Genomic DNA, 60,948 nt, shown 5'->3' with positions numbered 1-60,948 from the left:
AAATCAGGTGTATGTAAAGAGAACAGACAACAATCCACTGCCTATTTTATCATTTGGGGCTGAGAAATACAAAGTGCAAAAGGACAAATTAGTGTTGTGATGTATAGCAGTTTCAGATCTAACTCATTTTGCTATTTGTTCTTATGCCTAAAATGCACACCACAGAGCTGCATTTGAGACAAAAATCCTCCTTGTTACTCATTTGCTCACTCACTATTAACTATTTCTGCTTTTTTCCCCTGTTTGCTAAGATTGATTTGATAAAGTCAGATTAGACAGCAGGAGTTGTCAGCATCAAGAACTATGTAACAAGCTCAGGCTTTGTAAAAACAAAACTACCACTAGCAGGTTATCTACAAATTCTACAAATAATTACTTGAATCATTAAATATCCATTTATTCAGGTTCACTTTTCTCACTCGTACATAGAATACAATCTGATCTACAAAAACGTCAGCACATGACATTGGACATTTGGACATTTTGGTCAAAACATACAAGATACCCAAAGACAAAGTGGCTTGCCTGCATATCATTTAGCGTCTGTGTTACGAGCAATGACCACCGCCCTCTGACCTAAACACATCTGACTCGGCCCCTCAGGACCACTTCATTCGTCCTCAAGTCTCTTCTCTTTGTCTTCAACAGCTGTTTCTCTGCCAAATCAAGCAACCAACCAATCAGGTTTACACTCAGCAGTTTATGCAGCCGTTCATGAACAAAAAATTAAAATAAAAACAAAACAAAAAAAAAAATCTTAAAACTCAAGACAAACCAACTATAGTAGAAAATAAGTGATTTTAGAACAATGTGATGGAGAAAAAAAAAAAATCCCAATCCCGAGGAGGATAAACACAACAAAAACAGGGGAAAGTGCTAGTTATTTTCAGTTGAGTTTTGCATTAGCAGATTTGTAAGTCACATAAACCAACCATCAACAACCCGGGCCACTCCTCCAGCCCCATTCCAGAGTCCCACTAAAGATATCGCAGAGTGGGAACAGTACAGCCAAGTCTCTCTCGTCTCTCTGGAGCTCTGTGTGATCTGGATGCTGCGTCCAGGATTGTGGATGGAGGGAAAGATGGGCACCAGAGGAGAGTCGTGGGTGGCTGAAGGGCTGTAATGCTGTTTTGGGGGGCAAGCTTTACGCTTGCTGTGAGGAAAGCATGGCAGTGAGTGCTACCCCCTCAGGCAACATAGTGGTACTGGTTAGGAGTCTCCTTGTCACGTTCCATGTAGTCTCTGTCTATGAGTGACTCGATCCGCTTCTTCAGATCGCCCGGCTGTAGAGAGGAAGGCAAGACAGACGCTGATGAGATTTCTGTGTGTGTGCGTGTATGTGAATAATACGAATTAGAAGCTTAAGATACGTAACCTTGACAGGGAACTTCAGCTGGTTGTAGAGCTCTGATACCAGTAGGTTGTGACTGAGGGTCTTCCTCATCTTCATGATGCGAACCACAGCTGCATCAATCTGATACTGCCTGTCTTGAAACACACGCTCTGTGGTGCTTACCTGCTCCTCTACCTGGGAGGAAAATGCAAAAAATGGGTAAAAGTAAGCCCTGGTTGAGCAGGAGTGAATGAAAAGAGAAAGAAAGGAATGTGCTAGTATTTTTTACCGTTTCCTTCATTTGGATCTGATTGATCTTGATGCGGAACAGTTTGTGTTTAAAATCGTTGTTGAAATTGAAACGGTCTCCATCCTCCACATCTTTCCCTCGAGGGTTCTTGTTAAGGACGCGTGCTTTTCCACAGGCCAGGGACTGCAGCGTACGCCTGAGCTCTCCCTCCTCTGTGCAGGACAAGACAGATTGACAGTGTGATACAGCAAGTACCTCTCTCCCACAATAGAATAATTTTACTACATATTTAAAGACATGTAACCTATGCCAGTGGCAGCACGAATCTCCTCCACGCTGAATTCCTCTCCCTCATTAAACATCAGCAGCACCAGTGTCTGGAACAGCGAGACCTGCAGCTCCTTCTTACCCTGTAGGATAAAGTAGTGCTTGTAAGTGCCGTTCAGACAGTTTCTCAAGCCATCTCTCTTCTCTATGCTCTGTTAGGATGTACCAAGCCTTTACCTCTTTAAACTCTGCCTTTAGCACAGCATGGCCTAGCGTTGGCTGCCACTGCAGCTTCCTCCCACTGTGCTTCCCCAGGTAGAACAGCTTGAACACCTCCTGGAGTTTTACCATCTACCAAAACATAAAGAGATGAATTTTTTACCAAGACTGTCCATAACACAGTCTCTTAAGAGTCAAAGCATAATGTACACAAAGAACAGCATCTAGACATAAAAAAGCTCACCTCTGGGGGCAAGTGGACCTCCATGGGTGTGTATGAAGGCCAGTAGCCCATAGTGAGGATGTTGACAGTAAGTTCTATGTTGCTGGGTTCACTCTGGTTCTGCATATACTGAGATGAAATATCACATCAATTATGCATGGAAAATGCATGGAAAATGCATTTCATGATAGTGCAGTAGAATGCATATACACACTGTAAACATGCCATCAACATTTTAAAGCTACACATGTATGTTTACGAGCTTGAGACTTTAAGTACCTGTTTGAACTGGATCATGATGTCTTTAGACAGTTCCATGTCCTTGAACATCCCCTCAAGCTTACTGGTAAATGCTGCTCCGCATTCTGCAGGAAGTCAAAACCACTGATGTCACAGCTGACTTGTTCTCACACCTCAAATCAACACATATGCACAACTGGCAGGTTACATTAATACTACAGCAGATCATACTTAAGTGCTTCAGCTGTTAGAGCACTGGGCAGATGCAAACATCCTCTCTACATGTATCATAGTATCATAATGTTCATCAAGGGAAGACTTCTAGTCTGCAACTGAAGGATTTAAAAGCGCATTCAAATTTTAGGCTAAATGTTATTGAGAATATAATGTGGTTATACTGTACAGACCAGGTTAACACTGAAAGTTAAATATCCCCTTAAGTCCAATAAAGTACAGGCGAGCCAATTTCCCAGTATTCCCAGAAACTTTAAGCATCCATGGCTCGGACAAAGAGTTTGATCCATGACAACTTGCTAATTCAAGATATAAGACATCGGAGCAGAGATTCACCATGTTTGAGCTTGGACAGCATGGATTTTTCCGCATCAACAGAAGCACTCTTGCCGACCAGCAGACGCTTGGCCAAGTCCTTCTTATAAAATGCTTCAAATACATCTTTTCCTGGAGTGAGAAAACAGAGATGAGGAGGTCTCATTAGAGTGTAACAAGCTTCACAGTGGTTAGTAACAGTAATTGACTGTGAAAGCAAGCACCCCAACTTATGCACCAGAAACACGCACACACAGAACTGTAACTAACCATGTATGAAACGAAAGATTATCATTATCTTGTCCAGGATTCTCTCCAGCTCCTCCTCTGTAGCCTCCTTGTTCCCTGCTCTTAACTTTGAATCCACATATTTAGCTGGATGGGAAACAATAAAGCTGTTATCACAAGCTGGAATTAATAAAAAACCACAATAGAATGAGAGTAAAATGATTTGATTATTTTGTACTTTTACCAAGTTGTTAAAAACACGTAGGTCTGCGCCTGACCTACCAATAAGTTCAGCGGGTTTGTTGGGCCTCTTGTTGATGAATGTCTCAAAGGCCTCCTTCATGGCGTTGATGAATCCCTCGCTCCGTGCAAAACAGCTCTGGGCCACGTTGTCCATCTTGTCCTTGAAGTCCAGCAGGTCTTGCACCATGTCCTTGTCTTTCTCTGGAGTACATACAATCTCTCCACCAAAGGACTACGACCAGAGACAGTTTACAATAATGTGTATATGCATTTCTCAGACATAAAAAGGACCTGGACATGTTTTGTATAGCTTTGTATTTCATGTTCATGTATAGTGTATGTTGGTTGATGCATTAATACCTTAATGTAATCCCTCCAGAACTGCAGCAGTGTGGTAAGTCCTCCCTTCACCTTGCTGAAGAGCTGGTAAAGGAGGGCCAACTCAGTCACACGATTCTCATCCAGCAGGGTGCTCAAACCTGGCACAAAAAATGTTACACATTATTGCATATGTACATGTGCATATACTGTATATTTAATATGTTGAAAAATAAAAATCACCTACATCTTACAATTGATCATTGACATGACATGACATCACAACTATTCAACAGCAAGCCACAAAACAAAGTCGATGAATTCCGTTAAGATTTAAATCAGAAAACAAATCGATACATTATTTATTTACATTCAAACTAGTGCCGTAAAAATTAACATTGTGTGAAATCAATATTCCTGGCACAGTTCAACATAAAATGAACACTATAAGCTTCACATATGTAGTATACACTAGCCCCACAAACACACATGCAAAGTCTTCCACACAGACGTACCCTTTTGTAGTATTGCAGTCATATGTTCTCCTAAAAGTTGTTTCTCAACACAACTAATAAGTGGTTTCCTGTGAAATAGTGAGGAGAAAATAAGAGGGAAAAAATTAGTGTATTCAAAGTCTATACTTAATAGAAAACATATATAGATATATATATAGATATATATATATATCTATATATATATGTATATACAAAAAGTGCAAAATTAAGTCTGCATGTTAACCCTCACACTTTTTACACTAATACTCAGAAAATGCTGAAGGATAAATGAAAATAAGAAACATAGTATACTGGACATTTAGTGAAGATAGCCCTTTGTACTGGGAATACAAGCAGTCACTATGACACTATTGGCACCATTTCTCTATTGGTCCAAAAGTATAGACCATTTGGCAGTTTACATATCACTCTATAAAACAGCACTATGTTTATATGAAGTGGTGGTGCACCTTACCTGGTTGGAATAAATGGTAATAAATGGATATTTATGTTTCCATTTATTTGTATGCACATGAGATTATTAGATTTTAATGTCTATGCATGACATCATTTTTGTCTCAGTAATATCTATGACAACACAATTGAAAATTTGAAAAAAAAGTTTACTGAGTGCTCTGGTCGAGGTAGCTCATGATGCGATCATTCTCCTCCTCTAACCGACGAGCCACATGGTGCAGATACTCAGGCACCTGGACACATACAAACACACATATTCAGTACGTTTGCCAATCAAAAGCGTATCCTTGCGTATGCTGTATATGTGTATGACAGGTTACTGATCACATGAGACAGATCCATTAAGAGTCTTGCTCACATCTCTCTCCTGCATCAGTCGCTGTCCCTCTGCTGCATACAGGCGATTGGTCTCAATCAAAAATCTCTCTTCAAAAGAATCTTTGTAAACCTGAACACATAGTAGACAACCAGGAGGTAAAAACAATGACACACATTCAGTCCATCTACTGATTAATTATGGTAAACACATGATCAGGTACCTGCAGGTCTGACAGCATGCCCAGTAGGCTCCTGAGCAGACTACGATCCACTGTCTCCCCATTCCGCTCCAGTTCTATCTGCTCCAAAATGCCGTCTACTGTGCGCTTCTGAACTGCACTATCACTCACAATGTGGGTACGAAACAGTTCCAACCCAGTGTCCCTGCAACGTTTATATAGCATCAGCCTCCTAAGTACACATTAAAAAACACAATCATTTGAATAAACTGTCATTTTACCAGATTGAGGGCAGTAGGGAGTTCTGAAGCACGTATGTACGATCCAGGAAGAGAAAGATACTCCGGATCATTATCTATAACGAGAAAAGCAAAGACAATCTAAGCATTTGATTCACACTCTTACAGGACACTTTCCTATCAGCAGAACAAAACTAAACTAAATTAGCCATTTTGATATGCATATGTGACAAACATCAAACCTTACAGTTTGTCTGCAGTGGTCCTGCCAGCAGCGATTCATTCGCTTCAGGAAGGAAAGGTTGTCCAAAGACTCTGTGAGCTCCATGTTAAGGAAAAAATCTTTTACCCACACGTCATTGAACCAAAATGTTGAATGACCATACCTCACAGGAAGCACGTATAAACTTATGAACTTTAAGCTGGGTGACACTAATGACTTTTATTCTTATCTGTTCTCAGCAGACCCAGGCTCTTATCAGAGACAAAAAAAGAAAGAAAGAAAAACCTATATTTCAAATCCAGGAAGTAAGTCCAGCTTAGGTACAAACAAACAGACAATGTTGTTAATCAATGACTTCATGTTTTGTTATAAAGCTGCTGTTTTACAATATGTGAAGCATCTGTACATCATCTGCCAGTCACAGCCACTGCTTAATAAAGCCCCATTGTGTGTGATTTCGGGGCATAAAACACAACTGCCAAACTTGATATATATTGACCCCTTGTGAGATATGACTGCAATAGCACCTCAACTGTGTCAGCAGAGCCCAGACTTCCCTAACTTGAGTTTAAAGCTGCCAACATAACTCCAAATGAAACCAACATAGAAATCAGTCAAAATTGCAGGTTTGTGATAAAAAAAAACAAAAAAAAAAACACTGTCCCTTTGATCCCAAGCTCAGTAAATGACTCAACAGGTTTGACACATATCTTACCTGATATAGTGTTTCACAAAAAAGGATATTCTCTGAACTGGTGGATCTGGGCCTGCACATGATCTTCACAGACCTGCCGTAGCTGCTTGTACAGTGTGGGGGAGACTTTATATGAACACAGGTTCTCCACCGCCTTCAAGTGTTTCGAAGAAGCAAGAAGAGGAGACAAAAGCACAAGAGGCACAGATTGTTCACAATTCTACACAAACAGCCATGTGAACACCTGTTAGATGATGTCTTGACTTTAAAGGACCAAACAGGTGCTTTTGGTGATTTATTACAAATTACATGTACTGTATGCTATAATGAACATTTTTGTAAGTATGTGAATCCACGTTTGTTATGTGGCAATGCAGTGGACACTTTTCAAACGATGTACATGGATGAACACCAACTGTAACAAAGAAAAGTAGAGATTTTGTTGATGATGTTGTATATTACTCATCTCAAGGAAGTCACCAATCTCTACAAGTTTATTTTAACCCTGATCTGAAACTAACCACTAGCAACCTCGAACAGCAATGACTGTTCTGCTGAAAGATGTGTTAAATATGATAACCTATAAAGCTTTTGTGCTAGTTATGTTCATTTGTTTGGCACTGACACATTTCTACAATCAGATACTGCAACACACGAACAAAAATATCAAACTGCAGGTGTTTAAAAAGACAGACAGCAAACCTGATAGAGCTCTTCCAAGTTGTACTTGATAGAGGTGCTGTTCTGAATGGCACCCACTGCATCTCGTAGCTTCAACCACGTGTCCTCAGTGTAGTTCTCTGCTAGTTTTGGCCTGTCTGTCACAAAAAGCCCATAATAATGTTTTATAGGTCCTACACAAACTGTCAAACAAGCTAACAGGAGCTCATTACTGCATATGAAACAATATTAGTATTAGAATAAAACATATGTTTAACACAAACATCACATAACAATAATCCCTAATCGAACAATGCAGTATTGTATGTGTCTGTCCAATTAACTAAGGCAGGGGCACCTCCAACACCACACACTTTGGACCCACAGTTAAGTGGGTAAATAATCATTTTTCATGGTGGAAATGACAAAAAGCAAGTTTCCTGGTTTCAGAACTTTTTTTTGAGACTTTTCACTTTTATTCCATTGCTGGTTTCTTTAACTTACTTTATATAATCTTGACATTTATTGTCCCGAATATGTTTGTACATACAGGTGATGTCCTAAAGAAAGCTAACAGTTTTACAGTTTTTCACTTTTTTGAGTTTTTGTAGCCACAGAAATATGTTTTAATAATATTTCAAGATTTAAATCTTGGCTCTTTAATTAGTAAAATCATAACAGAGACAGTTTTGTCTAAGATGAATGTAGTATGAATATGCACACCAGCTCATGCCTGCTAAACTGCTCTGCTCTTACTCTAAAAAGTGAAAAGGAATGAAAAGCTACTGCAGTTTGTCAAGTCATTGCATGTAATTAGCTATTAGCTAACCAACAGGCAAAAATCAAGCAGTTATCAATCTATTTTATTTAATTCTATTTTAAGACAAGTTTAATAATCAGCTGGTTGGATTCAATGCTAAAACTAGTATTTGTTTTATTAATTTGTGGAGTTAATAAAAGGATTGACAGAATAATAATCACTTTCAGGAGATAGGTTCTCTGACAATTCCCTCACCGATTACTTGTGTCAACCCACATACACTGTATTATACCATTATTAAGACCAGAAGTAGGCTACACCCAATATGTGGATTAACTAGTTTATACTGTTCTCACACTTTTTTTGTACAACCATCCAATATTTTCAGCTCTGCCTGCGGATTAATAGTTGCAGTTTTAAATATAATTCATATATTTGTCTATTTGTACAACTGTATGTTTATGTTTATTTGTAATTTATATGTGATTTATTTTGTCCTGCAGTACATTTGTGTCATTTTTGATTTTTGGTTCTTCAGTTGGTCACTGCTCTGATTTGGCCGTTGTCTTGAGCGTTTTTAATTGACATGATTCAGTACTAATCAGTGTTATCAGTAGCACCTGAGGCTTAATATGGTGCGACAACACATTTGAGCCAAAACGTCCGTCTCTATCCATTTAACTTAATAAACAAAAATAATATATTTCAGATTGCGAAAGACCCCTGTTTGTTGACTGAGGTGAGGTTTCGCTCACCTGACTAGTACCCGGAACATTGGTTACAGCCTATATGTGCAAAATCCAGATGTTGTGAGGGGCTTTTAAAATCATCACTGCCCATAAAAATCAATGCATCAAGCATAATAACAATCACTTGGGGATGTGAGTATGTGCTGTTACACAAATAAACCATATGTGAGGCAACATACTAATCGCAGCAGTTAGGTCAGCAGACGACTTTATACTTGCTGTCAAAAACTTGCACAACCAGAGACAGACAACTTTACGAAGATCTAAAAGTTGAGTAACATGCTCTGCGGTTTGATAACGTAGACGAGATCAGTCAATGACGATACCTTTGAAATTTTTGATCACTAACTTCTTTGAAGCGCCAGTTTTTCCTGAGGCCACAGCGGAGGTCCTGGCCATCCCGTTGGTGTTGTGCTCCGTTATAGCAGAGAAGCTGGCTCTCTTGTCCTGTCGGGTGTCCTCTGCCATTATCAGATTAGCGCTTTGGCTTAACGCTGTATGGTCCAAGTGTTTTGCTAAGTTACTGCTGGATTGTTCAGTCGCCTGTTTATTTACTGTCACCGACACAGCCTCTACGTCGAACCAGTTGTCTTTGGTTGACAGCACAGACAGTCGCAGCCTATTTAATACACATTCAAAAACAAACACCGATTTACGCAAGGTAATCAATCAGAAAACATAACTACGGTCAGCTAAATAAACGTGCTAACAGTATGTTATCTGAAACTGCAGCACACTTAAGCTACCAGTTTTCGTCCTCTCCAAAACACTTTAGCTTCATAGGCTAGTCCATGCCAGTCTTGACTATTTACAGATTTTCACGAGTTCAATTATTGTTTTTTGCGACAGTAAACAAAAACATAAAAGCGACATATTTAGCGTTGGTATGACAGACCCATGTTTTGGTGGCTTTCTTTAGCACATAGCTAGCTAGCACAACAAAATGGCTTTTCTCAGACAGTTCAGTTGGACAGGTGCATCTTGGGTGAAAAGCGGCCGAGTTGCGTTCAGGGGCAGTTTGGATTTCTACTGTCTGTAAACGTTTTTCTCATTTTCTCATTTTCTGAGAAGCTGACATGGCCGGATTACACCTCCTACAGGACCCCTATTACCCGGACACTCAGAAACCAACCAGTACTAAAAAAGAAAAGAAAAGATTGAATGATAAGTTAACTGACACAAATTAACTGACAGCAAGTTTGAATGATTAAATGAGAATATTTGCTAGTTTCTCACTTTTCTATACTCAAAATTTTTTGGGTTTAAACTGTCGGCCAGACATAAGAAGCAATTTTAATATGTCCAAGAAAAGTTGAATTGAGGGATTCTGGACTTGGTTGTAGGTACCAAGAGGCTTCTTAAGTTCTAACTGATTGGCTGGTGTCGTTATCAAGGCCATGTCACTTGGTTAGTGCTTTATAACACATATTTTATTTAAATGCAGAAAAGACCAAGTACATGGTTTTCTCCATCTGATTATACACCTGATTAACCTCCTACTAAAACCTTAAATGGGGCACCCACATCATTCTTGCTGAGTCATACTACTACTTCATGGACTAACAACAAGGTTTTCTTTCATTTTTTCTTTTAATCTCAGTAATGTATCTTTGTCTATCATACTTTGTCTTTGTAAATATTTGTAGTGCTTCCATTTGACTTTATTGTGAGCTTTGTAATTTCAAAAAGTAAATTTAGCATGTTTTGTCAGACTAAACAGTCTCATGGGGTATTGAACTCTCTTTATAACCAAAGGTGCAGAGAAGGTTTCTCAATACAACAATCATTGTAGCTGTACTATGCATGCTTATACATGATGGTAAACTTCATGAACCTTGAATAACCTGTTTACTGATACCTACTTACATACAGTATTGACATATTCTGTCTGATGCAATGCTTTTTAAGGCCAGGAGGTTGATGTAAAACATTAGGCCTGTGTGGGGCTGGCATGGTTCCAAAACAGCAAACAGGATGGTGTTTACAAGCTTCAGTATCCTGGTTTACGTGTATACTACCAGGCATAATCATAAACTGGGTATGAGGTTATCTATATTACTGTAAAATGGGATAGGGCACCAAATTACAGATGGGCTATTGCTGATCATAAAAGAATAAATTGACTATACTAAATTCTTATACCACATTTCGCTTGTATCTTCATAGCTAGGCCTTCAGTGTTAGTTTTTTAATCAGAAGAGAGGCTGTGATTGGCTCGTCAACCTGTTGTCACTAGAGCTCCAGAGAGAAGCCTGAGAGAGGAGGTGTAAAACTACATTGAGATGGTTTTTGGTACTTAAAAACACAAATTTATCTTCTCATTGATATCAAACTTTCAAATAAAACACCAGAAAAGTGTAAAATATGGGACCTTTAAACAAGTCCAGATGAAAACCTAGTACATGGCTGAAGCATCAAATCCTCCGACCTGAACAACTGGACATATGGTGCAAGAGCATTACTGAAGACTCTCTTCTAAGAAGCCAAGGTTTGTCCAAATAGTTGCTAGATTTGTCACTAGGTGGTCTCTTGAAAAAAAGGCTCAAAATCTAGCACAAATGTGTTGAATTGCAGGATATAAATGCTGCCCTAAACTGTTTACACCAATTAATTTTGAAAGAGCAACAGCCAATGGGGAAGCTCCAACTCAGTCACATGGCATTTGGGTGACGAATGGTGGAACTATGATCAGTCAGTCAGTCAGTCAGTCAGTCTGTAATACATCCATCCATCCAGAATGAATAGTAAACTCCCCTCAAACTAGAGTTCTGCATAGCTCTTGGTGATTTAAAAACTTTCTTATCTGATTTTTTATGACTCTTGTGATTGTTTTTATTAGATGGTCTTAGTTGCATTGTTTACTAATTATTTCTTGTTCTCGGTTTCTTGAAAAAGAGAGCTCAATCTCAATGAGACAGCCCGATTAAATAAAGATTAAATAAACAAAATATAACAAATTAAGAAGTCAATTTGAAATGTGTTGAGAAATCGTCAACAACTCCTCCTTGCTCGACAGTCTTGAACGCAGCCCTGCATCACCTGCAGCCAGCAAGAGTTCAGTTCTAATGGGCGGTGTTTTATACGGGACAAGGAAGGACCCAACGCTGCCATTCAAGCTAAATTTCTACTAGTTGGTGCGGGGCCGTCCCAAGGAGCATGGGAATAGTGTTAAAGTGTAAATATATGTCGTGGCCACTGTTTTTGGAGTAGTAGGCCCGCCTGTTTGTGGTAATCCCGCCTGCCGTCCTGAGCGCTGTCTGCAGCGGTACGTATGCTAACAACTCACGGAGAGACTAGGCAGGAGGCTGCTGCGCAGAGCATCATCTCAAGGGAGGGGAGGCCGGTTGGAAATTTGGTGCTTTTTCTTCGGACACACACCCCACGAGTGCTGTAATGTAATAATGCTGCTTGTTTGTTCACGTTATTAACAAGCCCTTCCTTAGTCATTCTTAAAAATGTAGTTTAGCTTCAGTTAGCTCGCTAGCATTGGCATAATTGGAGAACAGCCTCTTTAAGCTAACGTTAGCTAGCTCAGTATGCTGGCCCAGAAGCTACCTAATTAATCAAAAACCGACCACTACTTCCTCACACGAATAATGTACGTGACAAACAAATTAGTCCACCTCCAAACAGCCACTGTTAATCAGTGAATTTTGTGTTGTTGCTGCCATTAGCTTCTATGGGTTTCGCAAGCTAGCTAGCGTTAACGTCATTAGCCATTACCACATGAGCAGCGTTGATAATAATCTGCAAAATGAAAATAAATCCCATCCGGTAACAGTTTACCTTCCCCTAAGTAGCATTCGTACGCAGTATATAAACATTTAATAAATCATTTATTGCACACAATTATGTAGCAGATATAAGGACATTTTAAGTGCTAATGAATGCACAGTGTTTGATAACCATTAGAACTTCTATCAAGATATATTTTATATTATTACAACTGTATTGTCAGTTCCTATCTATTATACAGCAGCCTCAGCTCATGGGTGTCCTCAGGCGGGGTTATAGATGTTTAAAAATACATTTAAAACGCCTATATGCGCACATAACTACATTAACTTGTGGTATAAACCATTTATTAAATATTTACAAACTCTAGATAGGGGTACTTAAAGTAAAGTGTTACCATTAACCCTTTCTGGCATGAATACCGAGTATGAAAAATAACCCACTTAGCTTCAAGACATTACACATGAGGTTTTGAAGGAACTTTATTACATGCTGGTAGGGAAAGTTCAAAGCCAAAGTAAAGTGCTTGATCGTAAGTGACTTCTCTGTGTGTTGTTGAGGGTATATAAGTCTACTAACAGCTTGTTGTGTTTATTAATTAGGTAAGTAATTGTTTCAGAGTTAAAATGACAGAAAACAGTGAGAAATGCTTGTCAAAATGTCCCAAAGCCCAAGGTGATGTTTTGCCCAACCAAAACTAAATAGCCTTAGGGTATTCTGAACGTTTGGCCTTTTAAAGACTCACTTATTGGAGTCATTATTCAGAGTTAAATGATTCAGAATCCAGCAAAAGTCTGACTTTCCTAAAAGCAGAATGGATCTAGAGTTTGTTGTGAATGAGGGACACACCCATTATGCCTCAGTATATCCTGCTAGTGGATATTGCTAGTGAATTAATAATGTATCTCAATAAAATGTTTTGCTGTCTACTCTCATATAGATTATATTGTCTGCAGTTTTGTTGATGCCTTTCTGTTTTGTATCATCTAGTGTAGATGCCTTGGCTGAGATGAGTGTGAAGGCTTTTGAGCTAGTCCCCGCTGTGGAGCGAGATCTCCTCATGGGTGACAAAGCTCGCATCAACATTGAGTGCATTGAATGCTGTGGAAAGAAGCTGTATGTGGGCACCAATGACTGTTTCATCCACCACTTTCTGCTGGATGAGGTCACGTCCTCCAAAGGGAAACTGAGTTACTTGGCTCAGAAGAAGCTGCACAAATACCTGGGCCTCAAGAAACCAGTTGCTGAGCTGCGGGCTGCTTCTGCTTTGGAGCGTCTGATAGTGCTTTGTGATGGAATAGTGTTCCTCGTCGACATGGAGACATTAGAGACTGTGCCCTCGGCGGCAGGAGGTGGAGCCAAGATCAGAGGTGTGGCAGAATTCTGTATTAATGAGAACCCGGTGAATGGTGATCCGTTCTGTGTGGAAATGGGCATACTCTCCTCCAAGCGGCGGACTGTCCAGATTTACATGGTGTATGTGGACAGAGTCCAGCTGGTCAAAGAGGTGACCACTCCTGAGCAGCCCTGTGCCCTTAGTCTTGATGGTTACTTTTTGTGCCTGGCCCTCTCTACACAATACATGATCGTGAACTACAACACAGGAGCCTCCCAAGATCTCTTCCCTTACAACAGTGAAGAAAGGAGACCTATTGTGAAGAGGATCAGCAGGGAGGAATTCCTCTTAGCAGCACCTGGTGGTCTGGGTAAGTCAGTACATAAACAGGGTATCTCAGGTCTTTAAAAGTCTTAAAATCCATTTACAAAGGTGTTGAATATTCTTTCTTGTGTGCCATGGGCCGTAACATTACTTGTAACTGATGTTATCTAAATTATGGATGGTTAAACCATCCTTTCATTTTCTTTCAATTATCCTAGTCCAGGTCACGTTAATCATTGTCATATGTATGAATTATTGTTATAAACATCTGAGAAGTTCTGACAGAAATGTGTAATGTAAATGTTTTAATATTTAAGTACTTATAATGTACTAATTTTAGTAACTAATTTTCACAGCCTTTGTGCATCTGTTTGTTTCTTAATGGCAGTCTGTAAGTTTTAGGGAAGTAAAGAGTATTTCTTGACACATCCCTACTTACAAATTGTCTTAAATTTTCTCTCCAGGAATGTTTGCCAATGCAGAAGGGGTATCTCAGCGGGCTCCTGTCAACTGGTCAGAGAGTGTGATTGGTGCAGCTGTTTGTTTTCCATATGTGGTGGCCTTGGATGAGAGCTTCATCACCATCCACAGCATGTTGGACCAACAGCTAAAACAGACCCTTTCATTCAGGGATGGACACATTCTGCAAGACTTTGAAGGTATTATCACACAATCTCTCTCACTTAATCAAACCACTTATTTACCAAAATGATGACCATGCATTTTTGATATTATTCATAAAGACTGTAACAGGTTTAATGGTTACAAAGGTCAACAAGCTCCCCTAACAATAAAAACTCGTGTGAAATGATGTAAGAAGAAGTTGAAGACCTGATATATTAAGTTTCACCTGACAGCAGCATGATGCTTACTATGCATTAGATCCCACTGGATGTCCTGCCTTTTGCGTACTCCACCAATTTAGTACTGCACAACTATAATATTTCTGAATTCATGATGGACAGTTACAAAAAGTAATAAATCAAAGTCGATTCTGTCTTCTTTCTAACTTTCTAAACTTTACCAAAAACCAACGCTGGTTCAAGTGTTATAAATTATGTCTTTAACTGTTAAGTGCCTCCTTGGTGGAAAACAGGCCTCTGTTATTAAATAGTCCTGGGATGGAAAGAGTCATTGCTTTGGATTGCTAGACTGAGAAACCGAAACCTTTTAGCAGAATGTGGCTGGAGCTGTACACTGGGGTGTTTACACTTAATGGGATCTGAAGCATTTCCTATTACAGAACATCTTTCAGCTCATTGTTAGAATAGAAAATATCACTCTACAGAGCTACAAAAAAAAAGCAAGTGAAAGATATTAAGCTCTGGATACAGGTACATACTAGATTTCAAGTACAATGCACATTCCTATAGTTGATGTTCAGACAACTAGCTGTGAGCTGAAGCTGGAAACTATCAGAGGGGTTATGACATGCTGTTTGTACCTCTGGTTCGCTTTTAGTTACTGAAAATACTGGGTCCACATGAAGCTGTTTAAAGGCTATTGTGTAAGACAAAGGATTAAAATTGAGCAGACTCATCGTTGTTTATTGACAGGCCACCTGTGATGTCAATCAATATTAATTTGTGCTGAAATTCTGACCTGCGAGTGTTGTGGTTTTAGGGAAGGTCATTCTGGCTTCCACTAAGGCAGTGTATGTCCTGGTACCCCTGCCGCTTGAGAGACAGATACAAGACTTACTGGCCAGTCACAGAGTGGAGGAGGCGCTCACCCTCACAGAGGGAGCACAGAGAAATATTCCCAAAGACAAGTTCCAGGTAACAAACTGTGTGAAAGTATGTTGAAAAGATGACGTTGTGTGTGATAACATGATATTGGTATCATAGTAATCAATGATAGTATGATAACTTTGCCTGTATTTTGCCCATAGTAAGACCTTTAACATTAATCTGAGTGGAACCACATAATTTACAATATTTTTCTAAACTAAAAAACAAAGTTGTCTCATATATTGTCACTGTCTGCATGTACAGATTTTGCACAAAAGAATCCTCCAGCAGGCAGGTTTCATAAACTTTGGCCAACTTGAGTTTCTAGAGGCAAAAGAACATTTCAGGTAAGAGTCTGACTCTGTTTGATTGATATCAAGCTTTTGTTAAACAGCTTTGTTCATGAGATTAAACCCTGCAGCCATGCTATTCAGGCCCTAAGGTATTCCTACAAAAGTCTTATGTTACCTCATCAATGAAAATGTTTTAGTAATTAATGCTGCAATAGAGAGTCACTACTACTAATATAATAATAATTATAATTTATGTAATTATGACTTTGGATTTGTTTTTGAGGATTTGTTTTTGGTGTGAATTTGAACCCAAGAATCTGTGTGCACTTGCCTCACTCCTCAGCTGTTTTTTTTTTTTTTTTTTTTTTTGACCTTATCATTGTGTTTTCAGGAAGGGTCAGCTAGATGTGCGGGAGCTAATATCTCTCTACCCGCTACTGCTGCCAGCTTCCTCGTCATTCACTCGCTGCCACCCTCCTCTTCACGAGTTTGCAGATCTCAACCACCTGGCACAGGGTGATCAGGAAAAAGTGCTGCGATGCAAGAAATTCCTTATCACTTATTTGGGAGAGGTAAATGGAGTAAAAAAAAAAAGATTAATTTACACCGAATTGTAACATTGTTTATGTATTACAAAAAGTTTTTCTTTATCTCCACACACAGGTACGGAGCACAGAGGTGGCAAATGGCTGTAAAGAGGATGTGGACACAGCACTGTTAAAGCTGTATGCTGAACAGGACCATGAGAGCCTTCTAGACCTGCTAGCTACAGACAATGCCTGCGTGCTGGCAGACAGCGTCCCATGGCTAGAAAAATATCACAAGTGTGTACACTACCATTCTTTTGTTTTCGACATGCTCCCTTTTAAGAAAAGGTTAACAGAATTGATCACCTATAAAAATCGCAGCATTTCAACACCAACAGACATTTTATAGTCTTAAGAGCCTTCACATCTGCAGAAGCACTGTTACTAGATTGGATACATGAATACATTTAAAACACATTTTGAAACTGGCTGCACTGTGAACATGTCAAATGCATGTGTGTTTGCTTTGATTACTTTATAAAGAGTAATTAGAGTAAATTAGTCTCCATTTGGTCATGTCAGATCATGGTTAAAAGTGTGTTAATTAGAGAAAAAATGAACACTCTTGTGGACACTGTGGGGATCAGCATAATTTTCACCAATTAATGCGATCATAAAATTAGCAAAATCCTTCAGGGACGATGAGGCTTTGTTTGATGATTTTTTTTTTTTTTTTGCCTCTAGCTGTTAATTGCCAAATTGTTAAGCCTTAATACTGTGTCCAGTTTAGTCAATCCAGTTTATCATTTCCATTAGTTCATTATTTTGTACAAAAATAGAATCTTGAGAAATAAGCTTTTCTTCTTCCCCCTCTTAGATATTTTGCACTTGGGCTGCTCTATCACTCTAACGGTCAGGATTCAGCAGCACTTCAGGTACATATGCCTAAAATATGACTGGTTCTTACAATAGAATCGGCACCAACATAATGTTTAGGAATTGAACCTATTTCCTCTTTATGTTTTTGACAGTTGTGGATTCGCGTGGTAGATGGGGATCTGCAGGACTCCACAAGATCTGACCTTTATGAGTACATTGTGGACTTTCTCTGCTCCATCTCCAATCTGGATCTTGTATGGAAGTATGCAGACTGGGCCTTGCAGAAGGATCCCACCGTAGGTTACAAGTACCTTAAATTGCCTCAAAAATGTAACTGTACTGTAAGTCAAAGATAACTGGTGCAAGTCAACTTTGTGTAAACCTGATTTATTAACTGGCTTAACAACAATGTAAACCAGTTGATTTTTTTTCCTTCTATTTCATTTACATTTCAATAATTAATTTCAATAATTAATAAAAGGACAATGCCCATGGAGTAACAGAAAAGAAACTGCAAATAATAATTATGTAATGGTCAAAACAAGTACAGATCTCTATGTTTCACATTGGATGATTGAATAGACATGCAGAATAAGACAGTCAGGGCGGCTGGAGACATGTGATCTGTTACTTTCCAGTACTCGCAAGCCATTTCTTCAGTTCCTTATTAAATAAAAAGAAGACACTGAGTTTGTATTGAGTTCTCCTATATGTGCTAGCATACATCTTCATTCATTTGTGGCTTGAATGAAAAAAGCAGACTAAAAATGTGATTTATTTATTATTTTTTTAGAGCAAAGTCTTTTCTTTTCTTTCTCTTTTCTTGTGACACTGTTGGTTGTCTAGTGTCTTGTATTCTGCATGCTTCCTCTTTCATTGCATCATTTTCATATCAGTTCATAACATAATTTTCTGACATTGTGCATAGTAACCTTGCTTTTCTTTTTTGTTTGCAGATAGGTGTCCACATCTTTACTAAGAGACCTCTCTGTAAGGATCAGTCACAATTGAAACCTGATGATGTCATCACTTACCTGGGAAAGCACAGCCAGGCACTACTTCTCTACTTGGAATACCTGGTGCTGGAGAGAAGGATACAGGTACAATAAAAAGATGAAGTTATCAGCTGTTAGTCGGGGGGTGACAGAGAGCTGGAACATTCTGGTTCAGGTGTTAGTGTTGGATCTGTTCAAGTGTCATTGAGCAAATCAGATCAGAGATGTGCAGGGTTTTCCTGCAAAGAGAATTATGAGGTGGTCGCTTCTGTCAAATTTTGTGCTGCCTCCAGCTCTCAACGAACTGCTTATTTTCTAACCACAGTTGCACTCGGTAGACATCTGTCATTTTTTAACTGCAATTGTGCCATTACATTGATTCGGTGGCGCTGTATTGTAATCAGCACAGTCCACCGGGAAAGACACTGCCAAAGCTGCAGAAGAAGAAAAAGTGCATTTAAAAAGTATGTTACTGACAAGGTGCAGTGAATTTGTCAGGTCTAGAAGTAGTGTACAACCACAAGAAGTGGAAGGGACCGGTGATGGAGAGGATCAGAATGAGATTGCGAGACAGGATGTGGGTTTTCAGTTGCCGTGTGATCAGGAGTGTTTAACACGATGCTGATGTCTACGTGATTTTAACGTCACTTTTTATTCATCTCAACCAAAGACATTTTAAACTGCCCGATTTTAAATGTTTTTTTTTTTTTAGATAGTATCAGCCTAGATAAATACAACAGTGACAGAAAAAAACATGTCAAATTCCTCAGGATTCTGTGCATATGATCAGGATTGTACCACCTCCATCTCATACTGAGCCAGGAAAAACCCTAATGTGCTGTGGCTCATCCAAACACTACCCCTGCAGCGTAGCAAGCATCATAAGAGGAATTCACTGCAGTATCAATTCTCCAAAGTACTGAATTGCATTGTTATTGTGGATACAATTACATGGACTGCAGCAGTCTCACTATTGACCACATTCTCAATATGAAAGTATTTTGATGAACCTGGTCACGAAACACATTGACTCTGTGCTTAGCACTGTCTCTTGACTTCCCTCTGCAACCCTGACTTGTGAGCTAAGTGAATTAGGTTGACTTCAACTGAAGTTATGTACACCCTTAATTTCAGTCTGGCTCCTCCCAGGAGTCATGCAACATAAGTATAAGTGCTTGAGAAAATGGATGTATGAATGCAGTTTTTAAAACTTTATTCAACCAAGATATTTTCACTTAGAGCAAAGCTCTTTTATACTACAGTCTGACCTGTTGGTTAGAGACGCTCTACAGTAGTAGTTGGGGAACAAGGGGCTTTCTCGTGATCTTATCAGTAGTTGTTATGAGTTGTTATGTATTCACACTGAGAGTTCAAGTCTTCCTTTTTTTATGTTTTGTTGCACTTTTAAGGTTGTCTTTAATAGTCCTTCAGATTCAGGTAATTAGCAAAATCCTGCTTAAATTTTTTACTGACAGTAATGAATCAAAATTAATATTGGAATATTTCAATTTGCAGTCGATGTAAATATAGTCTCTTAAGGATAACCGTTTTGTAGGATTTAGCAGCTAATTTTTTTTTTTTTTCATCCAAGCACCTTCCCAAAGAAAATTTGATTTTAATTCAGATTGTTTTCTTCCATGTTTGTGAATGCAGAAAGAGAAGTTCCACACACACCTGGCTGTGTTGTACCTGGAGAGGGTCTTGTCACTGCTGTCAAAGTCGCCAACAGATGAAGAGAAGCTAACTAGAGCTAGAGAGAGGCTCCAAGCCTTGCTCAGGGAGTCCAACCTATACCGTGTACAGTTTCTTTTAGGTGAGACACTGTCACCTCATGTCTGAAGATGATTACAGTTGAATATCTTAAGAGGGATCTTTGTGTTTTTGAATGTTGTTTTGCAGTATCTTGACCAGCTAATTAAGTTATTTAGTAGTGAGTTGTAATAGTTTAGACTTAACAGATATTTTATGGCAGATTATAACAGCATAAATGCAATGCAGATTTAAGTGCAGTTCAGGGTGTAAAGGCGACTGGAAATACCTTCATAGCAAGGTGTTATTCTCAAGACTTTGTTTCTAAATGACCGGGGAGATTGTGGTGATGTTTCATGTTCTTTTCTGTTCAGGTAAGATGGAGAACTGTGAACAACTGCTGCTAGAGCGTGCAACACTACATGGAAAACTGGAGGAGCATGATAAAGCATTGCACATATTGGTGCACAAACTCAGAGACTTCTCGTCTGCTGAGGCCTTCTGTATATGGGCCTCATCTTGTCGGGATTCTGCCTACCGACAGCAGCTGTTTCACCTGCTGCTGGGGGTTTATCTAGATGGGAACCTTCCTGGAAAATCCCAGACAGCAACAGGAGGGGGCAGTGGAGATCTGGAGATGGCAGCAGTGGACCTCCTAAATCGTCATGGCGAGGTGTTCGATGCAGTCCGTGTCCTTCGCATGCTCCCTGAAAACTGGTCACTGCAGCTGCTGCGGCCCTTCCTGGGTCGAGCTGTCAGGGCCAGTATGCATGCCTGCCGCACCTCCCAGATTGCTCTGGGGTTAGCCCACTCTGAAAACCTTCAACTGCTGCATGACAGGGTGAGAAACGCATAACACAATACAAGAATGCACAAATTAGTTTAACAGGCTTGGGTACCATACCATCATTTATTACATTATGACCTTTTTTTTGTTTTGTGACCAAGTTTGTTATTTTAAATCACAAGACAGCATCAGCTTTACAAAGGGTTAACAGCAATAATGATGATAACTTAACATGATTTCTGTAAGTACTTCTCCAATAGAGCAATCCTGAATAAACCACTGAAACAGTGAACAACTCAAATGGAGCTGCAAAGATTTAGACATTTAAGCAATTGGTAATCTGCAACTTTTTTTTTTTTTTTAATGGTTTAATGGTTTGAGCAATTTTTCAAACAAAAATGCCAAAACATTTGCTGGTTCCAGCTTCTCAAATGTGAGTTTATGCTTTTCTAGTGTGATAAATGTATGGTAAAGTGAACATATTTGGTTTTTTGACTTTTGGTCGAATGCAAATGAGATATTTTAAGATCTCCAGGGGCACGTCCATTTGATGATTTTGGTTTATTGACCAAAGGTTTATTGATAAATCAAGAAAATAATCGACTGATTATTTGATAATGAAAATAATCTTCAGTTACAGTCATCAAATGAACCTTGACAACCTTTCTAAAAAAAAAATTTGAAAGTGTCCAAAATTTTAAGGAGAATCTTGGTATGTTATTCATCTTTAATGGTTGAAATTTTACCAGACATGAATTGGCAGATTGAGTCAGATATGATTGTATCAGTGAGTAATGTGTCTTCTGTCTACAGGGAACCCATATAATAATTTACTCCATTTGCTCATGGGATTTTAACATATAGGGTGTTGTCTTATTGCTCTTTACTGCTTTAACTCGTAACTCTTCTGTCTAATATTTTTTCCTCCAGTTGAAAGAGCGCAAGAAACCCATCTTTGTGTCTGAAAAGAAGGGATGCCACCTGTGCCACAACACCTTCAGTGATCCCGATGTGGTGTGTCTGCCAGGTGGAGTACCTGTCCACACTCACTGCGTCGCCCAGAGAGTAAGAGACTCTCCCACTAAGAGACAATTAACTAATAGCAGTAACCATACGTGAGACTTGAAACTGTCATGTGACCTGCGATCGGAGGCACCAAACTAAAGGGCAGGACGTGCTGAGATTTTGGATAACTGAGGACTGAGGGGGTAAAAAAAAAAGCACAGAACACACATTGCCATAGTAGAATCTGCTATGGAGTTAATGAGAAACAGAGAAAGCTGTGCGAGTGTGAGTGTGTGTGTGTGAGAGGGAGAAACAGATGATTTCAGCTATTTATTGCCACAGTTATACCACACTTTCAGACTGCAAGTTTTTATAGAAGTAAAAAACCAACAGCTAAGTCACCCTGCCCTTTAATCCATTTAAACAGAAAATTAATTAAAGATGGGCTCTTGTCCTTTTCTGTGGGTCGAATACTGAGCCTGTCCTTGTCTTCGCTTGTACTGTTTTAAACCTAAATTTGAGAAACTACTTGGACTACAGAACACACTGTATTTGAATTCTGTTGCATTTCTTAAGCATGAATAATATAACTTGCTCATTGCAATGTTAGGTTTTAATGTGAGACTCATCAGAATTGATGGAAAAAGAGTGTTTTATGTCCGTCTTTGAGATCTGGTCTCACTGCTGCTTTATTTTCCCTTTGTTATAAGGGCAAGGGAGGTTATAGTTATAGTAATTCAATTAGTGACTTACCAGCAGCAATTTGATACAAACCTATTAGATTATGAATGTCCTGATATTGGGGTTATTGTCTGTGGATCAACAGTGTAAAACACTACATGAAATCTTGCATTTCGCTTACTAATCATCATTAAGTGTGACTGGAGACTTGGATCAGTACTCAAACTACATCAGGGGTCAATCTGATTGACCTTCTAAATCAAATCTTCTTTAATGATAATATGTTACTATACACAAGTGAAACATGAACGCAAATTTTATGGCTAAGTTATAGATGGCACATATGTAAAGTGAAATGAAATGTGAAATCAAGCTTCAGGATTTTTGTCTCATTTTGAGTGACTACTAGTCATTAAATAAATCTAGAGGGATCTTCACTGCCCTCCTGCCATCATGGATCCACTTTGTTTGGTTAAATATTTAGGAGGGCCACAAAAAGATATTTCTAATTTACTTCAGGTGGGGAAAGGAGATAAATTGTTCCAAAGAGCTGAATAAACCCTGTCAATTTTCACAAGATAATTAGTTTTTATCTGTTATTACTATCTGTGAGAAATTCAGTTATCTTTTTCAGAGCTTACATATTGTTATAAATTTTTGTTTAAGCTGTAAAAAAGTATGTGACCACAAGATGGCAGTAATGTGTAAAGTTTTTGAAACAAATGCAATGAACCACAGGTGGAGCATTATGGAAATTACTTTATGGTATTCTTTACTATTCTACTCAGTGCCCTGAATATGCCTTTTGAATAATGGGAGAAAAAATGATTGAAAGCTGGTTGGAACAAATCTTCCAAATGTTCTCCATTTTGTTCCTTTTGTTCCACAATCCATCAACGCGTACCTTGGTCTTGGTGAAAAGGAAATGCTATGACGGTCATGGTCATTGGTATGAAGCCTCCAGACTAAATGCTTCATGTTGACGAGGATGCATTTCCTCCACTCTCCTTATGAAAGTAATGAATGATTGTCAAAGAAAATGGTTTTATAATGCACATAATGCACTGCACATGACACTTAAACCTTTTCTTTAATGTTTGGGAATTGTGAGAGGACAAAAAAACAGTTTCATCCATAATTTTGATGGCCCAAAAAAATACAGCTTCATACATCTCAGCTGTCATAACTGCCTCCCTCATAAATGCTGGGGTTATGGCTTTAACCTTTTAATCCTGACAACTCTTGCAGAAACAGAAGTCGGCCCTATTCTATCATAATGAAGCCCTAGAATTCTTTACAGACTTGTCATCACAGAGCACTGCTTTGTCTTTTTAGTGCTTTCCAAATATTGTGTATGTGTCAGTTAATAATAAAGGGCAGCTTGGACTTGATAAATGTTTCTCCCAGACACACAAAACTAATGGCAGGTGCATAATGTGTTTGTGTAGCTCAACTGTGTGAACAGTCAAATTCAGGGACACATTCCTCAGTGTCCACTGGAGGTGATGCTTTGCTAAAATAAAAAGTCTAGGCCAAACTATTTCACTTTGAAAAACCGAGGTTATCCAAGCTGGCAGAGGACGCATGAATTGCATAACAGAGCACTGAGAGAAAACGGTGAACATTGTCATGTAAAGCTGCTGTACATCGAATACACTCTTAAATCAGTGCAGCTCCATGTTTTCTTTTTCAGATTTAACACTTGTCTCTCTTCCTTGAAATGTGCCACTGTCTGAAGATGCCCATCTAGATTTAGTTAAGATCAGAAGACGTAAAAATTAATCCTCCCCCTTTACACACTACAAATTATCTGCAAGATATTCATCCAAATTAGTTCTGAAAGAGAGAAATTGTTCAGGATTCCCAAATCAAGCCTCTAAGGACTGTAACTTTTTTCAAAAGAAAAGATAGTGTCCCTCCCTAAATGTTTAATTTTAACCTTATATTCAATTGTCCAACGGATCAAAACACATCACTGTTGTGGGGTTTGCTTGTTTCTCTGGTGCCTGTGCTGTTGATGCTAGCCTTCTGTAATTGCAAACAAAAATTTCTTTTGGGGACTTTGTGCAAACATGGGACTATTTTTCTAACATGGAGATCTGAATATTGTATATACTGTCGGTTGACTTGCTTTCCATGACAGAAATTCACAGCTTATGTACAGCATCTTTCTGTCCAAACAATTTGTGTGTAGCTTGCTTAAAGGTCCTCCTAACAATGACTTCAAGTAATAATAATAATAATAATAATAATAATGATAATAATGATAAAAATACAGTACATTTGTGAAAAAAATGCTATTGTATTTTATAAATATATGTATACTGGTATGTATATACTGCATTTGTACTTGTTTGTTGCTTTCTTAATCAATGCCAATGTGGATGGAGTGTACAACCTGTAAATCCGTCCCATTTTAATAAACATGAAACTGTATATCAACTCATGGAGTTTCATTTCACATTTCACACCGAAAAGTAATTCCCGTGCATGTTTTGGCATGATTATTGTCAGACAGAATGTTAGGACCTTAATTATTTTACTTTATATTTTGCTGCTATTTTCTCTGTCAAGTAATTGACATTCAGAAAACCTTGGTTTGTATTAATCCATATCATATGAAAACTGCAAGGCTGCAACCAACAATTATTTTCAGTATCAATTTTTCTGACTATTTTCTTTAATAATTGATCATTTACACAGTGGACCTTTTAAGGCAATCTGCAGTCACTTATTTCTGCCCCATTAACCCCATTACCGTTCTGTTCAGAGGAATGCATTTTATTAAGCGTTGCTGTATATTGGGTAAACTTTAAATAAAGGGCTGGTTTGTTTTAGCATTTGTAAGTCTCCTTGATTTTTAATTTGAATTCATATATATGTATTAGGTGAACCTGGATGAAACTAATGCAGTATAATGGAAGAGGCCTTTCAGTAAATCCTCCTTCATGAGAATTATAATGTTCAGTATTTGCTGAATCTGTTTGAAAAGTGTCGGTTTATTTTAATGGTCAGTGTGGAGGCTGTAATTGTGGTAATGTTTAAGTGTACTGGGATGTACTGAGAAGTGTTCCTAACAGTTTGTCAAGTCTAATTCCTATAATTGGGATGGACAAAAAATTAGGAACACCTCTCAGTATAGGGTTAGTTTATATACAGTGGTGGCCAAAAGTCTGAGACCACTTTCCCATGTAGCCTCACATATTGCTTTCAAAATAAGTCTCAAAAAGGTAACAGGTAAGGTATATCATAAAGGTTCTTACAAGCTATTCTAGTCTATATGGGGATATAGTGTAGCTTTATTGCAGATCAACTTCTGTTAGGACATGTACATGTGTGCATACATGTCTTGCTATGGTTGTGGGGACAAATCTGGGTTTGAAACAATCTGTGAGGTTATTTTGGCCAGTTGTGACGGCTTCAAAAGGCTTTTTGAGGGACACCTGCAGTGACTGAAGTCAGTGTCAGGATGAGTCTCTACGACGTGAATGAAACTGAAAGTAATGTCCTTTGTAAAGGTTGAAACGTGAAGAGTGAAGTACACGCACCAAGCAGCAGGCGCATTCAAAATTTCTCCAGGAATTTTCGAATACTTTTAATGTTATGCTGTACCGGGAAAATCGTGTCATCAGTTCAGCTCTTTCTTGTTCAACTTTCTGCACGACATAAAAATATGTTCAAATGAGCGCAGCGCAGTCACCCGCTTCTTACAGTGTGTTTTGTCAGTATACTAATCAGGCTGCGCGGACTCCGTGACGGGATTGGTCGAAGCAGAGAGGAGGAGCCTCCGACTCCACGGCCGGCTTCTCCTATTGGTGCGACAATGATCCTGAGTTGGCACCACAGCTGTAGCCGTTCAAGCATTCAGAGGAAAAGAGCTTAATACCCGGCCAGCACATCATTAGTGGCGGCTGACATGATAGGCAGCGCGCCTCTTCACCGCCTTTGTCAACATGTGTGTGTAATTTGTGATTTGGTTTGAGATGCTGGTAGTGATTGTTGGGGACTGGGTTAGTTTTAAAATTCTGATTGTGCATCACACCCTTAGAAAAAGACTGTTGGACACATTAGGAACAGGGGTGCTGCTTGTGTTTTGAGGTTGGTTAGAATCGCACAGTTGGGATCTTTGTTGGCTTCTGTTCCCCTACTTTAGTTATCCTCTCACCTTGTTTGTATTTTTGTTTCCTTATTTAACATCTGGGTTATGCAATAAATTTGATTTACTAATAACACCTGGTTTTATGTTGTTTCCCTTTTCCCCTAGCTGTGTCGTAACATAAAGACTGCCAACATATGGTGACTGGGGGGACAATACACCATGATTTCTTTGTATATAGAAACCAACATGGCTGCAACTGAAACCTGGCTCTGTGAGCAGTCCACGCTCAGTAAGTGAAATACTCGGTGAGTAAAATTGTTATGTCTTCTTTGTTTGCAGAAATCAACTGCCTGGTACTGGATGCGAGTCCCACAGCGTCTGAGGTTTTTCTTTCCCAGGAAAGTGGTTCCACAAAGGGTTTATATCTTGATGCTTCATGTGAACATTGCAACATCTAGGCTACTGGCCTGAATGCAAAATGGGCAAATACAAATGTTTGTAAGTTACAAATTGAATGTAAGTATAAGGTAAAGCATGATTGTATTTTATATTCCAAGCATAGATTTATATACCGTCAAATCAAAATGTTTTGTATGCATGGAATGTGTCAATATCAGTTAAGCTCAATGTCTTAGTTTTAACTTAAGTGTTGGCAAAATACATGTAGCTTTAGTTTTAAATGTCAGTGTTGATGGTTGTGCTGTAAAGGTGCAATATAAGATGTGGCCAGGACTTTAGTTTTAAATGTTCAAAAAATGTTGGTATGTTGGCTTTCCAAGATGGTGGCCGGATGACGACGCTGCATCTTCGAGGTGGACCCCCCGGAGGTGCCTGCCTTCTCATTGAGGCGTAGTGGCAGCCCTACCTGGAGGGGAAGCGCATGATGCTCAGCGTGACTGTTGCCAAGGTGATCCTGAGGATCTCCTGGGAGGAGTGGAGGCTGCACTGTTGGAGGGAGGACACACGGGGTGGAGGAGACGTCCCTACTCATCCAGGATCTCCACGCCACCCTGGACGTCCCTTTGCTGGATTCTCTCCACATCCAGGACATATGGAGTACACAGAGGTGCCACCTCAGCTGCACTCAGGACCCACCAGGTGTGCAGCTGTACACAGAGACTGGTAGACTGACAAAGGGCGGGGTCAGCCTTGTGGTTTCCACCTTAACCAGTTCATCCCAGGTACATGTGTGTGTCTCATAGATTAAGTATATTGTGTATTATCATTTCATGCAAACATGATGTAGTGACCATTTGTCCATAAAAAAAAATTAAACTTTAAACCAAACCTAATCAAAAGGCCACTGATGCACCATAGGGATGTGGTTTAATGCAGGCAAAGGAAGATGAATGTCCATTCCAATCTTGCAGTTTTGTGTGGATTTATTGCAACAAAATAAAACAAACAAAAGAACAAAGAAAAACCATGGCTGCTGCTGCTTCTCTTTGCACTGTTTATACAGGAATCTGTATCCAGTGTATGAGCCACTTCCAGATGCACAGCATGGCTGGTCAGACATGTACAGCACTCCATGTCTTTTAAGAAGACTTCTGCTTCTTTTAACATCTAGTGGGCCAAAATAATCAATTCCTACATTTGTGAAAGGGGCCTTTTCAGGCAACACCCTCTCTTCGGGCAAGTCAGCCATCTTCTGCTCAACCAGCTTTCCTCTGTTGTGTCTGCATACAATACAGTCTGATATTACCTTCCTGGCAGCAGAGGTTGCGTTAGTAATCCAGTATTTTTGTCGTAACCTTGACAGCATGTGATTCCTCCCTGCATGGCCCAGTTGATTATGAATGTGGCACAAAATGAGTGTGGATACATGCATGTCTTTTGAAAGAATCACTGGATGTTTTGATTCTGCTGGCAATGCTGCTTTATTTGACCGACCACCAACTCTTAGGGTTCCATCATCCAACACTGGATCCAGTTTGTACAGTGGGCTGTCTTTGGAGATGGTTTTAAAGCCACTCTTGAGTGAGGCGATTTCATTAGGAAGGTACTGAAGCTGCAAGGATTCTCTGCAAAGCAAACATGGGTCTGGTAAAACCCATCTGAGGGTCAGCAGATCTACATGAGAGCTGTTCTGCCTTGTTTCCCTCACAGTGCACTAAATACTGCCAACCACCGCTTCTATTGGGACATCTCACTGGGATGAATCAGGGGAAGATTGTCTGTATTTGTTAGTTACTTAATAATATACTGGCATTATACATGAAACATCTTTCACCTGGATGAGTCATCATGTACATGTGCAGTAAGTATTCCCATTCAGTGATGCTGCATTCATGACAGTGTAACCAATACACTGGTTTATATAAAACCAGTTTCAGAAACAACACGAAGCTTAACAGTAATCCAAGACTGCACGGTTTAAAACTCCCCTGATTTTGTACAATTATGTCATAGATATTTCCTTTGTCACTTTGGGATGGTAAGATAACGAAATACAAAAAGTAATCCCTGTTGAAAGAGTGTTGAATTAGTGCTTGCCATATTGATTGGCATATATTGGTTTATTCTTGTTGCAGAAGTGAACATCATAAGTCACAATGGAATAAAACTGTTACACTACAGAACTTTTCTCTGCTTTGGTCTGATACTGTTCTTATAGGTCACATTGGTGTCATGTAGTGATTTTACTGGAAGCTGCAGTGACAGCAGTAATAGCAGAAGTAACTACCATTATTATATCACAGCCTATGGTTCAATGTAAACTGATTTTAAGAGGATATGCTCCTTCCCTGTGGTCAAACATGAAACTGCACCTTCATTTTGATCATGGCTCTTCTGCTTATACAAACATCACAGCTACAAAAAAAAATCTTTTGTGATCAGTATGATCATAAGAACTTCATCAGAACTGATCTTGATGTTAAAAAAAGTCTGACAACACATTTGATCTGAAGTATTCATTTATCAATCTATTATTATTATTGTTGTTTTATGATCACAATCTTTAAGTTTTGCTTAACTTCCTGCTTGTTTTAGAGGATTTGTGTGTTCAGTCTCTAAAGTGAAACACAAACCAGTTCTAGTTATTGACAGAGTGTTTGACCTATCTGTATGTCAGTCTAAAAATAAAGCCGTAAAAACCAGTCCAGTCCTATATCTCCATTTTAAATGTGTGCAATTTCATCTTTATTTTACTGTATGTTTACAATCTATAATGCATGAAATGAGTTTTATTCACTGAACTTAGTCTACAAATAAGATTTTTTCCCGACCAAGGCAGAATCTTCTCTTGGCTCATGTGAGAACAATTTAGTTTTTAATGATGAGTACTGAAGTCAAGCCGTTTGTGTGTTTCCAAAAAATACACAATTTATGGGAAAAAGTTTATTAAAAAAACTGTGTGAAATGTGTGAAATGAATCATCATTTCACTTGTAGAATTTGTGTTTTGGGTAATTTAAAAAAAGAAATATCAATATCAATCAGGCACTCAGTAAAAAAATAAAATAAAAAAAAAATCAAATTCATCAAAATTAATCATAATTCCCAGCAGAGCCTCTACTCAATAGTCAAAAAGTTATTTAATGTGGAGAAGTAAAAAAAATATAATTAACACAGATTCATCAAGCCTGATGCAGATGTGAACAGCTTGTAGGAACAAAGGCCTGTGGGTGTTATGAATGCGAGCTCGTTTTGGCAGGGGTATGTGCCAGTAACCCTTCAAAAGGTCAAACTTGCTTATAAAATTTCGCTCTGCCCACCTGATCAACACCATCCTCCATAGGGGAAGTGCGTCTACCAGAGTCTACTTTCGTCATTTTAATTACTTTGCAAAAATCTGTGCGTGGTCGGAACACACACACATACATATGCATACATACAGATAACCTTAACCAAATTAATAAATTGAAAAGCTACATACATGAATCGCAAGACCTTATAGTAGTTCTTGGATATTCCCGATCATTGTGGGCTAACGGAAAAAGACTATAACAGTTATGAATTATGTTCATTATTTTGCAGTTTGTTTATTTATATACCTTAGCTCTCGGTTGACGGTAGATACGGTACAAACGTGCTGGCTGCTTTGTTCAAAACGCGCAACCTTTACTTTGAAGACGAGCTGTTTCGGTTTCCGGCTCTCGACTTCCTTATTCAATTTTCATTGTATAAGTTGAGTAATGGAACAAACTGATGCTTTGTTGCGCTGAATTGAATTGCACGCCTTCATTCGATTGGACAATAACATACGCAAAGCGTTAACAACGTTTAGTAAGCATCGGCTAATAGAGAACGAGCTCACAAACGTCATCATATATTTGTCCTAGCCCAAGTAGGAGTATGAAATTAGGGAATACCTCCTAAGCTGGTATTTTTCATTATACAACGTGAACAACTGCAGAAGAATTGTACTTCATGCAAAGACCGAAACCAACTAACGGCAAAGATGCTCTGAACTGTCTGGTAACGGTTTACTCCAGGAAATAACGTTGAATCTCGCAAAACGTCAGCAGCGCGATCTCGCTCTGCTGTTGAGGTTACTATGGAAACTGGCGCTGAAAATCAGAGAAGAACCTTCATGTTCAACATTTGGTAATTAATGGTGGAGCTGCCCCTGGGCTCCGGGTGGTGTTTTAGCTCCATGTAGCGCCATCCACGGGTCCGAAGTAAACATGGAAGTGCTATACAATTGAAAAAAATGAGGAAAAACAGAAAATCCAGAGGAAAACCACAGTAACAGAGACGTTATGGTTGACACAGAGGAGATCCAAGTGAGGTAAGTACATGGTACAGTAAGTTTAGAGCCGTTTCTGACTGTTGGCATTTTTTAAAGTGTTTGAGAAATTACTTATTTTTGGATTCAATAATGTATAGGACAAGGTAGTCAGAGTGGGAATATTGGGAGATAACCTTTACCAATCGTGAGAGCGTTTGATGTAGTGAAGATTTGAGAGGAAGGGGCAGAGAAGAAAATTATTTAACAAATGCTGTTTATTTGTATGTTAGTTTGCTCCTGACAAAATTCACAGAAATCAGATGGGTGGCTATTTGTATGCAAAATGACCACAAAGAGACCAAAAAGTAAATAAATAGAAGTTGACCAAGAAAGACGAAAATTACCACAAATTGACTCAAAAAGACTAGACATTCAAAATGCCGCTAAATTACGCAAAATGACCACAAAATGATTCAAAATGACCACATAGAAGCACAAAATGACTACAAAGGATGTGTTGTTTGTTGTCATTTTGTCTCTTTTTTAGTCTTGTTCCAGAGTTACAAATAGCATATTTATTGATTTTGGTTCAAGATGGTGCTGCTGTAGTGGCAGCCTGTTGCAATAGATCCAGTTAACGTTGTTGTGTTTTGTACTTTTGTGTCATTATCTTTAAATACTCTATTTGCTGTGCTTTTACACCCTAATATGGATATTGGGTGCCTTGAGGACTTTTCTTGGTTTTTCTGGTGTTTTTTATATTCTTTGTGCTTGGTAGCTATGTCATCATTCTTGGAGAGAAAGTGAAGGTGATACAAAGACCTTGGAGTCCACCTTAACAACAGACTTAACTGAGACAGAGCAGGGCCTACTTTGTGAGGGAGCTTAGGCCATTTAAAGCTCCCATGTTGTAGAAAGTGAGATATCCATGTCTTTTTTGATTATAAAGCAGGTCTAGGTGCTATAAAAATACTGTTAAAGTATCAAAGTGTTCAATCCATACAATATGTACTCAGAATTTGTGCCATAAACAAGCCGTCAGGAATTACGTGACTTTTTGATGTCACAACCAGTCACTGCTCTCAGCCATGCCCCTGCATGCCCCACTTGGACCCACTGTCCAACCTTGCAGGTTTGTCTAAGTGTTAACCTGAAATCTACTCTATTTTTATTCAATCTCTATTAAGTGTTTGTTGAGCTTTCAATAATTTTTAACACTTTTCCTCTACCTCTTGTTAGATTACTTTTATCTTGTTGTTTAATCTATCTATCTATTATTTCATACTAAAATATTTCTATTTTTATTATAATATAATAAAAATTATTTATTTGGCATTCATTCACTACACTGAGTAATAAATAAAGAAAATAACAGCAGTTGATAGAGATTGTTATTACCAAGAACCAGAGCTTTGAATGTAATTCTTAACACATTATTGCTCATTTTACAAATGTGCCTCACTTCTTCAAAACTGCCCCAGTTTGTGCACCCCTCCCCCCATCCAAAAATGACTAAACCTTCCCCTGGTCCAATCCAAGTGAAATATGCAAATATTTTAGGAGATGTGAATTAGGGTTATGCCAATGGATGATGATAACGCTGATCAATGATCATCAGAATGATCGCCGATTTTTCATGCCTCTGTAAATATCAAGATGATATGTGACTTGTTTTCCCATTAAAATAGTAACTTATTATTTGTAGTATTAAATTAATCCAAAATTTAATTTGCCCTGCCACAGTGTAACATATATAAAAACATATAACCCTGATTGCAACACGTGCACACACACATGCACACACACACACATACACACACACACACATGCACACACACACACACACACACACACACACTCACACACACACGCACACACATATACACACACACAAAATCCGATCAGCTGATTGTAATGAAGCTGCTTGTTGTGTGTAGGTGCTGGTCTGTGATTTAAGAGTAGTGGAGATCAAAAGACATACAGAACACGTGATTTAGTTCACTTTCTTATTCTGCTGCTTGTTATGGTTGTAAATAGAACTTTTTGAGTCAATGAGAGAGAGGCAGCAAAACGAGACACACTTGCTTTTTGATCACTCCTCTTTCTCTCTCCCTCATAGGGTAACGTAACATGCCATACGTAATACAATTATCAAATGTATTGTATATAAGTCCCAACAGTCCAACAGGTGAGGAATGTTTTCACAGGTGCTTGCCCAGTGATTGCTGGGGACAATTAGATAAGAAGCTAATTGTAATGAAGATATGTGGAATTTGAGAGCATACTACTACACCAATTTGTAATTAAAATGTGGTATTTACCGTGTAGTGTGATTTTAGAACTTCTTGTTTACGATACATCTCTTGATCCCTTGTCTTTTTTGTATTCTTAGTTTTCCTAATGAACATTCTGGTGAGGATCCGGAAAAAAATGCCTCAGAAGTTCAAGATGAGATAAACAGAGGAGACACTCAAAACAACTGCATGAGGAGACTGGGATCCATGTGGCAAGCCATTGTGATTGCTGTTTTGATGGTGCTTGTTTGTGGTGTGACCGGCATTCTCTTTATTCAGATAAATAAAAACCAAAGTGTGACAGCAGGATTTCAGTACACGGCAGAGGAGGTATTCACTATGTGGAACATCACCAAGCAGTTGCAAATAGAAAACAGTGAGCTGAAGCAACTTCTGAACTGCACTGGAAACCTCACCCTTCTGAGAAGTGAATATGGCCAGCTGGAACTTTTCATGAATGCCACTCTGTACAACTTGACTTTGATGTCAGCTGAAAAAACACAGCTGAGCATGCTATTGAAGAATACAATGCAAGAAAAAACACATTTGCAAGTGAGAAACAAAGAGCTGAACATGCTTCTAAAATCAACCATGGAAAACTACAGCCTTGTGGAAGAAGAGAAGAGACAACTGAACCTGCGTCTGAACAAATCACTGCACAACATCACTATGGAAACTGCAGAAAACAAACGCCTGCACCAGCTGTTAATCAATGAACAGCAAACCTCCATGCAGCTAGAAGCAGAAAATCAAAAACAGCGTTCAATCCTGTTCTCTAACCATCTGACTTTCCTCTGGGGATTCTGCAACAAAAGCACACTGCACTGTTCACGCTGCCTGCCAGGCTGGGTCGAGCACGCCTCACGCTGCTTCTTCCTGTCCTCAGTAGCAGAGAAGTGGGAAGTTGCTCGCCAGTTGTGCATTAGCATGGGTGGTGACCTGGCTATTGTTTTGAATGCTGAAGACCAGGCATTCTTGACCAACATGACTTTTCAGTATGTACAGGCACACCCTCAAGAAGACTTCCATTCAGCGTGGATCGGGTTGCAGGACATGGTGAAGGAGGGCACCCATTTATGGATCAATGGCAAAACTATCAAGTGGGATGTCATTTACTGGAAGGAATCAGAGCCAAACAATGCCGTTCCCGACTGGGACACCGACTTGTCAGGACAGGACTGTGTTGCCATTGTGCCACCGAAAGGCATTGGAGGGAAGGACTGGTTAAACTCCTGGGATGACATTGTTTGTGTTGGCAAACGGCACTACCTGTGTGAGACCATGGCTCTCGGGCCTGAGTGACAGAGCTGGGATGTGGTAGTCTACTTTCAGTCCCAGTCTCCTGATGTGTGCTGGACTACAATGTCTTCTCCCAAAATGTGATCTATTACTGAATGTATTCTGCGATATAAAAGATGAGCGTCATTGTTGGGATATTAATGTTGACTCAGTATTCAACTCTGGTTTTTAAACTGCTCTTTATGGTGTTTAAGTAGTCTTAAAAACACAGTACTTGAAAACCAGCTTGCTTTTCCGATGCTGCTAAAAAATATTTGGTAAGAGGCCACAATACATGTGGCTTCACACAACCATTTAAAAAAATATTCCTGACCATTCAGAGTTTGGCAACAGTGGTATGGTGGTGGCCAAGTGCAATACACACTTTTCCCCACACAATACTATTTCCCTACATAATACTACACGATACTATTTCATTAATTGAAAGAATCTTCATGAAAATTAGATCATAAATGGTCCTCAAAACACAGCCAAAATATAGTAGCTGTTGTGCAAGAATGTTCTTATTAATATCACAATATTACATTGAAAAGGGGATTCCCTGTTGGAGGGAGAAAACAACGCAAGATTAAGGGGCATCATAAGGGGTACTAGGCATGTCCTGGTATGCCCTTGTATCCACCTCAGAACTGCCAATATGTCAGAACACAACACCCTCCTCTGCATTTACTCAGGGCCAACTCCAGCAATTTACTAAAACACCTGCACTGTGAGTCAATGTCATCTGTTAAAGATGTGGAGGAAAAGCAGAAGCTAAATCTGGCCCTGATCACCTAAATAATAGCTGAAAATTAACAGCAAAAGCACATTTTGGGGTAACACTGGTGCAATTAATTACAAAAATATTTGATTAGATACATTTCTATCAATGTGCCTCCATTGAATTTTGTGGTCTGAAATGTGTGGTCTGCAGTCCTTGTGTACAGTTTATGTCTTGGAGAAACTCTATGGGTGTGTTTTGTACACAGAATTGATTTTTTGCTATTAAACTGACCAGCCCCCTAACTATCTGTATATATTCCGTTGTTTGTTTGTATGGACAATTGTTGAGTATGATTACCCTTTGCCTAATATTTGGATTAATTATACTATCTAGTATCTTTATTGAAATGTTGGAACCTGAACCAATTACAATGTGATGGGGAATAACTCCAGTACAGTGAAATGACTCCCCCTGCCGACAGTTCACTGAAGCTTCAGGCCAGCCCACCCAGCTTGACACAACAACACAAACGCCATCTTTAGCTGACAAGCAAACTACCGAAGCAGCAGAGTTGTGAAGAGAAACTAGGTCAGGCGCTCGGAACACGAAAGGACTTTTGAAAAACCTCCTCGAATAAGCTTGTAATCAGTGTCTGCTAACCTCCCGACACCCCGTGCTGTCCTATGGTCCAATGTGTTTGATCGGTAGGCCAGCTCGAACGCAGTTTTCTTGTGTCGGTCCCGGTTGATGTTGAGTAAGCGTTTTTTCTGACAAACATCCGACGAAGGCGAACGCCAGGTAAGAAAAACGCCAGGTAGACAACTCGTGTGAACCCCGAGTTGCCTACATGTCCAAATAAGCTATTTTTTCATCTGTCACTTAACATTCATCACAACTTGTTTGCTAAGTAGTTAGCAAGATCCGAGGCTCGGTTCGGCTAAGCTAAGCTAAGCTCTTGTCTTGGAATGATGGATTTGTGTTGTAAACTAACCATTAAAGGTCGCCAACATCGCGCCATTTATGTGCAGAAATTGGTAATTAAAGACAATTTTTGCCGACAGAAGCAAACTTTGTCAGACAGTGGTGTAGGTTGAGGCAGAGGGAGGCGTGGCCTTTCTTGTCCTGTGATTTCATTCTCAGGTGAGCAGAGGAGACACCTTGTTATGGACAGATTTGCCTTTTTGCAGCTCTGCAGGTAATTCAGTCTGTCATGCAGGTCTGGGCAATACAATATAAACACCACTGTAACCAAGGGACTAACTTCCAAAATATATATCATAGTGTCATTTTTGCATGCATGATTAAGGGGAAACCAATCATTTTTAGCTGGTGCTCTCAAATAATATTTATCGACATCCCATTAATATCGACCAATACTGATGAAAGAAAATAAGTTAAATAAGTCACTGTAATCAAGAACTGGTAAGAAGATGGCAGGTGGAGGCCAGCCTTCCCGGCTTCTAAAGAAAAACAGGACTTGTCTCTGAAATAAAAATTAAACCCTAACTTCAGTCTTAGTCTCTTCACTAAAATGTTACCATGTTGCTTAATAGAAAGATGTTCATCAAGCCTAACAGACATCTATAACAGGCAACAACTTCCATTTTTTCCCAGAGTTGTAGCAATATCATTTTCTGGTGTTTTTTTAATTGCATAAGAAAATAACATTAACTTGGATAACTAGACATGAATGTCTACTTTCAGTGAGTAACTAACAATGGGCTACTACAACCAGAGATAAAAGTGTAAATTAACTGAAAAACATGTGTATAGTATACACACACGCACACCATGTGTATGCATACATACATATACACATGTATGTATGTACACACACATGCACGGAGGGTTCCACCCAAAGTGAAGGAGAAAGAAGGAACATCCGTGAATGCATCAGGCAGCAGAAGACATGGGTTTGATGAGTAGGAGGATGAAGTATCATTGGCAGATTAAGGAAATGGCTAACATCAAGAAATCCTGCCAGAGGCTAGCAAAGGCCGGCCTGAAGGACAGAGGCTCCGTTCATAGCAGCCCCAGAACAGGCCCTAAGCATCAGATCCATACAGGCAAGGTCTACCACAGCAGACAGGACCCAAGGTGCAGGTTTTGCAGAGATGCCCCTGAGACTGTTCAGCAGGTAGTAGCAGGGTGTGAAATGCAGGGTGACACAGTCATGAATGTATTATACTCTTAGCTGATGTAGAAAAAGTTGGATATTGTATGGCAACCCTGTAGTGCCTCAATGATTTGTTAATGACAACGATAATTAACGTTAAGTCTTAAGAAAATCAATGAATGACAATTTAAAAAAATCTGTTAATTGCAATTAAGTCATTTATCATATAAAACTACCAAACATTTCTTTGTTGGAGTGTCACATATATGAGGAGCTGCAGCTGTAGTTTCATATCATTGTGAAATTAAAATCTTTTATTATTTTAATATTTAATTTATGTATAAATTATTAATAGATTACCCAATAATGAAAACAGTTACAACCATGCATCATTTCACATATATGTATTCAGTATGTGTCAGCATGAATCAGCCTACCCAGACCGTGGACTGCAGTCTTAATGGGGCAACATTTAGTCTGCCAAGCATGTTGGGTCTTGTGATGAAGAAGCCATGTATAAACAGTACTGCTAATAAAGACTTTCTTTCCCCTGTAAAATTAATTCGTCTCAACCATCTGGATCTTATTAACTACTCTTCTGTTTACCCAGGATGAAACGAGTTCTCCAAGGGAATGAGCAGGAGGAAGGAGGTGGCACCAGCGGTGGGTCTCAGAAGACTCTTAAACGGCCCTGCAAGCAGAGGAGGGAGAAAGATTTGGAGGAGGAGGGTGCCCGCTGGGAATGTCTGCCTCAGGAGATCCTGCTCCACATCTTCCAGTACTTGCCTCTACTGGACAGGGCTTATGCCTCTCAGGTGCCGATGTAGTAATATCCCATCAATTGCTACACTTAATGGATAATATTTGACAGCAAGCAGTATTTGTGGTGGCATGTGTCATGTGTCATGTGAGGATTTTATTTAACACTGCTGAAATAACAATGTAGACGGCATGTTGAGATTGTTTCATTATTGTTTCAATATGACTTTATTAAACCAACCTTTATTCTATCAACCTTTATCTGTTAGAGGATTTTGAATTTTTAAATGGAATAACTGGATGTTTTTAGTTGAATACTGCTAGTATGTGAAATGCAAACTTAAAATAAATTGTCCTCCAAATTCAGAAATTGCTACAAATACCAAAAAGGCTGGCGTCAAGCAGAAACAAATTTTGATTTTAATCTTGCCACTATAGGTGTGTCGAGGTTGGAACCAGGCTTTTCACATGCCAGAGCTGTGGCGGTGTTTTGAGTTTGAGTTAAACCAGCCAGCCAGCTCGTACCTGAAGGCCACACACCCAGACCTCATCAAACAGATAATCAAAAGGCACTCCAACCACCTGCAATATGTCAGCTTCAAGGTATGAACTGATAGTGAAAAGGAGAGGAGGAGTGTATGGGTAAAGTAATGAAGTGTGCAGTGAAGTACATTCTTATATTCTGTCCAAATGAAATTGTCAGTGGGTTCTCGTTTTTCTACCTCCATACTGTTTAGGTGGACAGCAGCAGAGAGTCTGCGGAGGCAGCGTGCGACATCCTCTCTCAGCTCGTGAATTGTTCTTTGAAAACATTGGGGCTCATCTCCACAGCTCGGCCCAGTTTCATGGAGCTGCCCAAAGTAAGATGCAGCATGATAATTCTGTCTGTGCATATCTATCTACAAGCAAAGCCTAGAATTGTAACAACTGCCGTGGTGAAACAATTCTCCAGTTTAAAGCTATAATCTCTGATCAGTGTCTTAAGATGCCGCCGTTCTGATTAATGTCAAGTGCCTGTGACAAGGTGTATGATTTCGGATCTCTAAGTTGTAAGCTAAAATCATTGCACTCAGCCATTTTCTTTGACAGTCACTCTTGTTAACAATCAAACAAAGTGGTATGGCTGCACATTTGCATGTTTGTTTTTTTAGTTGATGCATATAATATAAAGGCAGAAGTGGGTGTGAGTGTGTGTCTGTTTTTTTGCATCTTGTATTTTACAAGCACCTGCCCAAAGATGCACATACATTTAGACAGGGGTGATGGGATAATGTGGAAATGTGTAGTAGAATTAAACTGGGGTCTCTAGCTACGTCTGCTTGTCAGATTGCTTGATGTCTTTGGGAAATAAAACTAGCATCTTGGGCTGCCTGAAAGACAGACTATGTTTACTGAAAAAAAAAAAGGATGATGAAATGTTTCTATCTTTCACCCTGTTCACCAGTCTCACTTCATCTCAGCACTGACAGTGGTTTTTGTCAACTCCAAATCCTTGTCCTCACTGAAGATTGATGATACACCGGTTGACGACCCCTCCCTCAAAGTCCTGGTGGCTAATAACAGCGACACACTCAAACTGCTGAAAATGAGCAGCTGCCCTCACGTTTCACCTGCAGGTACTGGATAATAGCAAAAATAACAGATATTAGGAATGCTATTGATTAATAATGACTAATTTGATTGATCAAGAACAATTATAACTGATGCAAATCTTTGTTCATCTCCATCTGTGTTTTTAGCAGACCTTGAGAGGGAATGGTGAAAGTGAAAGGAATATAAAAGTATGTTAATTAGCATTCAAGGAGTTAATTGGGCAGAAGTGACTAAGAGGAAATGAATGTAGATGGGAGCGGAGATTGATATTGAATTCTAGATATTTTAGGCTTTTAAATATAATGTTATGATACACCAGATCAGTAAATCAGTCTTCCTAAGTCTAAAACCTATGGGAAGGTATAACAGTGGTGGCTAACATTGCTTCATCTTTTCCTGTGCTCAGCCTTAAACAGGCAGGTTAGATCTATAAGCTCCTAATTTACTATTCTCTCTATTCCAGGCATCCTGTGTGTGGCCGATCAATGCCATGGCCTCAGAGAACTGGCTCTCAACTACCATTTGTTGAGTGATGAACTTCTCATCGCCCTGTCCTCAGAGAAGCACGTTCACCTCGAGCACCTTCGCATTGACGTGGTTAGTGAGAATCCTGGCCAACATTTCCACACCATCAAGAAGAGCAGCTGGGACGCCATGGTGCGTCACTCTCCTAAATTTAATCTGGTCATGTACTTCTTTCTCTATGAGGATGAGTTTGGCCCTTTCTTCCGTGACGAAATCCCCGTTACGCATTTATACTTCGGCCGCTCTGTCAGTAAAGACGTCCTGGGGCGCGTTGGGCTCACCTGCCCGCGTCTGGTCGAGCTGGTGGTGTGCGCCAACGGGCTGCGGCCGCTGGATGAAGAGCTGATCCGCATTGCCCAACGCTGCACGCAGCTGTCGGCCATCGGCTTGGGAGAGTGTGAAGTGTCCTGCAGCGCCTTCGTGGAGTTTGTCAAGATGTGTGGAGACAGACTGACACAGCTATCCATCATGGAGGAAGTGCTGGTCCCAGATCACCGCTATGGGCTGGATGATATCCACTGGGAAGTGTCAAAGCATTTGGGTCGTGTTTGGTTCCCAGACATGATGCCTACCTGGTAGAGCTCTGGGAGAAGGTGTCAGTTTCTATGAGTTTTATATATATGTGTGCGTGCGTGCGTGCGTGCGTGCCCTCATCTTTCTCCTGCTTTTCAGAAAAGTCCTTTCACAAGCACCATATGTACGTCTCTTTGAGTTTTGATATGATAAAACATATGTTTATTGATTTCAACTCTACCATATTGTTCTATGTATAAAATTTTTATATTTAAATGAATATTTAAGTCTAAATAGTTTTTTCTTGTTGTCACATTTAGCACCTTGTTCTCTGAGCCATATGTCTTGGGCAGTGAAACCCTGCAGATCGGTTATTTGTAGTTTATTCAGGGGTGATGCTTTACCATGGGAATTAATAGGAATGATTGGGAAAGTTTGGGAGTTATTTCATCTACACAGGTTGTAATTAGCGCATTGTCTGCAGACAGATTCATAAACATGTTTACCATATGACAAGTGGGCATAAGTACAAATCGTTCTAACTGAGACACTTTATAGTAACGTATAGAATAAATTCAACAGATTGTCATCATCACACTGCAGAATGGCTTTTAGGTCAGGCATTGTGGTAGTCTTCACGTGTGATGGAAAGATGCACATTAGATGGGGATGGTCACCGTTATAAGCTAATATGTTTTGTTGATATTCAGTTAAAATCTCCACAACCCAAGTAACAACACGCTGTGACTGTGTAAGAATAAGAAACATTTTATTTTAAAGGGACAGTCACCAGTTTTGTGGAGGTTGTTATGGAGGTGGTCGAGCATGTAACTACGGTCATGTAGGCAATAGCACATAAAGGTTCCACATTGAATCCATATATTTTTGTTTGGTTTTGGTTTCCATGTGTTGTTGTCTATCGCCATGTCTCTATTTAATGTCTTTGAATGTGTTTCTGAGTCACTGCATCTCATTTAGAATAACAGAACTGTCTCTTTCTCCGTCCTCTGATTTGACATGGAGAGGGCTAAAGACAGTTCCATCTCTCTTTTTCTAAGGACAGCTATTTGTGAAGGTGGTGCTCTTAAGTGACTTTGGCCATAATCATGTTAGTCTGTATATGCTGTAGATATATATCTTTATATATATATATATATATATAAGAGAGTGATGTTTGAACATATTTTGTGTGTAATGTACAATAACTATATTTCTGCATTGCCTGAAACATGTTCCTATTTTAATGTAATTGTAGATATCAAAGTGTTAAATTACAAAACAAATGGGAGGGAGGATTTTTAATTGTCGACTTCATATACCTTTACATTTAAGGAATCCTACTGATGCACTTTTACTCCAATGAAGGATGCAAGATGAGCTACAATTTCATTAGGGCAAGAAATTAAAAGATTTTGCAGCCAAATGGTGGTAAATTGTGGCAGTGGTCAGTAAATCTGCCAATGAGTCACCCTTGGTAGTTAACTAGCTTTTTTGGAGTTATTTTATATTCTTACAAGCAAAATAAGTTCTAACAAATTAAAGTGGCAGGCAGAATTGTTTAATTATTGACATTTGACACACAAAAATCATTCTGGAAAGCTTCTGGGAAAGGGACAAACCAAAACTGCTTGACAGCACAATCATTCACCATGCTAATAGTCTGCACAGTCTGTAGTCTACCGAAGAAAGATATATTCTGGCTTTGCATTTTAGAGATTAAATGTACTTAAAGTTGCAGACAGAAGCTTCCTCAAATTGATTGACAAGTCTTTCATTACATGGACAAAATCTGATTTATTAATATTTACAGATGCTGTTAAAAGTTCAACATTAGCAATGTCTGTAAACACAGCATAGAAGAGGCCTCTATTTTCAATTAACCTTTAAATTACGATCAGTTGACAAACAGACAAAATACAAAAACTGTTTGTTTTTTTTAAAGTAAGGATGGAGGGTTTAAATGTTAGCACAGGGCTGCACAATCATGACCAATGCTGTTCATTTTGCAGTAAAGTTCTCCTGCTATCACACAGAAACAGTTGGTTGACCTAAAATAAGAAAAACTTAAATTGATGATGGTATATCATCAACCATAATATGGTTATATTTTGTCCTGTATCATATTTAGCTGTTGCATAAAAACATCAGCAGCATGTGGCAGCTGTTCTCATGTAACTGATACAAATGTGAAAATTATGATTTTAAGGAGGTAATTGTGCAGCCCTGAAGGCCAGTCAATGTGGCAGCTGAATGTTGATGTAAACGAATGTTTTTAAGAATGTGTAAGAATGAAATATTTATGTCTTGCTATTGTTTTGTTGCAACGGAGTGAGAGAGTAATAGTTGGAACATGTCTTAAGATGGACTTATTAAGGATGTTGCCTGTGGATTTGCTGAAAGATGTCAACCCTTGCACCGCGCAATGAAAGAGTCCTGTAAATCATTGTGTTCAGTTGAAATCTGTAATTGTTTAACACGGTTGATATGTTTTCTGTATTTTGTTTGGGAATGTTAATTTGAAAAGAAGAAGAAAAACTTTAATATTTCTTCAGTTGTTTTCCCTTTAATAGGGGTTCATGATCATGTCTTAATTTTCTGTTTTCTGTTTCTGAAGGTCAACAAGGCTTGGCGATGGACTTTATCCTTTACTGACTAACAGTACATTTTATTGTGTATTTATAAACACATGCCATCTGCTGGTTAATATTAACTGCATTTGTATTCAGTGCTTATAGATGATTATTGTAATACTCAACTATAGGCCAAGTAAGGGCTGCAGTTTTTTTTATAGTGTACCGTGACAGTGTGTTGTTTTTATTTTAGTTAAACAAGGCTGCATTGTACTGAGATTATTGGAAGGTAACCTCTTGTACTTTCCCCAAAGATATGTAATATTTAAGTAAAGTTCATAGCCACATTAAAAATGCCTGTTTGAATACGTAGTCCATGTTTTAACTATAACTATAACACTTGCTTTCATTAGCTCGTTGCAATAGTTTCCTTTTTTGTTTTTTGCATAGTTATCTTGTTTCAAGACAATACAGGTCTGAAGAGAGCTGAGCTGAGTTTGACCTGTTTGTTTTAAGATGCTTCATAAGTTTAGGAACAAACCATTCAGTAGCATTTCCTATAACAGTCATGCAAACTGTTTTGGGGAGGGGAAAAAATTAAATTAGTCATCAAAAATGAATTATGTTCAGACACCCTCAGTAATATGGTTCATGGTAAGCCTTAATTAATTTAGATCGGTGTGTTTATATAAGAGAGTAAAGCCTCATGCTATCAATGCTAATCAAGAGACTCTTTTTCGATCAGCAAGACTATTAGTCTACTCTACAGCCAGGCTAGCAACTGTGTGAAGTTGTTCTCAGGCACAGTTGCGGTTTTAGCTAAATGCTAGCATCATGCTAACATGGTATAATATTTATCTTGTTCACAGTCTTGAGTGTCACCATTTACTAATTAGTATTAAACACAAAGCACATCCAAGGGTGATGGGGATGTCATTCGTTTTGCAGGTATGTGATCATAAATCAAAGTACTAGGCAAATTTAAATTTCGACCTCTTGATGACACTAGATAAAAAGTCAGAGGATCACCAAAGTGATTGTGATTGATCCTGGGGGGAATGTAAACGTACAAAATTTTATGGCAATCTATCCAACAGTTGCCAGTCACTCAAAACCATAATGTCATCCTCATGATCACAGCAGAGGAAAAGTCAGTAGGATTCATCCTTTGGGGACTGTGAATCCAATTTCAGTCTGGACCAAAGTAGTGGACTGAGAACAATTTAAATTCATAAAACCAGATGAAGTTGATGTACAGGTCAGTAATGTACATGGTTTACTCTTTTATGAGTCCAAACCTCAGTGGAAACCTGCTGCTCTGCTGACACATCACATACAGTCTATGATCCACACACCCAGTTTTTTAAGTCTTAATTTCGTCAATAATTTTTGCAACCCATTCCTAAACTGACTCAGACTTACTGTAACTGTCAGTCTGAACGCACCCCAACACTTTTAAAAGTAAGGATGAAGGGTTTAAATGTTAGCACAGGGCTGCACAATCATGACCAATGCTGATCATTTCGCAGTAAAGTTCTCCTGCTATCACACAGAAACAGTTGGTTGACCTAAAATAAAAACAACTTAAATTGATGATGGTATATCATCAACCGTAATATGGTTATATTTTGTCCTTTATCATATTTAGCTGTTGCATAAAAACATCAGCAGCATGTGGCAGCTGTTCTCATGTAACTGATACAAATGTGAAAATTATGATTTTAAGGAGGTAATTGTGCAGCCCTGAAGGCCAGTCAATGTGGCAGCTGAATGTTGATGTAAACGAATGTTTTTAAGAATGTGTAAGAATGAAATATTTATGTCTTGCTATTGTTTTGTTGCAACGGAGTGAGAGAATAATAGTTGGAACACATCCCCAGTGTGTCTTGATCCCTGGACTCTTTTTTTTCTAAGACATTTTGAGACAGAGGTTACTTTTGGTCATTCTCAGAGAGTGGACTTTGTTTGTTCCAATAAAATAGCAGAAATGTTATGTTTTTGTTAATATTGCTTTTTACTCTTCTATATAGGCCTAATTCTCCTCTAACCCCCTATAACTCTTGTGAGCCTCCTGCAGAGCTGCTGTCCTGTTTCCTCTAAATCTTAATGCATCACAAAGGACATTTTATCAGTCAAACACAGTGCAAAATGTATTCCTTTACAGTGAACAGCAGGCTAAATATAACTCATGTTCCTTAGTAGAAAAATACACCTGTACGAAAGATACAGTGTCCACTTATCTTAATTTTACCATGTAAACCAGTCGAAATGGTTAGATTAAGTTTCAAACATCCCTGTGAGTAAAATTAGATCAACACTTAGAAAATTAATATAACACAATACAAGTAAATGTTATTTATACACCAATTACCTCCAAGGAGAGAACTTTCCAAGAGGGTATATAAACAGCTGTAAAGACGAGGACATAAAAAGAGACACAAGCAAGAGAGGAGATATTCAAATGGTGAAATCAGACAAAAGTAATACGTTTTTGTCTCCTGCCCCACCTGCAGCACATTATATTTTTTTTTAGGTCTTAGGATTTATAAGGACAAGTGATATTTTTTACACAGGATACATCCCGGTGCTACATTTCAGGTATGGACTGAGAGTGATGAGGTCAGCTTGCTGGTTTTACTCAAATCTGCTTTATTCCTCCATTATTCCAAACACACGTTTGTGTGTTGTGGAGACTGTTGGCTAAAAATATCAATTCTGATCCTTGTTTTTTTTCTTAATTCTATAAAAACATATATGACACATCCTGATTCTATATGGTTTCACATACCAAAATGTAAATTGAACAGTTACTGCTGTATATGCCCATATATCAGAGTTTTGCATGGGACTGTCCTGTCTGTAATACTGTATGATGAGGCTCTTTAAATCCAGACCAAGGGCAGTTTTGGTGGGGAGGATTCGTGAAGCTGATTCTATTACTTCCACGGACACTCCCAGTGTGGGTGGACTGATGCCGCCCCCCTGCCAGCTCAGGCTCGGCTCGCCTGGGAGGGGACCACACGAGACGAATTAGCGCAACAGTTAGTGTCACTTCATTAGTTTCAGAGCTAAAACTGTCGAGCTGAGAGGTGATGCTGGGGGTGGTAGGAATGACGGGCAGGTAAGTTGTTTCACCGTTTAGCTCGGGTAGAATCAGACATAAACAACTTCAGGTAAACGGTCAGTTAGCTTTCGAGGCCAACACGCTAAAGCTAACGGTACCTTAGCTTGCCAACGTAACCATTGGGGTAAAGTTAGCTCACCGCAACCCGAGATTAGCTGCCCTACTTTTGAGATACTTGCAAAAATGTTTCTCTGAATACATATTTAGGTTCAGGGCAACAGTTTAAAGGATGATTCACAGTTGATACGTTATTGCTAGTTTACTTTCATTCGTGATATATCGTTAGTTTCCTTTCCCACACTGGCACTGTCAGGTTAGCATGCTAGTTAGTTGGGCGAATTATTATCTTTAGCCGCCCCTGAACTTTAATGCCCTTTATGAGCCTTCAGGTATACCCATGATTTATTTGAAGCCAGTTACGTAAAGACTGTAACTAAGGTATATTATACCGTTACTGGGGGAAATGATGAACTGACTTTACATTTCGTTGGATTGGATTATTTAAATTCAATTCGCAACTTCATTTTAAACATATTTATGATTTACTCGAAGCCTGAGCCAGAATTGGCCTTAGCTGGACTACTGACAGAAAGTTGTAAGTTGTGGCATAATATTTAACTGCAAATTGATAAGATACTATCCGAGTCTAGTCATCAGTGACTTTATTAGTAATTATTTGAGTGTATATTAGAGCTGCAACTACTGTTTATTTTCCTGATTGATCTGCTGATTATTTTCCTGAAAAATCAATTTGTCTGTAAAATGTCAAAAGGTGCTTGCTATAATTCCCCAAAGCCCAAGATTCATATATATTCAGTCTGCTTATTTTATCCACCAAATGGTCCAAAATACAAAAATACTAAGTTTACAATAGTAAGTATTATAAAGAGAATTGAATATCATAAGAAATGACAATTAATTTACTATCAATCAAGAGAGAATGGCTTTTGAAGTTGCTGTAGCTGTGTGTATGTGTGGAGAAAAGGCTTCACATTGTCTCTCAGCTGGGTTTCAGTACCTCTATTTCTTTACCAAATTAGGTGATGACTGTTTGATGCGTAAGTGTTACTGAGTTTCCCAACTGATTCACATATTATTTCCATTCTCTCTGCTGACAGCTGCTGAAATAAACACAGCAGTTAGTGTAGGAGTTATGTGAGAAATGATAAACATTTGTCCAGCCTTACATCCCAGTTATTTGTCAGCCTTACATGTCAGAGGGACTCTGGAGAAGTAAAATACTAACGTGTATTTTCTTGTTTCACAACAGCATGGCCAATGCCCTGGCCCATGCGGCCTGTGAGCGATGCAAGAGTGGCTTTGCTCCGACTGAGAAGATTGTCAATAGTAATGGGGAGCTGTACCATGAGCAGTGTTTTGTGTGTGCCCAGTGCTTCCAGCAGTTTCCAGAGGGACTCTTCTATGAGGTAGTGTACTGAAATGTACTAGTCACCAATATTTCACAAGTCATCACAATGATGAGTCATAGTTTGTGTGTTGCTTGTGGGGTGTCTCTGATACTTTTTATATAGAGAATGTTTTGAATGATTCTCTTCAGTGAATGTATCCCACCCTTCTCCTCACAGTTTGAAGGAAGAAAATATTGTGAACATGACTTCCAGATGCTCTTTGCTCCTTGCTGTCACCAGTGTGGTGAGTGTTACAGGGTCTCATTCTTTTAGGGCCTGTCTAGATCTAGTATTTGTGTGGTTATGTGGAGAAAGACTGGTGACCACTTTGCCCAAGGTAAAAAAAAAAAAAGTTTTGGTCACCAAATACTGAAAAATCATATACATTTCACAGAGACAGGCTTTTTTTCAGAGATTACAAAATTGGTTAACTTACAACTTGACTGCAGCAATGGAAGTAAAGTAAACCTTGAAAGTTAATGCAAACAATTCCCACAGGAGTCCCAACCTTTGTTCATTACTTACAAACCCTTTGTCTGTACAAAGGCAGTGTTGTTTCCACACCCTCTGATGTATAAGGACAATACTGTACTGCAGGAAGTAATACTGTATATTGCGTGTGGTGAGAAAAAGGCAAGTAACAAAGGAAGACAGACTGGTTGGTCAGGAGTTCATCCTACAGCAAGACAAAGACCCAAAACATTAGAAGAAAAGACCTAGATGATGGCTTCACATGACACAGGCTCAGGACTTAAGCCCAGTAGAGCTGGTTTGGGATGAACTGGATAGAAAGTGAAAGCATAGCAAACTACATGTACAACACATTACATACCCCACATCTTGTAGGGATGAATTTGAAACCATTCCCTCAATGTTTGCCTTTGGCAAATCACTTGTCTGTAAGAAGTGTGCCATGACATAAGCACAGTAATATAGTGGTTCCAGAACATTTTCTGTTGGGCCTTCCTCTGCGCATAAATACACACCTGGATCATTATCTGCTCTATGTTTGTTTGAAAGAGCTTTTCACAAAACTCTCCATACTTTGCAAGTGGTGTATATCAAAGCATTCACTGTTTACAGCACCTCCCCATTTGTAAACCCTGTTTGGGAACCACTTCACTACAGTACATATGTGGATGTAAGCATCCCTGACCTCCATATGTTGTTTGAGAGATCAGATCAAAGTCTTTTACACTTTCATTTAGGACTTCCCACTTGTGTTTAGATCACCCATAATACATTTTAGTGTCACGTAAGATTAATTTAAACACTACTTGACTGTGTCTGGGGAGACATAGACATGCTCTGATTAAATTATATGGACGATTAAAATGCATTCAAAATTCAAGTGTCACTTTGAGAACACTATAGAAAGCCCTGTTGTGTATTTTACTAACACTAGGACTCCATAATGGGGAAATTAGTATGAACTACTGTGCTATATCAGAGAAAAGCTTTCAGTCCCAACAAATATTGAAAAAGTCAAACCTAGACTTGCCTCAAGCTGACCTCTCACTTATGGTTTCCCTCAGGGGAGTTCATTATCGGTCGTGTCATTAAGGCCATGAACAACAGTTGGCACCCTGACTGCTTCTGCTGTGACATTTGCCAGGCTGTGCTTGCAGACGTGGGATTTGTCAAAAATGCTGGCAGGCAAGTATCCCATCCTATTACAGTCTTAATATAACACTGTGACAGCCTGTAAAGCAGGTGGTTACACACACATCAAGCTGGTGACTTACTCACAGCTTTCTAACAAATATTGGAATTTTGAGCAGCTGCGGCTAAATTTTGTTGTCTCCTATTTACCTCAGACACCTTTGTCGCCCGTGCCATAACCGCGAGAAAGCTCGTGGCCTGGGCAAGTATATCTGCCAGAAGTGCCATGCCATCATTGAAGAGCATCCACTGATCTTCAAGAATGATCCTTATCATCCAGACCACTTCAACTGCAACAATTGTGGGTCAGTATTACCCCTCCACGCTACTATTTAGTACAGAAAACAGCACCCTCTTAGCTTCAGACTATATTTCAGCTCCACATGAAAAATGATCTATAACAGTGAACTCAAAGCTTGTGTTCCTCTCTTCTTCTTCCAATGTTTCTTCGTCCACAGGAAGGAACTGACAGCAGATGCCAGGGAACTGAAGGGAGAGCTTTTCTGTTTGCCGTGCCACGACAAGATGGGTGTACCAATCTGTGGTGCCTGCCGGAGACCCATCGAGGGGCGTGTTGTCAATGCCATGGGCAAGCAGTGGCATGTGGAGGTTTGTGAACAAAACTCGAGACTATTTATCAATACACTAGAGAAAACGTTCCCATTTTTACAGTTGTGTTAAAAACATCAAAGTTTCTTGTTTTGAGGCCTTGAGATTGGTCCTCCTAAAGAAAGCCTTTAGGACTTTACATGTTTACATGACCATGCGTACTGTGTTCATGATTTGATAATGGTTTGGAAAGAAGTGAGAATAGCCATTTATTTTTTTTGCAGTTGTCAGAAAGTAAACAAAACTCAAGCGTAACTCATCTAGACATCATCTTTCCATTCAGCTGCCAACTTGACATGTCCAAGAGTTGCACAAAATGGCCCATTAAACATAAAAACTAATGAAATAACTAAGAATAAGTACCAGTATACTAAGTACCAAATTCATGTAGTATTAGTCCATACAAGACTTAAACAAGTATAACAAGTGTGTCTGTTGAAATTCTTCTGCTCAATGTAAGTTGGACTACAGTGAGTAGGCTCCTGATGTGTTAATAATAGTGAACAAATGTCATGCTGACCACCTCTTTGTAGATATTATATGTAATGCTGCCCTTGCACAAAAGTAGAATAAAAAGCTATAATAAATTTCACATTTAGTTACCATTAATTATGCACAGGGAAATTAAATTCATTAAATAAACCACTTAACAACCAAAACACTGTAAATCAGATTAATTCTCCTGAGGCAGAGATAAGATAGGATATACTTTTACTGATCCCCCGCAGCGGAAATTCAATTTGACACAGCAGCACAAAGGGATGTAGTTGCACTAAATAAAGAAATTTCAAAGAATACCTATCCATCAGGAATAAGCAAATAATGAACTAAAATAAGAAAAAATATGAATAATAGATACAATAAAATGTGTGTGTGTGTGTGTGTGTGTGTGTGTGTGTGTGTGTGTGTGTGTGTGTGTGTGTGTTTGCATAGTAGATCAAGTTGTGTGTTCATCTGTCTGGAGGCTGCTTAATTTATAGTGTTCAAAAAGTTGTGTATAGAAGCTAGTTTAATGCTAAAGACAGTCATTAGCTGGAATTAATTTTGTACCCAACTACTTCATGAACTTTATCTGGCATGCACTAGAAACATAGTGGTTTCTCCATAGCCGTGTGGGCTCAATGTGAGCAAATATGACACAAAAGGATCACTAAAGTAATATTTCTCCACAGGTTAAGTCCATAAGTTTATAAACCTGTCTAGGTAAGTAAACATTAATGCAAAGTGCAACATTTGCTTTTATTTACAGCATTTTGTGTGTGCCAAGTGTGAGAAACCTTTCCTCGGTCATCGCCATTATGAGAGAAAGGGGTTGGCTTACTGTGAGACTCATTATAACCAGGTAAGAAAAAAACAATAATGGCTTTCAGGGACATGACAGACTTCATAATGTTAATAAACTCTCAAAGCAGATGACACGGCACTACTTACCACTTATCACTTCACCAAAAATAAATTAATTTGTGTTTGCTGTATGAACACTTAATCTCCTCATTTCTCTGTTACTAAGCTCTTTGGCGATGTGTGCTATCACTGCAACCGCGTGATTGAAGGCGATGGTGAGTATCAATATTATAAAGCTCACATTCAGTACAGTGTTTTTAGTAATTTACACAAAATGTTGCTTTAAAATACAACAGCTGAATGTTTATAATTATCCTTTTTTTTCTGCCCCCCCCCCAGTTGTGTCTGCTCTCAATAAGGCCTGGTGTGTCAATTGTTTCTCTTGCTCCACCTGCAACACAAAACTCACTCTCAAGTAAGTGATAGTGCTCATTAACAGTGTCTTTTGATAATTAATTGTGTGTAATATTACCAGCTGATTGTTGTCGTCCTCTCAGTTTTCTGTAATACTCTGCATTTCTGTATTTCACTCTCCTCCTACAACTCTTCCCTCTTTGGCTCTTTTCCTTCCCCCCCTTTTTCCTCCAATTTCTCCTCTTACATGCTTCACTTGCTGCGTCTGTGGTAACTCAGAGATAAGTTTGTTGAAATTGACCTGAGGCCAGTGTGCAAGCACTGCTATGAGCACATGCCTGAGGAGCTGAAACGCCGCCTGGCTCGACGTGAGCGTGATGCCAAAGAACGCAAGAAAAAACCTGCTGTGTGTCTGTAGAGTTATTATTCTTAACAACTCACCACTCCATCTGTTGGTTGGTGCTATCTCTGCCTTCCTCTTTTTCTGTGGTGTTCCTTGTTTACTATTTTGACAAAATTGCATGATATCATTATTTTGCATTTATTTTTTTTTAAAGTAAAACCAAGACCCTGGAGTTGTTTGTGTTAATGGTAATTGTACAAAACCTCTGAAATATACATGTATATTAAACGTGAGTTTGGCTCAGTTGATGTACGTGAAGATTAAGCTTCCACCAAGACTTTTTTGTTTGTTTGAATGAGATAAGTAATTGCTACTTTCCAGTAAAGGGCAAAGCTGCAGGATGATTTCAATGGTTTCCATGATAAGTCGAGATGAGAGGATGGTGTGTTACCTCCTAAAAAATATGGCCCTAATGCTAATATAATTTAAAGTGAGGAGATGATGACTTGAAATAAATTTTAACCTGCAGTGATAATAATATTTAGATTAAAAAATATGCAGATTGTGCAGGTTGGAGGGAAATCTGGAAAGGTTAATGTAAGCAGGAGACAAGTCATTTGGTTACATATTTAGTATTTACGTGGTCTTTCTTTCCCTCTCTGCAGGAACAAGTTTGTTGAGTTTGACATGAAGCCTGTCTGTAAAAAGTGTTACGAGAAGTTTCCCCTGGAGCTCAAGAAAAGGCTCAAGAAGCTGGCTGAGTCTTTGGGACGCAAGTGAGCTGCTTCAGGCCAAACAACCTGCAAGTACTGTATTCCTGCTATGTCTGCGATGGTAAAATATCCAGGAAAACTGCTGCTTTATGATAAGAGCCTGGCATTATACCAGTACATCAACATTACAAATCAGGGATCCATTTAAAAAATATAAATATACCACTGTGGTCTTGTCATAAATGTGCCTGTTAGCAGATATTTTTTTCTGTCTTGCTGTTTTTTTAATACATAATAATATTTCTTTTTTTTTTTTAATACATTCCTAAATTGTCCAAATTTGTTATTCTCTCCTAGCCAAGAAATGTGATGTCTGAATTTATTATGACTTAACTATGAGCATAATTTTTAACTGCTGTGTCTAAAACCCTCTTCAATTTGAAAAGATTGTCTTGGATTTACACTTTTACCTTAAATATATGAACTATGTGTCTTAAAATGTAACATACATATAGTTATAATACAATTATGCCTTAGTCTAGCTATCTTAATTAGACAAAAATATCTACTGAAAGAAGAATGTTACTAGACTTTTCACCTTTTGAGCTTTCATACCTCAGTGTGAGTAATTACAAAGCAACCACAGAATACTGTAATGATGTCTCTTGCTAAGAGATGTTAAATGTGTGGTAGAAGTTACAATGTAATGTTTGGAACTGTTCGCTTCTGGTGTTTCTTGTCACTCTTCTATCAGCCTGGTACGACAGATGAATATTCCAGAGGTGGATATATTCAGACTTTCAGTATATACTGTATGCTTTCAGCGTGTATGGAAGTGTAATGTTATTGCTTGCACTGTAAATGTTTGGGGTTTGTCCCTCTGATATTTTAAGCCAAATTAACAGAGGGAAACAGTTCAAAGAAGTCTAGATGAAATGAACCTTCTGCTGATTATTTAACATCAGAACACTTTGATGTTAAAATATCATTAATGAGTCAGCACATTGCCTGGGCTGGTTGTAGACAGGCAAACGTATTTAGAAAAAATGGGAAGTGACATTCAACAGAAAATTTTATTTGCTTGGATGAGCATTTTTATTATGGAATGCTTTTGCATACATTTCATTTGTCAGAGTTTACATTTTCTTGATTTGCATGAAATGGCGAATTACATTTTACTGCAGCACATACACAGTATTTAATTTTCTGCTGAATAATCAATAAAGTTTTCCTAAACACATCACAGTGAATTTCAGTTGACGCAATACGAAATATACCTTTAATGTCTGCCCAGGCTCTGAAATAGATATTAGCCTACTATGTCTCTGTAACATAGTCATGTTCACATCTTTAACTTTTCAATTAATATTCTCTGACTTGGACTTCATGAAAAAGTTTAGGTTTTTGAAACTTGTAGCATGCATTCATGAGCATAAGCTCATCACTCACCTTACAAACACTCCACAATAAAGTTACAGTAAAAGTTACATACAACATTAAAAACATGCAAAGAGTCAAACCAAGAAAAAAACATGTCTTAAACCTACAATCATATTGCTGTTTTGTGCATGAGTGAGACTCACAGTGAACTATAATGTGCAGTAAATCATTAATGGAACACCCATTAGTTTGGATAAATATCTTCATTTGCATGTCACAGTTGGGTAGCAAAGGTAGACTGAATGAATGAAAACAGCCTCTGGAGCGTCTCGTTTTCCAAGAAAAAGGCAGTGTAATATGTACCATAACATTTTAATAAAAACTGAAATGGGTTGTTAAGGCAATGGTAAAACAATGGTTGCTTTGTATGCTGATGTGTTTCACAGCTTTTTATCTTCCTCATCCTTTTCTGTTAGCCACATATACTTTGACAGAGAAATCAAACTGTTGTTTCGTAATAAGCCCTTTTCACAGCAGACACTTTGACTTGTTGAAGTAGGAAAAGCACAAGGTCTATTAATAGCATAAACAATAGCTCTGTGCTGTTCAATTGTCCCCGTAAGCCATGGCAGTGTGACAGTGACTGAACATGAACAATACCAGGACCCTGTAGCTGAAGCCACTAAACAGAATTCATCCATCATTAATTTTACGATTTACACTGACCACCACATGTCAAAATGTCCTCAGTGAAAAAAGCCTATACAGGGAAAATGTGATGCATGAAAACAAATGTGCAATGATCCAATTAAGTTTGAATCATAAATGACTGGATATGTAGGTGACACTTGAGTTATCATATAGTTGAATATTTAAATTTCTTAGTGTTTTGCTAACATTTTAATAAACTGCTGTACTCATACTTCATAATCACTAAACTGATGCATTCCTAATTACGCTATAAAGCATGAAATATGTGTCTATGTGATTACTCCACACTTAAACTCCTTCAGGCCATGAATGTTAACTTTTATATAACTAGAGTTGTATTGAAATTAGCTGTAAACCAGTTCAATGACAAATGCTGAGACCAGTGCATTTGGAAAGTTGAAATGTACCTGACTTTTCTATTGCAACAGTATAGTTTGTTGGTCAGTTTCCATCAGCTACGCAGAACCACTTCATCATGTCCAAAACTTGAAATGAAAGTTTTCGTTATGAATTCAATACGATATAGATTACTGAACCAGAATAACTGAATGTTTGTTGGGAAAATTAATGCAGAGTGTGATAAACCACACTATCCAGTTCAGTTAGACAACTCATTACAAATAAAATCTGAATGCAATTCTTTGTGGCATCAAGGCTCAGTGGCTCATCACGCCCTTGTACAGCACAGTGATCAGCAGATGAGAACGCAGGGAGTGATGAGTTGAAATCCCTCAAAGGGATTTAAGAGAGGTCTATGTTTGAGTGGAGGAGGGAGCACAGAAAATGCATGTAGACATTTGAGCAGTAGTTCAGCAGTGACTGTGAGACACTGGCATTAGCAGGTTGAGAAGCTGAGCACAGTGGTACTGTGTGCACGGCATGAGTCAGCATTTTCGGGATGCTGGAGTTATCTGGCTGAACCATCTCGCAGACACCACCTTCTTAATGAGAAGAAAAAATAATCTATTCACACTGAACTGGTTTACAGATAAGTTGATGACAAAGTGTAATAAGTAATGTTTAAACTGTAAACAAAATTAAGTGTGGAGCAATCACATTAGCTAAAGGACATGTTTGTCATTTTGGGAAACACTTTATTTGCTTTCTTGCTGAGAGTGACAATTAAAAGATACCTCTCTCATGTCTGTGTGCTTGAAATATATGAAGCCACGAAGCAATTAGCTTAGTTTAGCAGCAACTATAGGAGCATGGGCAAACAGCTAGTCTGGCTCTGTTCAAAGTTAGAAAACACTGAACTTCTAAAGCTGACTAATTAACAAGCTGTGTATCTCGCTTGGTTAATCTATACATCAGAGCCAGACTAGCTGTTTTCCCTGCTCCCAGTCTTTATTATAAACAAAAATTCATATTTAGCATAGAGACGTGAGAGTGGTAATGATCATCTAACTCTTGGCAAGAAACAGATTTATTCATAACACTGAAACATTGAGCATAAAATTTTCATCATCATGCATTTTCTTGCGTGTTATTTTTGTGCACAGGCTCTGTTTTGTTACTGTAAATATTGTTGTTTAATGTTGCATTGCATTGTATAATTTTAGGGATATGAGGCATACTGGAAGCAGACTGGATCCTACATGGAACTATCAACCAGATTGGGATTAGACAAGTGATGATCGAAAGCATGTGCTTTAAATCTCAAAAGCTGACTCTGAGGATGATGAGGCTCCGTCGACACGTTCTTGTATTGTGGTCGGCGATGTGATGGTAAACCCAGGAAGTGCAGTCTGAAAGTTGCCCATTCACCAAAGGTCATACCAAGGAGGTCTTTCAGGTCCTCTGCACTACCAAAGAGCAGTGCCAAACCATTGAGGTCATTGCTTCTCACCTTATCGATATACTTACTGGGGTATTCCATTCTCTCCAACTAGGAAAAAGATTAAATCCAATTATTATAAATACAGAGGAGAATGATTTACTTCCTAGAACTCACCGATACGACTGAATTGATCTAAAAATCCTTTCTTGTTGCATTTGCAGTTGGAGTCCAAACATATTTGATTTGAACTGAGAGGTGACTAAACACATTACTTAGAATAAATAAATACTGCTTTGTAACAAAGCCTATATTAAAGTTATACTTCACAATATGACATTAAACCCTGTTTTTGATGCTATATATTTTCAGCAAAAGCCATTCAGTGTATTAACATTCAGCATTTTCCTGTCTATATAGTAATGTTGATAGTGCCTGAGTCACAGGAAATTCATTGTATTTGTAACTAAGTTTAGCACTAACACAGACTGAAAAAATATATATATGTACAAAAGGAGACATGGTCGTTCTCTGCATTTTTTTTTTTGACAGTGAATGAGTTAAATTTTGCAGGGAGAAATGGAACAAGAAGGAGCAGCCACAGTGATGTGTTAGATGGAGGTGTGCAGCCTGTCGCCTGCAGCTCTTCAATTTCTAAGCGAGGTAACAAACTCCTTTGACTGTACCCTACTGTTGTGTAGAAAAGTGCTCCACCATGTGAAAATCTGACTGTGGTTGCTCATGGCTTGATAGATAGGTTAATTATTGACTTAATTATTTTAATTATTGAGTTCTTCATTAAAACATGACTGTCTGGCTGCACTGTGAACAGCTACAGCAGTTGTCCTTCTGTTGATAAAGTATTCTGCTTTGCTGTAGTATTACACTGCACTTGCTGTTACAACCAGTAACCACCTGTTTTACCAAATCAACCAGGACTGAAATCTGATCATGACTTGTAAAGTGTCTTACCTCTTTGCATACATCCTCTGTATTCATTTTGATGATAGTTGTGATAGGTAGAGGAGCCAGGTCCCTCATCCAACCAGAGTCTTTCAGCCTGGATGTCCCTCTGATCTGAGCCAGCTCCTTCCTAATCGTATGATCCAGGTTTACCGTTGCCACTTCAAACGTCTTTAAGTCGCTTATGGTGAATTGGAAATCTACTGTCAGGAATCTTTCGAACATCTCAGGATCTCCGTCCTGCTCGAGGAGGTCCTCAATCTGTGCACTCATCACATACAGTTCTGCCCTGGACTCACTGAAGACTTTCCACAAGGTCTTTGAATCATCGGTGTTGGTCACATTTTCATGATCAATATCTGCTCTCTGCTGAGCGTCTTCTGCACACTGGATGATCCAGCTAAGTCGGCAGGGCCACTGATTGGCTAAGACCACCCATGCTGCAATGTATTCTGGTTGACGAGGCTCTTTCCCCAAAGCCTTCATCATTATCACAGTCACTCGAATGGAGTTGATCACCCTCCTCATAGACATGGCATCATCTAACATGTACTTGTTTATATTTCTTTCATTGTTGGTCAGGCTGCTCTCCACCAGCTGCTCTACTTCGCTGTCTTTTACATCCAGTGCTACTGTAGTGTTATTGATCAGTTGCTGTGACTCTTCCAGTGCAATTAGTACTTCTGTTACATCTGAGGAAGATGTCTTCGTGAGGCCCCAAGCTCTATTTCTATCTTTTGAATTTCTTGTGAGGCTGTAAAAAAACTTGCACTTTGAATTGTCGCACAGTGGTGGGACTGTGAAGGCCAGAGTCACAATGCGGTTCAACATTGCATAAGCTCTGTCCTCTTTGCTGAAGCAGCCGTCTGCAAAGTTCACTTTCTCTACAATAACTTCTGGATTTACTGCCAAAATGGAAATAAACGGACTCTCCTCGTCTGAAAGCAGAATGTTGATGGCATCCAGAACTGCAACAATTTTCTTGGGGGTGCACCGGTCCAGGTTGGTGATCTTCAACACCACTCGAATCCTTCTTCTCTCAAATATTTCCATAAACTGGATGAAGCGAGACAGGAACCACATTTCCATCCTCACCTCATTCATTAAGCCCAGTTGGTTGCTGATCTTCCCATTGTCCAACCCCTTCTTAAGGTTCATTTCCTGGCTGAAGATGAGGTTCTTAACCATCTGATAGGTAAACCTCAATGCGCTCGCTGCAGGGACTCCTAACACAGCAATGACCACGCCCTCCACCACACCCACCTGGCCTTTTGTGTTATTCACCTCTTCGTCTGGTTCCACCTCGGGTTTGGGAAGGCCAAATGTCAATACCAACACCAGGATGATAGGTGGTACCACGACAATGAACAGGATGAGAAACCACAGAGGGCAGCAGCAAATCTTCTTGGATCTCCAGTGGTTAGTACTATTCTCCATTACCTGAACATTTTTATAAAAACGAAACAAAACACAGACCAAACAGGAATCAGGTTAGACATTACTGCCATGTGTCAGTCGTGGAGATTGGCAGTGCTGGTTGGTTGGTCCACCACTTTGGTCCAGACTGAATTATCTTGACAATTTATATATAGATTAAATTTTGTAAAGACATTCATGCTGCCCAGACAATAAATCCTAATGACCTTGGTGATCCACTGCCTTTTCATCTACTGCCATCAGCAGGTCAAAATTTTACTTTTTCTAATACACGTCTTCTTTATCTAAAGTTATGAGGTATCTGCCACTGAGACTTAAGCCGCCAATCCGGATGGGAATCAACAAGCCATGTGTGTGAAACACAACAGTGATGTGCCTTTGCAGAAACACAACAGACCTTCCTGCCATCAGTTTCCAATGGGAACAGTTTTCAACCAAATAATGTAACGTTGTCATTGTGAGCAAGTTAGCATGCATTTAGCTGCGGCTGTAGATTCTTTGATAACTGAAAGAAAAAAGATATTCACAACCTTCTTCTTGATTTCGTCCTCTTCATCGTGTTGAGCCACACGGTAAAGTACGAGCTGTAATTTCCCAAAGTTCATCTGCATGGCCTGAAACAGTCGTATGGCTAGCCCGGCCCAAAGCATGTCACTGCCTGCAAAATGCCAGGCACTGAAATGCACATAAATGAACCTGACGTCACGGTGCTGCTGGTTCTCCTCAGTCAAAATGGGCCTGTAGAAGAGCAGTCGGCCAATGAGCGCTAGAAAGCCTGTAAATGAAGGCTTGACTGAGCGGGGCCTGCCTTTGTGTTCCGTCTCAATCCTCACAGCCTCCCTGTTCATGTACACTGAGGAGATACAAACATTTGCAAAATATTTGCATGTAAGGATGAACAATATAAATCAAGGTAGAGAGATATCAAGACATGCAAAACAACATGTTGGTTAGTTGGCTAGGACTTAAAGAGGATTAAAAAACTGAGAAGTTTTTAGGCTGCTATGTGGAATATTTTTGCAATAAGTTGGTGAATTTAACTCATTTGGCTCTCACCAACTGATACAATGCCCTGAAGCATGGCACTAAACCCAAAATCTGTTCCAGGAAAAAAAATATCAGCCTGACGTTTCTGCAGGGATGCATAGTCCTGTACAATAAAAAATCATTATGCATCAAGCCTGGCCCGACATCTGGAATACTGTCTGCCAAGGTTTAAAAAAAATAATAATCATGATAACCCTGGACTGCTAGACCTTCAGGGTGACACAAA

The 60,948-nt window shown here is 39.0% G+C and overlaps 6 protein-coding genes across 9 annotated transcripts in view; 4 read left to right on the top strand and 2 right to left on the bottom strand.

The window, feature by feature from the left end:
• Positions 1 to 381: 381 nt before the first annotated feature.
• On the bottom strand, positions 382 to 9,607 carry cul4a (cullin 4A). Its single transcript, XM_056380668.1, has 20 exons — positions 8,990 to 9,607; positions 7,197 to 7,312; positions 6,545 to 6,648; positions 5,825 to 5,894; positions 5,620 to 5,693; positions 5,381 to 5,543; positions 5,200 to 5,289; positions 4,992 to 5,074; positions 4,386 to 4,453; positions 3,913 to 4,031; positions 3,592 to 3,784; positions 3,352 to 3,456; positions 3,103 to 3,213; positions 2,572 to 2,657; positions 2,314 to 2,421; positions 2,088 to 2,201; positions 1,888 to 1,993; positions 1,623 to 1,795; positions 1,376 to 1,528; positions 382 to 1,283 (listed from the first exon to the last, which is right to left on the bottom strand). Exons 1-20 carry the CDS (start codon positions 9,129 to 9,131, stop codon positions 1,188 to 1,190), a joined length of 2,274 nt encoding a protein of 757 aa, XP_056236643.1. The 5' UTR covers positions 9,132 to 9,607; the 3' UTR covers positions 382 to 1,187.
• A 2,100-nt stretch (positions 9,608 to 11,707) lies between these two features.
• On the top strand, positions 11,708 to 25,140 carry tgfbrap1 (transforming growth factor, beta receptor associated protein 1). Of its 3 annotated transcripts, none has more exons than XM_056380055.1 (13): positions 11,708 to 11,928; positions 13,394 to 14,104; positions 14,523 to 14,717; positions 15,682 to 15,836; positions 16,053 to 16,135; positions 16,473 to 16,653; positions 16,745 to 16,905; positions 17,486 to 17,543; positions 17,640 to 17,783; positions 18,444 to 18,587; positions 20,136 to 20,295; positions 20,606 to 21,072; positions 21,949 to 25,140. In XM_056380055.1, the coding sequence occupies exons 2-13, from the start codon at positions 13,408 to 13,410 to the stop codon at positions 22,135 to 22,137; spliced, it is 2,634 nt and encodes an 877-aa protein (XP_056236030.1). In that variant the 5' UTR covers positions 11,708 to 11,928; positions 13,394 to 13,407; the 3' UTR covers positions 22,138 to 25,140. The 3 variants fall into 3 exon arrangements, with proteins under 3 accessions (XP_056236030.1, XP_056236018.1, XP_056236041.1); XM_056380043.1 differs by having other exon boundaries at positions 13,389 to 14,104; XM_056380066.1 differs by lacking the exon at positions 11,708 to 11,928 and adding an exon at positions 11,956 to 12,058 and having other exon boundaries at positions 13,389 to 14,104.
• Positions 25,141 to 30,952: 5,812 nt separating this feature from the next.
• Positions 30,953 to 36,066, top strand: LOC130170835 (low affinity immunoglobulin epsilon Fc receptor-like). The gene is made up of 2 exons (XM_056378501.1): positions 30,953 to 31,537; positions 33,870 to 36,066. Exons 1-2 carry the CDS (start codon positions 31,509 to 31,511, stop codon positions 35,071 to 35,073), a joined length of 1,233 nt encoding a protein of 410 aa, XP_056234476.1. The 5' UTR covers positions 30,953 to 31,508; the 3' UTR covers positions 35,074 to 36,066.
• A 201-nt stretch (positions 36,067 to 36,267) lies between these two features.
• LOC130171139 (F-box/LRR-repeat protein 3-like) lies at positions 36,268 to 44,215 on the top strand. Its single transcript, XM_056378999.1, has 6 exons — positions 36,268 to 36,571; positions 38,500 to 38,704; positions 39,087 to 39,251; positions 39,386 to 39,508; positions 40,093 to 40,264; positions 40,705 to 44,215. The coding sequence occupies exons 2-6, from the start codon at positions 38,501 to 38,503 to the stop codon at positions 41,343 to 41,345; spliced, it is 1,305 nt and encodes a 434-aa protein (XP_056234974.1). The 5' UTR covers positions 36,268 to 36,571; position 38,500; the 3' UTR covers positions 41,346 to 44,215.
• Positions 44,216 to 46,803: 2,588 nt separating this feature from the next.
• Positions 46,804 to 54,647, top strand: lims1 (LIM and senescent cell antigen-like domains 1). 2 transcript variants are annotated; one of them, XM_056378189.1, is made up of 11 exons: positions 46,804 to 46,970; positions 48,244 to 48,400; positions 48,560 to 48,626; positions 49,918 to 50,038; positions 50,200 to 50,349; positions 50,503 to 50,653; positions 51,903 to 51,995; positions 52,164 to 52,212; positions 52,337 to 52,412; positions 52,631 to 52,806; positions 53,360 to 54,647. In XM_056378189.1, the coding sequence occupies exons 1-10, from the start codon at positions 46,942 to 46,944 to the stop codon at positions 52,767 to 52,769; spliced, it is 1,032 nt and encodes a 343-aa protein (XP_056234164.1). In that variant the 5' UTR covers positions 46,804 to 46,941; the 3' UTR covers positions 52,770 to 52,806; positions 53,360 to 54,647. The 2 variants fall into 2 exon arrangements, with proteins under 2 accessions (XP_056234164.1, XP_056234174.1); XM_056378199.1 differs by lacking the exon at positions 52,631 to 52,806 and having other exon boundaries at positions 46,806 to 46,970.
• Positions 54,648 to 55,854: 1,207 nt separating this feature from the next.
• The window catches only part of nkpd1 (NTPase, KAP family P-loop domain containing 1), a 6,632-nt gene continuing 1,538 nt past the window's right edge, over positions 55,855 to 60,948 (bottom strand). The window contains exons 2-4 of the mRNA XM_056378214.1: positions 60,206 to 60,528; positions 58,248 to 59,678; positions 55,855 to 57,386 (exon numbers count right to left, since the gene is read on the bottom strand). Coding sequence (XP_056234189.1) covers positions 57,093 to 57,386; positions 58,248 to 59,678; positions 60,206 to 60,528 — 2,048 coding nt within the window. The 3' untranslated portion in view covers positions 55,855 to 57,092. The remainder of the gene's footprint in view (positions 57,387 to 58,247; positions 59,679 to 60,205; positions 60,529 to 60,948) is intronic.

Source organism: Seriola aureovittata, chromosome 1 (genome assembly GCF_021018895.1).
Source record: "Seriola aureovittata isolate HTS-2021-v1 ecotype China chromosome 1, ASM2101889v1, whole genome shotgun sequence".
Classification (NCBI taxonomy): domain Eukaryota; kingdom Metazoa; phylum Chordata; class Actinopteri; order Carangiformes; family Carangidae; genus Seriola; species Seriola aureovittata.
This window is presented reverse-complemented; position numbering and strand designations above follow the sequence as displayed.

Bases quoted from the DNA above. Each gene is read 5' to 3' on its own strand.
- cul4a (XM_056380668.1), bottom strand. From the start codon at position 9,131: ATGGCAGAGGACACCCGACAGGACAAGAGAGCCAGCTTCTCTGCTATA. The intron at 5,694-5,824 runs GTAAGGTTTGAT...TTCTCGTTATAG, and splicing joins AGGACCACTGCAGACAAACT to ATAATGATCCGGAGTATCTT. The intron at 5,544-5,619 runs GTAAAATGACAG...TAAACGTTGCAG, and splicing joins TCCCTACTGCCCTCAATCTG to GGACACTGGGTTGGAACTGT.
- tgfbrap1 (XM_056380055.1), top strand. From the start codon at position 13,408: ATGAGTGTGAAGGCTTTTGAGCTAGTCCCCGCTGTGGAGCGAGATCTC. The intron at 15,837-16,052 runs GTAACAAACTGT...CTGCATGTACAG, and splicing joins TTCCCAAAGACAAGTTCCAG to ATTTTGCACAAAAGAATCCT. The intron at 16,654-16,744 runs GTAAATGGAGTA...CTCCACACACAG, and splicing joins TTATCACTTATTTGGGAGAG to GTACGGAGCACAGAGGTGGC.
- LOC130170835 (XM_056378501.1), top strand. From the start codon at position 31,509: ATGGTTGACACAGAGGAGATCCAAGTGAG. The intron at 31,538-33,869 runs GTAAGTACATGG...TTGTATTCTTAG, and splicing joins ACAGAGGAGATCCAAGTGAG to TTTTCCTAATGAACATTCTG.
- LOC130171139 (XM_056378999.1), top strand. From the start codon at position 38,501: ATGAAACGAGTTCTCCAAGGGAATGAGCAGGAGGAAGGAGGTGGCACC. The intron at 38,705-39,086 runs GTGCCGATGTAG...TTGCCACTATAG, and splicing joins ACAGGGCTTATGCCTCTCAG to GTGTGTCGAGGTTGGAACCA. The intron at 39,509-40,092 runs GTAAGATGCAGC...CCTGTTCACCAG, and splicing joins GTTTCATGGAGCTGCCCAAA to TCTCACTTCATCTCAGCACT.
- lims1 (XM_056378189.1), top strand. From the start codon at position 46,942: ATGCTGGGGGTGGTAGGAATGACGGGCAG. The intron at 52,213-52,336 runs GTGAGTATCAAT...CCCCCCCCCCAG, and splicing joins CCGCGTGATTGAAGGCGATG to TTGTGTCTGCTCTCAATAAG. The intron at 52,413-52,630 runs GTAAGTGATAGT...GTGGTAACTCAG, and splicing joins AACACAAAACTCACTCTCAA to AGATAAGTTTGTTGAAATTG.